This window comes from Rosa chinensis, chromosome 3, assembly GCF_002994745.2.
Source record: "Rosa chinensis cultivar Old Blush chromosome 3, RchiOBHm-V2, whole genome shotgun sequence".
NCBI classification, from domain to species: Eukaryota; Viridiplantae; Streptophyta; class Magnoliopsida; order Rosales; family Rosaceae; genus Rosa; species Rosa chinensis.
The window spans coordinates 32,434,701-32,506,789 of record NC_037090.1 but is presented as its reverse complement, the minus strand read 5'-3'; the positions used below and the strand labels follow the sequence as shown (position 1 = coordinate 32,506,789).

Sequence of the window (72,089 nt, the reverse complement as noted above, 5' to 3'; positions counted from 1 at the left end):
TCCTTCATCTCAAATTATGAAGCCAACTTCTTTTGAAGACTTCCAATTTCCACCAAATCATCTCTTGTAATCACCATATTATCCACATATTTAATAAGAATAGTTACCTTCCCCTTTTGGTGTTTTAGAATAAGGTATGATCTGAGTACCCAAAACGTGTGAGCCCCTGAAAATTTTGTTTAACTTTTAGAAGGTAATTTTTCACCAATAAGATTCTCACAAGGTGATTTAAGTGAAGAAATCGATTTCGGAGATTGTTTTGGTGTCAATACTACCTATTGGGCCTTATGATTTAATTTTGGGCCGAGACTCTTTCATTTGGGCCTAGAAGGTTATAGAAGTTTAGTGAGGCGATCGTTTGTTAAAGTTTCAAAGACGATAAATTGAGTTGTAACAAAGTTTTGGATTTTGGATTTTTACGAGATCAAGTTTTGGGCCTAGGACGAAGTCAATAATTAACTTAGGAAGTTTCCGACGAAAAAAAAATAAAAGAAAAGTTACGAGCCCAAAACCGAAAGCAATTAGCTAGAGGAGTTTTGTAATCCGTCGCAAGGGAAAAATTGGTATTTCACGGACACAAATATAAATAGAAAGTATTCTAGGAGAAAACCATAGAATCCCATTCTCTTCCTCTCTCCTCTCTCGGTCGCATCACTCATTCTCTCTCTCCCCTGACCTCTCTCTTTCTCGTCCTCCCACTGTAGCGCAGGGAAAACCACCACATCGCAAAACTGCCACCACCAATCGATCCAGCACCCAAATCCGACCCAAACTGGAGCCTCACTACCGACATGCACCGCCGGCAGCCTCCACCTCAACAACCGATGATAGTGATGCCACTATTCCTTGAGCCTCGCCGGTTTCCGGCCTTTTCCTCTGATCACCACCATCTTGGTTAGAAGTAAAAGGGCCTGGAGACCAAAACCGTGAAGTCTCAACACTGACCAGCGACAAAGGGCCGCGTACACGCCGTCGACTGAGGGCTTTGCTTCTGCAACCTTTTGATTTCTAGGCTTGTTCATACCTACACTAGCAAGCTAGTTCTCTACATCACCAAGCATAAGTAACACCCTCTTTGAGACACCCACAAGCCATGGTGAGGCCCAACCGAGACATGCATCGTGTAGCCCTATGTTCAGGCTACGCGGCGGTATCCGGAAGTCGCAAATCCGCCACCGGGAAGCCACCTTTCCGCCCTTGCCAAGATGCCCCCATAACATAGCTTTCTACATGTTAAATAGACTAGAATAGTAGCTTTGCTTGTCCCACATCGAAGAACAAGTAAATGAGAAGCATTCCTTCATCTATAAAAGGAATGCCTCCTCCCACAACTCAACACATTGATTACATCTCTTGTAATCTTGTTAGGCCGCAAGGCTCGACACACTAGTATAGCTTTCAAGTGGACGTAGTCTCCCGCTCATGCGGAGGCGAACCACTATACGCCTCGTGTCACTCTCTCTCTCTATCTCTTACTTATCGTTAATTAGATCCCCAACGGATCCAAACATTAACATTGGCGCCGTCTGTGGGAAGCCGACACACAAAGGCTTCGTCACCTACCACGAACTTTGACCCGAAAATGTCGAGTCGACTCTCATTCAACATCAAAACATGGTCGGTCAACGCCCAACATGGCTGGTCAACGCCCGGCGGAGTCAGTCAACGCCCTACTCAAAAAGTCAAAGCTAGCTCAATTGGTCTCCGCTGAACACAAAAAAAAAAAAAAAAAAAAAATTTCTGGGCGGCAAATCTTCTCTGGACACCCAGAGATCTTCTCTGGACACCCATTCTCTTCAAGGCCTCGTCTTCCTCTTTGCATCGCTCAGCGGCATGACCAGGCCAACTCGGCCGAGCACCACGTTCCGCTCCGCCGGACAACCCCTACGGCACTTGCTCGCATAGCTCTCAGCAGCAACCCAGCACATATCAGCCGGCACCGCCAGCATCAGCGGCGGCCACTGCTTTCTTTTTTTCTTTGATCGATCGCAGCAAAACACCGCCTGCATACCACTGAGCAAAAACCAACGCCGCCGCTAGGCCTGTCCTCCAGCGGTCCCGCTACTGCAAACTGCTGAGTTCCAAGTACCGCCGAACTCGGGGCCTCCGCCGAGCACCTAATCCTCCGCTCCGCTAGCCATAGATCCTCCGCCCGGTGCTCCACCGCTTCGCCCAGCGAACTGCAGCAACTCCTCTTCACGCTCTACAAGGCTTCGTTACGGCTCCGCCGGGGAAGCACCGCTGCACTGCTGCGCGCCAATCTCTGCACGCACCACTGGGCACCGCCGGCGTCTCACTCCCTTGACAGCGATCACCGCTGGGCGTCATCCTCTGCTAGGCCTGCCATCCATGTCTCCGCTGCAAGCTGCTCCGCTGCACACTCGCTGCACTGTTCCGCTGCAGCTCCCTCCACCAGCGGCCAAGCTCCGCCCAACTTCGGAGCTCCGCCCAACTTCAAAGTTCCTGCACCTCCACCGCCACAATTCTTCAGCGGCAAAAACTCCGCCAGGAACCGCCAAAACTTCACTGGCACCGCCAGATAGCTTCTCCCCCGCTGAGTTCCGGGACCGCCGCTAGCCACCTCCGCTGCGCTCCTCCTCCAACTGTAGCTCCGAGTTCCGCCGGACTTTTTTTTCCTCCGCTGGACTGTTCATCGACTGAGCTCTAGGGCTCCGCCAAACTCAAACTATCCGCTGAACGAGAGCTCCACTCCGCTCCGCTGGCCAAGCACCGCCAATCTCCTCCGACGGCCACAACTTCCTCCGCTGACCAAGAGCACCACTGACGGCCCCATGCTTTCGATTTCTTGATGCATCTCCTCACCCAGGCGTCGATCGGAGATGGAGCTCAGCACTTTCTTTCTGAAAAGCTGGAAAACAGATAAGTTGTTCTTTCGGTGCTGCAAAGCTAAATTGCGAAGGCATGTATATGTCTATTATAATCATCCAAGGCATATATGGTATAATATATTCTCATCACTTTGCTACACGTCCATGACCAAGCATATATATATTATATTCTCATTGCTGCAAAAGCATACACATGCCATGCATTTAAAAGTCGGCAGCTCATGATGGCATACATATGTCCACAACTCTACATATTATAAGCACATGCCATCTGTTAAGCATGCTAGTGCCCTGATAAGTCCATGAGACCATGACAAATGCATATCCAATTGCATTCACATTATGTAGCTATGGGTATATGCCTACATGCTTGTAATAATCAAAGCCTGCAAGATCACATGCTACGCCCAACTTTCTTGTCTCAATTATGCTTCTGTCATCCATTAATATATACTAGGCATTAGCACACTTTTTGACCAATACTTGGTCATGCGGCAGTATCGTTTCAATTCTAGCATTCTAGAGATATGGCATTAGCTCACGGCACATGTCCATGTACTAAATGCCATGCATATATGTGAAACAATAATATCACTATGATCGCCACCATGACATTCTCAAATATGTGTACGCTAATTCTGCGTTGCACATATTCAATCACATATGATCGGTTCATCATATGGACAAAAGTGCTAATCATTTACCTTATCTTAATGTTGACGAGGCACAAGCACCGTTTCAATCAACGAGATCATTAGCCTTCTACTAAGGAACTTCACCGGAGCAATGGAGCGTCATGCTTGGACAACTCCAACATGATTTGTGTACTTAGATCATTTCCAACTCCAACTCGCTTCAAATCGGCATAAGATAAGTGCCTTCCTCTTATCTTTACGCTCTTACAATTTGAGCTACCGCCGATGCCATGACTATACATGTCTCTATAACCCTTAAGCATGCCTGCAACATGTTATTAGCAACTTTCCTACAAGTACATGCTACACACATACATGCTTAAAATCACTTTCATGTGACATTCATCTAGAACCTTGTGACACTTATCGCTCAATTAAACATGCTCGGATAAATGCTTGCGAAACGGTTATGACTCGCTTGGGTATCAAAGCATGGCCGCGACTCGCTTGGGCTACGCCCCGCTCGCTCATATAGCGCCTACACCCAACTTGCTCGAACACCTAACTCGCTCCACTTATCCAACATGCTTTAGTTACGCTCTCGGTTCACAATGCTTCATACATATGGTCTAGCCTCCGGGCACCACATTTTTTCACGTTTTCTTACGTATGGTCTAGCCTCCGGGCTCCACGAGTATATGGTCTACGACCTACCGCCATGCGGCAGGGCGACGCCCCATTATCTCATGCACTTCATACATTAGTGCACCTCCGATGTAACTACATATACGAATTTTTGTCTTTTGTGATACAGGATGGCGAGTCCCTTCTTGCTTGCGGAGCTCGGGGACTTGTAGGGGCCGTGCGCCTCTCGGATATTACTTATGCTTGATGACTTCATGATTTGAACTCCCCAACCAAGAAGCTACTCTTACTCGGGGACTTCGGGGACTTGTTCATACCTACACTAGCAAGCTAGTTCTCTACATCACCAAGCATAAGTAACACCCTCTTTGAGACACCCACAAGCCATGGTGAGGCCCAACCGAGACATGCATCGTGTAGCCCTATGTTCAGGCTACGCGGCGGTATCCGGAAGTCGCAAATCCGCCACCGGGAAGCCACCTTTCCGCCCTTGCCAAGATGCCCCCATAACATAGCTTTCTACATGTTAAATAGACTAGAATAGTAGCTTTGCTTGTCCCACATCGAAGAACAAGTAAATGAGAAGCATTCCTTCATCTATAAAAGGAATGCCTCCTCCCACAACTCAACACATTGATTACATCTCTTGTAATCTTGTTAGGCCGCAAGGCTCGACACACTAGTATAGCTTTCAAGTGGACGTAGTCTCCCGCTCATGCGGAGGCGAACCACTATACGCCTCGTGTCACTCTCTCTCTCTATCTCTTACTTATCGTTAATTAGATCCCCAACGGATCCAAACATTAACAAGGCTACAATCAAAAAGGAGCTCCAAAAACTCCCTAAAATGGAGTCAGTGTCTCTCCTTCAACCAAAGCCCCCCTAGTTCTGACCCCTAATTCCGAAAAACGTTGCCACACGCGCCACCACTTGTGTGTGAGCCACCGAGAGCCGCCATGGGTGCCATCGGCTTACTCTTTTCATCTGGTAAGCTGGATTTTATCCCTTCTCCTTAGTTGAGGCTTCTGGTTTGATCTAGATTGAAAACCCTAACTCTATTCCTTAATTTGAAACCTGTGAGGATTATGGAATCTGCATTTTGGTGATTTTGGAGGAGGGAGAAACTGTTGGTTCAGCCTAACTGGTATTGGAGATTGGTAAGGATTTCCGAACTCTATTTTGGATGAAAGATTGGTTGAGGGTTGTTTATTGATGGTATTTTGTTTGCTAGGGATACAAATGGTTGATGGGTGTGGAATGCAGTCACGATGAATGAACTTCCAATCGTGAAAAAAAGAATGGTAAGTGTTGGTCCCTGCCAGACTACTGGTTTTGGTGTGGTGATTGTAAAATTCTAGTAGTTGTTATCGAATGGAATGAAAAGTTGGTATGCTGCTTGAATGGTTAATGCTCCTTTGAGTGATCGATTGTTGTGAATTTAGCTTAAATGTGGACAAGCATGAAATGGTTAAATATGTGAAGAAAAAGATTAGTGTTGTTAGTTAAAATGATGACCAAGTTTGAATTGTCATATTGTAAAGTAAATAGTTGTTGTGAAAGAAAATGAGGAGGTTGAGTAGTTATCAATGTTGAGTGGGATTCGGAAGTGAAAATGGTGGATTTTATTTGATTGAGTTAAATTAGGACATTGGATTAAAGTTCATGAAACATTTTACAAATGGAAGTACTCAAGTGGTATCATATCTCAAAATGAACATAGTAAACATAATCATTTGAGAATGGTGAATTATCCTTTGTTTTATTTTCATTTTTATTGAATGAATGCTAAACAAAGGAAAATCAATTGAAATTGAACCGAACTATATTTAAGGGACACTTGTGTTAAGTTTGATCACCATATCCCAAATGATCAAATGTTACATCATTTGGATTGTTTGGGAATGGGTAATAGACTTGATTTACTAAAACCAATTCCTACAAGTAAAAGTTTTAGATCATTGTTCGATTGAAGGATAATCTGATAGACTTCAAGGAAATTAAGTAAATGTTTTGGTTGCTAGGTTAGTTGAGTTATAATGATGTTAAGTTACTCATTGATTCGATTTTTATTATAAAGGACTCAAGCATGTGCATTTGGATTTGGACAAATGATCAAAAGTAGGGAACAAACCCGAATGTGGACGAGCACTCCATATCCAAGTAGGGTGAGTTGTCCCTTCCTTGTTAGAGGCTTTTTGATATACGTGGAATGCTATAGTAATATAGTATGTTGCCTGCAAGTACGTTTTTGGTTGTTCATTAGTCAATGACTCGTGATATCTGTGTTTTCATAACTGATAATTGTTGATTGTGAAAACAGAGGCTAGACTTGCATGTTGAGATATTGTACCCATTGTATATTTGTACTTGTGACCTGAAAGTGAATGGGACCTACATGCGTTGATTCCTAGGGATCTCACGGTATCGATAATCGTGAACCTTCGGAGGGGGCTGTGCTCCTATTTTTATCTAGGAAAAGGTAAGTACCGACGATGAACCAGTCATAAGACACTCAGGGCCAGGAAATAGATACTTTCGCTACTTGTAGTCATAAGCACTACAGAGTAGTTAGTCGGTTCTCGAAGGATGACGAACCAGACAGGTCACCCATTGTTTTAGAATAGCCGGTAGGTAAGTATCTCGGAGCTCCAAGTTGTGTGAAGCATGCTGCATATGTTTTATAAAAAAGAATAAATGTTTGTGGTTTCCTCTTTTAAAGTATTTTCGATAAATGTGCACAATATTATGTAGTAAATATTTTCAAGTATATTACTTTTCAAACCTAGCATGGTTGGGTCGGCCCTTACTGGGCATGCGAGGACAAAAGCTCACCCCTACAATAGTGTGCAGGTTTCGAGCATGTGGTCAGGGAGCGTACAGGGTAGGCACATGGCCCTGCTTGGCGTATTTCTCTTTGACTTTATTAAATTAAGATCTTCGTTCTTTACTGGGTTTTGAAGTCCCTTATTTATTTACTCTCTTACTGATTTATTTATTTATTGACTACTCGCTTATTTACAAAATTTCGGGAGACCCGTAACTCTGGGGCGCGTCTCTCATACTTGTATTTACTTAGTGATATGTTATTTTCCAAATTGGGCTCCGATTGTAAGCCCAAATCCTTTAGCCCATTTTAAATTCTGCTTTTGAAAATACGTTGTTCGGTTGCTAGAATGATTTGTCCAAGAAAATGTTTTGTAAACCAACAATCTAAATCCAAAAGGCTTTGCGATTTCGGGTTGATGAGTTATCGGGATATCATTCGTGATGTGTCAGTTTCTCATTGGCTCAGGGTCGCAGCGCTGTGGGACCCCTCTCTCAGGTCACCACAAAACATCTTATGGATTGAGTGAATTTGCCAAATCATGCACTGGGAGATTGTTTCATTCCATATAGTGACTTCTATAGTCTACATACAACATCACCAAGTCCATCAACTGTATATCCAAGAGGAAGATTCATGTATACTTCCTCAGTTAACTCTCTATAAAGAAATGCATTCTTGACATCAAATTGACAGAGTGGTCAGTTCAAATTAGTTGCTAAGGATAATAACACTCGAATAGTGTTCGTCTTGGCCATTGGAGCAAATATCTCATCGTAGTCAATCTCATACTTCTGGTGAATTCCTTACCCACCAACCTTGCCTTATATCTACTCAATGTGCCATCTATATTATGTTTCATAGTGTAAATACGTCTACATTTGTTATCTTACCACGTGGAAGTGACACAAGATCCCATTTGTGGTTCTTCTCTAATGCATCCATTCCTTCCTCCATCAACAAACATCTCTTCAAAATATTCATTCTCCACATGAAGAGAAGTGTTGGTTTGGGGAAAAATAACACATGTCATCAATGAAAGCCACATCCATGGTGACGTAGAACTTCATGTAGGTAGGTGATAGCACTTATAGCCCTCCTAATGAGAGTCATAATCCACAAAGACACACTTGAGAGCCCAGACATCCAACTTTGACCTCTAATTTTTTGGTATGTGGACAGAGGCAATAGATCCAAAGACATCGGCTGAAAGCTTATGAAATGATGGGATAGTGACATGGGTAGACATGACTTCAAATGGAATACGACCCTGAAGGACACTGGAAGGGAGACAAATAATACGATGTGAGGTGGTCTGAACTGCTTCACCTCACAGATTCGTAGGCATATGGGCATCAAACAACAATGCTCGTGTTGTCTAATAAATGATGATTCTTGCGAAGCATAGGTTTTTTTAGTACGTCATGTGTTTTTGGTAGGTCCATCTTTCTTTCCTTTTTTTTGTCATATTTACTAGATCTTTCTTTCCTTCTTTTTTTTTGAGGTAAAAGAGGTCAACCTTTATTGAGAATTTGGAAAATTACATATGATAACGTTCAGCTGCAATAGCAGCTAATAAGAAGGAAGGAGGAGAAAAATAAAAACACTCATGTACTAGAGAACTAGCATGCGCAGCCATTAGGTGTGCAACCTTGTTGGCATCCCTTCTAGTGTGAGTAATCTGCAAATTGGGATTTGAAGCCAATAGGGAGTTCATATCCTCATAGATACGGCCCAACAAGGAAGTATTAGGCCCTTCGAAGTTACATAGTTGTCATTGCACCATCTCAGAATCAGTCTCTATTACAGCAGGTAACAAATTCTGATCTAAAGCAAACTCAATTGCCATCTTACATGCCAAAACCTCTGCATGTTCTGGCGAAATTAATCCAGACAAAGGACGCCCACCACCAGCAACCATATTGCCATATTCATCACGAACCACAAACCCAGCACTTCCCATTCGTGAGACACGGTGAAAAGAACCATCCACATTTATTTTCAACAAGCCAGATGAGGGAGCTTTCCATCGAGCAATTCTAGAACGACCACTCGCTTGAGTAATTGGTCTGGTATTATGAAATTGAAACTCATGCAATCTTGCAGTAGACTTAAGAAGCACATCAATAGCATGACACCTTTTATTGTCCCAAACTCTGCTATTTCTCTCCTTCCAAATTCCCCACAATAGATAGATAAATTCCCCCAAATGCAGTAACGAAAGGTCATGGACACATAAACTTAACCAATGCAACAAATCACAATATATTGCATAAGAACTTAAACATACTTGGGCCAACACTCCTTTACTTTGGAGAGCCTGCCTTGTAAAAGAGCAACCACGAGTAATATGTAGTGTAGTCTCAACTGCACTATGACACAAAACACATACCTGTGACTCCAACACCACCCTTTTAGAAATGAGTCTTTCCATGGATGGGAGAATGTTATGGCACACTTTCCACATGTAAATCTTCGCCGAATTAGGAATCTTCACTTTCCACAATTTTTTCCAAAAATCAGTGTTATCTGATAGCTCAAAAGGTACACAAGAAGGAGAATGAGAGAAGGAGAACCTGTAAGCCGTTTTAACTGAATATTTTCCATCTCTTTCCAATTTCCAGACCAGTCTATCATCCACCCTTCTCAAACTTAGAGGCACACTTAAAATGGCCTCCACTTCTTCTGAAGAAAACAATCTAACAATCATATCATAATTCCAATCACCATTAGTAGTACGCAAATCAGAAACCTGAGACACTTCAGCAAGACCTGCTGCAGTCTCATGAGGCCTACCACTAGGCAAGCTTGGCAACCAATTATCATTCCAAATATTGACCTCTGTCCCAGAACCAATCTGCCAATATGTGCTTTGCTTCAATAGATCCCTTGTAGAGAAAATACTCCTCCAAGAATATGAAGGAAAAGAATGATTGTCTGCCAACCAAAATGAGCTTGTAGGGTAATATTTTGCCTTAAAAATTCGAGCAACTAGAGAAGTAGGGTTAGAAATTACCCTCCAAGCTTGTTTAGCAAGCATCGCCGAATTAAAGCTAGCCAAACTGCGAAACCCTAGTCCCCCTTCTTCTTTCGGATTACACAAAGCACTCCCTTTTTTCCAATGAATCTTTCTTTTATCCATTGTAGATCCCCACCAAAACTGAGCACAAAGTTGTTCCAAATCTTCACAGAAATTCTTTGTCAATTGGAAGACACTCATAGCATAGGTAGGTAATGCTTGAGCTACTACCCTGATCAAAATGTCCTTTCCTGCACCACTAAGCAGCTTCCCTTGCCAGTTAGATAGCTTCTTAGCCAAATTTTTCTTAATGTACTGAAAGGTTGCAGTTTTCATTCTCCCTACATAAGTAGGTAATCCCAAGTATTTTTCATGGGAGGCAACTACTCCTACTCCCAACAAACTGGATATTTCTTCTTGTATAGCAGAGTCCACATTTTTACTGAATACCACTAAACTTTTGTCAAAGTTAACCAATTGTCCTGAGGCTCTCCTGTAAGTTTCAAGAACTTCTTGAATCTGGTAACAATCTTCCAAGGAAGCTTGAGCATATAACATACTATCATCAGCGAATAAAAGATGATTTACAGAAGGGGCTCCATCACAAACCTTAATACCTTGGAGCAAGCCTAACTCTTGTTTCTGGCGCAATAAAGCAGAGAAACCTTCTGCTCCAATTAAGAATAAATATGGAGACAAAGGATCCCCTTGTCTCAGTCCCCTGCTAGGAATCACAAGCCCCCGAGGCTTTCCACGGACTAAGAATGAATACAGGACAATACTAATACATTGCATCACCAAATCAATCCCTGAATGAGCAAAGCCAAACCTATCTAGAACTTTTCTCAAAAAACTCCATTCCATGCGATCATAAGCCTTGCTTAGATCCAACTTCAAGGCCATAAAACTTTCATTACCCTCCCTCTTATTATGAACAAAGTGAGCAGTTTCATTAGCCACAAGGATAGTGTCAGTAATCAATCTGCCGGGAACAAAAGCACTTTGATATGGAGAAATCACCTCAGGTAAGATTAGCTTTAATCTGTTGGCTATCACCTTAGAACAAATCTTGTAAATAACATTGCATAATGCAATAGGCCTCAGATCTAACATATTTTCCAGATTATCTACTTTGGGAATTAAGCAGATATGAGTAAAATTAATTTCACGAAGAAGTTGACCTGAATGGAGAAAACTCTGAACTGCTTCAGTAATGTCTGCACCAGTAGTGTCCCAATAATGCTAAAAAAAGAGCGGAGGCATGCCATCCGGTCCTGGGGATTTGGTGGGATACATTTGAAACAAGGCAGTCCTCACCTCCTCCTGTGTATAATTAGCACACAATTGTAAATTCATTGCCTATGTTACACATGGTTGTATTGCTGCTAAAGTGTCGTTCACTGCCTCAACATCAATATTCGAAGCTGTAAACATCTTTCAAAAATAAGTAGAGATAACTCGTTCCAGACCTGCGTTGTCATCACACCAATTCCCATTCTCGTCATAGAGGCCATGAATGAAGTTTTTCCTCTTTTTATTAGCAGCCTTTCGATGAAAAAAGCTTGTGTTCCTATCCCCTTCCTTCAACCATGTCACTTTGGAACGTTGCTTCCAGAAGGATTCTTCTTGTGAAAGAAGCCTCTGCAACTTGCTCATCAGCTCTTTCTTTTCATTCTGCACCTCCACCGACACAGGAACATCTAGTAACTCCTCAAGATGAGCACGCACCCCCAACATCTGTTGTTGCCTAGTCCTAAAGGTTCTCTTCTGCCAATCATCAAGTTGTATCCTTGTGAATTCAATCTTCTTGGTTGTACAGTACATAGGACTTCCAGCCACGTCTGTCGCCCATGCTTGCTTCACAACCTCGTCACAATCATTATGCTGAAGCCAGTAAGCTTCGAATTTGAACCGGTGCACTCGTTGTCTTTTGGCCAAAGGAACAGAGCTGGCTTGTAAGAGTATCGGTACATGGTCAGAATCACTAGGCGCTAGATGACGCACTCGTGCATGCCCGTAAATATCCCACCAACAGGGTGTACAAACTGCATGATCTAACCGGAGTTGTGTGTCAGAATTCCACCATGTAGACATAGCACCCTGAAACCCTAAATCAAGAAGGTCACCATATCCAAGAGCTTCGCGAAATCCACGCATCTGTTGTTCCGATCGAAGCAGACCATCAATCTTTTCTCCATTATTCAGGATTTCATTGAAATCCCCAATAACAGCCCAAGGTAGAGAATCGAGATCACGTAAATCCCTTAGCAGTTGCCATGACCGATCCCTTTCTATCGTCCTAGCATACCCATAGAATCCCGTTAGCCTCCAACGAGGATCTCCAGGACCTCCTATGATCTCCAAATCGATGTGATGTGCAGAGAAAGTCAAAACCTTCGCTTGTACATCATCATTCCAGGACATCGCCAAATCTCCTGATAGACCATCACTCAACACCTCCTTTGAGTGTGGAAATCCAACAGCCCGGTGCAATTCACGGAAATCAGCAAGAGTGTTGATCTTCGTCTCACAAAGAAAAATAATTTGAGGATGATTATGGGAAATTAAATCCTTCAGCGCCCTCTTTGTCATGTCATTGCAGATCCCTCGGCAATTCCAACTAAGTATCTCCATATCCATGGTAGATCAGATCTTGCTTTCTAGAACCCTAGAAAGTAAACCCTAGCAGAGGAGGCTAGGTCAAAGTTTATAACTTTATTTTTAATATTATTTTTGAAAAGTCTGTTTCTTTCCTTCTTTTTTTTTGTCTTATTTAGTAGATCAATCTCCCTTTCCTTTTTTTTTTTCCGTAGGTTACAGTTTTTTTTTCATTCCTTTCTTTAGTACGTTTTTCTTTTTAGTAAGTCAGCAAAAAAATCACCTTACAAAAGAGGCACGTGCAAAGAAAAAAAATCATAAATTCTCAATTGAGGATAATTTTACATTGTTGAATGATCTTGTCATAACCATTAATTTTTTTTTTTAAGTCATTATACAATGAACATAAATCCTCAGTTAAATTATCGCACTAAGTCTTTAAATTCACAGGTCCGGCCCTACAATTTGACACACCATTTTGTTCATGTATCTGAGGACATGTGGTTTAGTGAATAATGTTAATCTCGTAACTTTATAGACTAATAGGATAATCTATTGACTATTTACTTATTTCCAAAAGAAAAAGAAAAAAAAATGGTAGCACTAATATTAAATGTATATTTTTCATAAAGATGTTTATGAACTTTGAAATATAGTGCACATTTGTATTCAACTGCTTCAAATTTACAATAATTTGATCTCATTGGGCATGTAGCTAGTAATTAAGAGCTCCATATCATTTACTAGTCCAACAAATCATTCTATCACGGTCACTGCTCACCAGCAAGATCGCGTCTTGTGATAAATACTTCACTTTACTGCATATATACCCCATGCATCATGCATGCAGGATTAGGTGGTGGAGAAAGTGGTACAGGATTGAGGAAGCTGTGGGGAGCCAGATAATGCTGCGCAACCCCATTCCCATTACTGTTAAGGGAACTAATACCATTGGTATTTCCATGTAATCCAGCATTAATATTCTCAACATTATTCATTCTACTTGAGATGGCAGCAGCTAGGGCTGTAGTGAACTTCGGGTCAGAAGTAATGGCTGCAGTTATTGTCTCAACCATCGAACCGTGGGGTTGTTCTGCTAGTTGCATTGCCGCTGGTGTTAGCGCTGCATGATTATGCTGAGGGAAATTCAAACACATGGGGTGCCCTATAAGCGGATGACTATTACCCTGCAAAGGATTAGGAAATGTGGCACTACTGTCCATGAACTGCATGGGATTAGGGTTAGGGTTAGGGGTGCGGGTCATGTCCAGTGTGATTGTGGGAAATGGTGCAGAGGTTGAAAAGGTGGCCATGGATGAACCATAGAGCGGCTGAAGAGAAGAGAACAAGCCTGTAGGGTGTGTTAGATGATGATGAGCTTCCTTGCTGGTTGTTGAACCCGATATCAACATGGCTGCTGCTGCTGATGTGGTATTAGCCATAGATATCGCAGCTGCAGGAAGAGGGTGGTTGTGATTACCTTCATACGTTGTTATCAGAATGGTCTTGTCCTCTGCCATTCTTTGCACCTATATGTTAATTAAAACAAGTGAACTTTCATAATGTATATACTTTGATGATAAACTAGTTTGAGTATTAACGAATGATCGGTCTTCCGTTAGTGTATATTATACCTGTTTCCGAACGGGGCATCCAGCGAACATAGTGCAGCGATAGTAAGCACGGGGACAAGGATTACCCTTGGCCATCTTTTGACCGTATTTCCTCCATTGACATCCATCTCTAATCTGTACGTATAAGGAAAACCATAATTTAGGTACCATACAGAATAGCTTTATCCTCAGAGAGGGAAATATATAGTTAGCTATTTGTCCTCCAAATCATAATGCATGTGTCATAATCACTCTAGTATCCACTATCCAATTTTCCTTCTGCAAATCTACAACATGAACTTCAAGCAATATATATACTGAGTCAACTCGATCAGTAACATTTTATCACTATAAAGTAACTAAATATGTATAAGTCGCCATGTATTTTTATGAAATCCATGGTCACTCCCAATATGAAATATTGGTGCCTACTGTCTTTTTATTGGTGTAATATAGAGATTCAAACTGTAGTTTATAATTGTCAATTAAAGAATAAAAGTAATTTTTTGTAACTAAATCTAAATATGGCGGAGTCATATATAGGATAGTACGTATAAAAGTCCCAGATACAGATGGGTCAGATATAGAGAGATCAGTTTCAAATTTCTCGATCTCCTTTTTGGTATGCAAGTCGATATAACCAGAACCGATCATTTCTTTTTCCTGCAAGAATTATTCCTCTGAAATCATCTTGCAGAAACAATGATGCTTTCAAAGAAAACTTAAGAATGAACGATTATGATTGTTAAATTACATACTAAAAAACAGGAAGACAGAGGGTTTACAATCTCAAATTTGAGTAAATCTTTTCAAATTTCAAATTTCTGTTTCAGTTGCATTAATTAAACTACATACCATGGGAGCTTCCGATCTTGCTCGTACGGAGACCCTAGCCCTTCTTGAAGGAACCTGATCATGATCAGTAGCAGCAAGAACTTGTTCTTGATCATGATCGTGATGAGAACTACTTTTGGGGTATTGATCATCATGTAGGAAGGATAACTTCGGATCAAGATTAATGCTGTCTTCTGCACAAATTTGCTTCACACCATAATCGTTAAGTTTGTTTTTTTTTTTGACAAAACATCCAACTCTATGAACAATACTTCCAGACCCTAATATTACTAATACGGTCTAATGCATAACAAGAGTAAAGTAATTAAAAGCCATATATAAGTATGTATATATACCAGCTGCTCTTGAAGTCTGATCATGCGCAGCTGAGCCTGCAACCCATTGTAGCTTTTGGTGATTTGGTCCAACATGGTTCTGAGCTTTTGATTCTCTTCGTATTCTCGCTGTAACTCAACTTGAAGCTGAAGAGTGGTCAGCTGATCAGGAAAGATATATAGTACAACGGAGTTTTTAAAAGTGATAATAACCAGTACAACAATGTTACAAATTAGAATCAAGCAAACAAAATTAATGCGCGCAAATGAAGAAACAAATCAATATCAAATCTGAGATACTCGTAAATAAATACCTCGGCATGACCAGGCGCCGGTTGATCGGGAAGTCTATTATTGGAAAAGAAATCAACTTCTTTGATCTCTTTGAATAATGTTTCTTCTTTTATTGGGGGTTCAACTAGACGATGATCGGAACTAGTACTGAGCCCCAGAAAGCTCTGGTCCGAGTGCAAGTATTTCAAGTCACAGCGTTGTTCATCCATGACTTGTGATTCCAATCGATTGGAGACAAGTAAGGATCGATCAGTGCGTAACTGATGAGTGGGAAGATCGAGTAGTATTTGTAAGTGGCAAGGGGCCGGGGAAAGGTTTTTTAATTCATTCAAGCTAGGAAAGCAGGAATGACTAGGAGTTAGTCTTCGTCTTCTGCCAAATTGAAGAAGAACTTGCAATGAAATGGGTACCTATCTACTACCTAACGTAATAGTATTAGACAAGAGACGCAGACTCTCGAGTATTTATTAAGTTTGAATTTTTTTATCAGAGTTGAGAGAGAGATCTGAAGTAGGATTGGGTGGTCCATAATTAGTACATTAGTCAAAGCCATACAAGAATTAATTAGTTAATAATGAAAACAAGACGTAAAGCGGTAGTCGACTGTAGAGTACATGAGCATGCCCGGTACATCTCTGGCTTTTCTCCTCCACTAGGGTTTAACTTGGTTACTTTTATGCCATGTAATTTTTCTATCTTACTTTGATATGATGAAAAGAAAACAACGATGAGCAGCACAGCCGTTTTTCTGTTTTACAGCAGGAAAAATGGCGTCATGGTTAAGGGAGACACGATGGTGGCCTTTTTTCTTGCAGATGGCTAAGGCCATATGAAGTAGGGGCGGGCTTGGTTAACTAAAAATAAAAAGAAGGGATTTTGACCATTTACCTTAATTTTAGAGACTTTTTTCCTCCTTACACCAACCACTTATTTTTGTTTTCACTTACCCATAAAGACTCTAATAAGGTCTTCATAGGAAACTTCGCCGGAGTCTAGTTACCGGTCATCTGTCGCAGGCCGCTGGATTTCTATCACCGGCCGCCACCCACTGGACTTTAATGAAAACCTAGTTGAAGGTCTACAAAGTGATGACAGGTTTATTGCGCCCCCCCCCCCCAAAAAAAAAAAAAAAATTAACCCTTATTGCCTCACAACAAACCTTTATTTAGGGGCAATAAAAGTTTATGAAACCTCGCTGAAGGTCTCCAAAGAGGTCGTCGGAGATCTCATAGGGGGGCGGAGAGGTTTATAGCCCCTGCCAATAAACCTTTATTGCCCCCCAATAGACCTTTATTGCCCCTCAATAAACATTTCGACCACCGAAATGGGAATTAATCTCCTTCAAAATTAGACAAATGAAACTTTGATTAAGAAAAAAAATGATGAGATTAATTATATCAATTCGAAATATTTATTGCCCCCCAATAAAACTTTTTTTTGACATTTTTTCATTCCTTCTAAGCCTTCTGTCCTATTTTACCAAAACATAAGGTTTAGAATATCCACTTACATATTAAACATAATGTACAGGACATACCTTAATTAGGGTTGCAACATGTATATGCTCACAATTTTGGTATATCCACACTAACAACTATCTCTGAGATAAGGAAAGTCTGAGCTAAAGCTTCAACCCCAATTAAGTGATTGTGCTGGAGCAAAAAAGCCACCAAACTAATCTCTAAACACATCATTGCAGAATCTATGAACAAAGACAACATATTCCAAATTTCTAAGCCACCGCCTTTATGCCAAAGCATTGCTAACCCTGTAATGCAAAAACGCCAATTTAATCTCAAACCCTAAAATTCATTAAAAAGTGGGAGCATCTCGGAGCTTTGGGAGATAACAAGTACGGGCCCGTAACGAAAATATTCTCTCTCCGACTGTACTTAGCCGTCTCCGGCAATCTCCGAAGATGAAGGCTCGTTAATAGAAGAGATGTGAATGGCAAGAGCTTCACGATGGAGAAGAGCTCAGCACTACTACAGCTACTAGCTCGGTTGGTGCTGGTTGAGTCCCCAAGGAGCGAGTCTAGTGGATCTGACCTTGGTGAAGAGCAAATGCAAAGAGAGCTCTGGCGTCATCCAAGAGAGACTCGGTGTTGGGAGACGAGCTCGAGGGCGGTCTTGGCGCGGACAACAACGTCGAAGGAGTCGTCGGGAAGGAGAGGTTGTTGGCTGCGAGGTTTGCGTTGTCATCAGGGTGAGGGGTGATCTCACTGATGGAAGTCGAAGTCAGCGGGGAATTAGAGAGAGAGAGAGAGAGAGAGAGAGAGAGTGTGTGTGTGTGTGTGTAACATATTGAAAGTTTTTTTCCTATCAGTTTTTAGTTTTCATCTTGCGTAACATTCAATGCATGAAAGTGTAAATTTTGCAAACTATATTGAAAGTTTAAATTTTGAAGGACATGCAAATGTTCAAAATTTTATATTTTCAAATTCCAATTGATTGATGTCGTAATGGAGTTGGGATAGGCCAAAATTTCCAGCAAAAAATAGAAGAAAATATGTAAAAGAAAATTATGAAATCTCAATATACTAATATATAATAATCATATTAAATAATAATCTTAATAAAGTTCAATAATATGATATTTCATGGTTTTAGAGATTAAGGGTATTTTAGGTCATTTGGGTGGTGTATCTAGTCTAATATTAGAATGAAAAATTAAATAGGTGGTGTATTGAGTGTGGGGTGTGTATTAAGAAAATAAGGGTGTGTATTTAAAACTTCTCTAAATTTTCTCATCAATGCACAAAGTATTTTTTTTTCTTTTTTTAATTGAGAAGGATGTTTAAACTTTGAAAAACGATGAGTGCTGTTGGACAAAAGAAATTGTCACACCTACTCTTACTATACATCGTAGAGACCATGTATATAGACACACACACACGCTACACATCGATTCAGAATGCTCGATTAGGATGTGTATTGTTTACAACTCAGCACCGAAAACTGTAAAAAGGAAAAAGACAGACTTTTCCATGTGAAGTATAGCTAGAAAGTCAATGGTTATATTCTAGGTTTTCGATCATTCCAAATTAACATCTTCCGTGATCTTAATTTTCCGTTCTTACTACTGGTCCCGTGCATATAGTATGGAAAAATACATCTGAATGTCTCTGATGATATCACGTCCTCACATTCTTAAGCGACCTCCTTTTTATCTTCTTCTTATGAAAGTCATGATCATCGATCAATGAGCCACGTCGTCCAATTAAAAGAAGGCGGCGGCGGACTGGATTTAGCTACCACGTACGTGCGTCTCATGGGTCAACAGCTAGCTAACTTCCCATCAAACCCTAGTAGCTGTTCTATCTTAGATACGTTAGGACAAATTAACAGAGAGTTGCGGGGCAGCTCATTGTTTGCGTCATCTTGATGAGATTTAGACGAAGGCACCTTCAGTGACGGACGTAGACACTTCCATATATCGGGGCCAAAAAAAATTGACAACCACAAAAAACAAATGGGTGCGGCTATTGCCACCCTATCATTTTCTTAGTTCACCCTACAAACATTTGAATTATTGAAAGGCTATATTACCCAAGTGCAAAATGACTACTAAATACACTAATTTTCTAAAATCCAAATATGTAAGAAAAATAAATATAAAAGTAATTAATTAAATACAAATACTACTTAATTTCTCATTGGATAACATTAATCTTTATCTTCTCAACCTAAATTTGAATTTATTACTATTTTTTTGTCTTTTTATTGCCTCCTCATTGTTAATTCGTTATTCAATTCACAAAACTATTACCTTTGACTTCATCAAAATCTTTGCAATATTTTTTGTTAACACCGAAAGTAAAAATTTAAAACAAGAAGAAAAAAAAAATCAATCTCTTCTTCATTGATCATAATTGTAAATTTACTAATTTTTTTATATAGATTGAAATAGAGAACATTGAAATTCCTGATCAAAAAAAAAAAAAAAACATTGAAATTGAAAGGAAAAAAATTAAAAAAATGGGAGTACATCAGATTATGATTTTATTAGGAAACTTTAATAAATTTTAATTTTTTTATGAGTATAAATTAAGTGAGAGATTTTCGTTAAAAATATTTATTTTCTAATTAGATATGTCATATAAGGATATTCTTGGAAAGAGAAATGGGTTAAATAAGTAAATTTAATAATTGAAATTAAAATGTAGGGTGTAATGAGCAAGTAAGGTGAACAAAGAAAATAGTAGGGTGGCAATAGCCACACCCAAAACAAATTTGACGAGTGAAACAAAATTTCAATCGGTACATTTTCTAGCAATTATAAAGATCAATTTTTGAGGGCAAGACTCTAATGAGGACTATTAAAATGAGAACTTTATAAGGATTTTTTATCCAATGGTTGTGAGATCTTTTTTTTTTATCATATGTCAATAAATTAATTTTTAGATGTTTATATATTTATGAGTAGATCATTTGTGCAAATTTTCAGACAAATTAAAAATCGTTGAGACATTTATAATCGTAATTTATCATTTAATTATGAACATGAAAGGTTCAGGTTTGATAGATTGGTTCATCCATTAATTTGACCTAGTTCAATATCTTCACAATTAGCAATTTAAAAGAAATTTTTTAGAAGTGATCTACTAATGCATACCTAAATATCTAACGATTGATTTGCCGAAATATAAATAAAAAATAGATCTCACAACTGTTGATTAGAAACTTCTCATTTTTCAAGTCCTCATTAGAAGCTCTCCCCGATTTTCAATAAGTACATTTCTTTAAAACACAAACCATTTGCATTCAATTCTCATGATATAAGAAAAACATTGCTAACATTTCCTTAGAAAATAAACAAGCATAAGTCTAATTTGGGTTTAGGGTCTAGGGTTTCTCTCTCTCGCTAGTCAAACTTTGCCATATTTTAGTTTTTCTTCTCGTCCTGCTACACCGCGGCGACGCAAGCCTCTAGCCTAGCCGGCATACGTTGAGTGTGGTCGGACGGAAGCTTGTCGATGAGGATATTGTCCTGGAGGTCGGAGAGTGGGGTGGAGAGGTCTCTATTTTCCTTGTGCTCGTCTAAAGGTGGTGGCTGCACAGGTTCTAAGGGAGCGGCAGATGGTGGTTTCTGGCGTGGTGGTAGCATTTCTCGCCCGATCTGGTTGTTGGGTTGGTGATTGGATCAGATCGGATCTTGTGGCGAGTCCACCGGAAGCGGGCAGTGGCGTGGAGTCGGATCTTGCAACTGTTTCGACGGCAGTATCGGCGTTGATCTTCTTTCTGGAGGGTGACAGAAGGATTGGAGAGGGAAAACAAGGGGGATCCGGTGATGGATTTCATTCTGATTATAGGCTTCCTAGTTTAGGGATTGAGGTGGTAGAGGGAGATTTATGCTAGTTTCCTGTCGAATATGGTGGCTGGGTCCTAGAGCAGGAGCGACACGTCGGTGATGGAGGTGTGTCGATCGTGGTGGTGCAGCCCGTGCGGAAGCAGTCTTGGGCTAGGAGTAAGGGTTGGACCTTCTCGACCCTTGTTCAGTGGTGGGCCTGTTGTGAGGGTACTTTTGAATTAAGCAAGTCTTGGCCAAAATTAACTCAATAACTTGATGTCAATGAGAGAATCTTGTGCGTCATTCAGATATTGAGTGAGGCTTGATAGCATGAGGACGGTGTGGGAGCTAGAAACACACTATGGTGAGAGAATATGGGGATTTTTGAATTCGGGTTTCTGGAAAATGAGTTTGAAGGAGGGTTTTTGAGAGAAAAATGGCTAAGAGCTAGGTTTTGTGCTTAGAGGCTTGGAAGCTTGAAGGGTTGGAGGCTTTTTGATGTTTCTAAGCTTTCTGGGTTGTTGCTCGATGATCATTTCATTTTCAAATCTCTCCTTTTATAGGCTCAATTGGAGGGGTGTTGTGGTGGCTCAAAGCCTTTAGTTTTTTGGGTAAAATACCTCTCCTTCAGCTCGTACAGGATTTATGCCCTAAAATCTAGGAAATGAGGGCTTACTTAAGTGATGAAGTCTTGGGAAAAGGAGAAGGTCATTGCAGCCGTGGATAGAGGTTGCAGCAGAAATAGCTGTGGTGGCACAAAACCTGGAACGAGGTTAACGGGGAAGTTTGGGAGTTGTGAGCTCATCGTTTAAGGGAGAAGGGGATATTTATCTACCAGGCGGAAAGTTTCCTCCTCGCCAAATGATAGGAGGGATCGATTTTTCTCTTTGGTCTTTGGGTTGAGTAGTGTATTTAGCAGCTGCGGGGAAAGGAAATGAAGCTAGAAGAAAGATGAGGAAGGCCTGGACTATCTTATTTCCTTTGGGTTTTGGGCTTTCTTTGGGCTTTGAGTTTTGAGGGAAAGAGGTTGGCCTAATCTCATATTCACCAATTCGCTATTGATTTGAGTTATCGGGCTTACATCGATCTTGGGCCCAAGACCGAGACCACCGACGACTCTAAATCAATAGACGAGCGTTATGTGTTTCCGTAACCTTCCACACCATACCCACTCTTACAAGCCCCAAAGATGCGTGCATGTGGCTTGGGTCCACATCTAGGGTGCGTTTGCTTGGCGGGTTAAAGTCGAGAGATGGATATAAAATTCTATAATTTTACAGAATTTTATCCAAATTGCATGTTTATGCTAGTTTATGTTGTGACGACATATTAATTCGCCGTGTGATTTTTCGAGTATCAACACCTGTTTTGTGCCTGGTGGGTCTTGGGCCTGGGGTTCCACTCTAGGTCGAAGATGGTCTGCTGTTTCTTTTACAGTTTTTAGTTATTTTCTTGTTTACTTAGTCGGGGTAATAAGTTGCTACCATTATTTAGTAGGAAGAGGGGGACTTGGTCCCGGTTTATGCACCTTGTGTATCTTGTGTGATCTAGATAGGCGGTGAGTTCCTTACTTTGGCAAATGGTCACAACCTTCTAGTATTAGTAACGTGTCTACTCTAGGTAGGCGGTGAGTTCCTTGCTTGGTCAAATGGTTACTGCCTCCTAGTGGCAGGGTGAAACTAAGTGTCATCGAATTTTTTATTCGATGGCAACATAGTGGGAAAGCTGTGCTATTTGTAATGATACTTCTTCGTTATAGAGTTATTTTTCCGGTATGTCACCATAATGTAAAGCGAATGGAGTAGCCATTAGAGCACTCTTCGCTAGTTGGTGCTTGTTAGAATACATTGTTTTAGTTGAGACTCTTGTTATTATCTCAGGAAGTTCTCTTGATGCTTATTGTAATCTAGAGATTACAAACCATGTCCCCCAATGTATTCTACAGTTTCCGTAATTAAGGCTTGAGAGCAGCTGCACCGGCCCTTTTTAAAACAAAAAACAAAAAAAACAAAAAAACCAAGCATACGTCCACCGACAATAAATCAAAACTACCATTAGTTATGTTTTAGATCCATGCAAACTAAATAGTAATTCAATCTTTCAGCACAAAAGTGAACAAAATAACACATTAAAATAACATTTGAACCTTGTTAAGATATAATTGATGCTAGTATCATCATATGTTGAACTACTGGAAAGAAAAAATCGATCATGAATCCATTTTATCCATTTTCTCTACCCAAAATGACCTTATGCGTGTATTTTCAATAACAGCAAATTACCCATAACCCTAAAAATATAGAGGATGTAGAACGGATGGCAATCAGGATCGAAGAGCAGCTTGATCGTGAAAAAGGAAAAATCAGTTTGCCGCAAATTTGACATTCGGTGTCAGCATGCTAATTGCTATACCTTTTCGAGAAGAGAAGGGCGCCAAGAACAAAACTCATCACTTTGTCATGACGTGTGCGCTTTTTGGGGCTTTCGGGATCATTTCGAGGCTCAAAACTGCAATTTACTATTTTTCCAGCATTTTAGGTTTTCTAGTTCAATTTAGAGTTGTTTTGTTTTAACCCGTTGGCTTTAGGGTTTCATCATTAGTCACCCTAGGGTTTCTTTTCTCATATATAAGTAACGTTAAACGGCTGCAGAATCTATCTTTCATATTATTATCAGTAAAATTGTGAGTTTTCTCATCTTTCTCTGATGGAATCCTGGCTTATATATTTTTTCTAGGGTTTATTGCTAGTAAACCTAGAGTTTTCTGACTACGTCAATAGATACCTCATTTGACCATTTATTTTTGTACGGGTATTTTAGTAATCAAACTAATTTTAATTCCAATTCATGAACATTAATAAATAACGTCAATTGTAATTAATAAGCTATATTCTTGACCCTTCTTATTAGGGTTTTTGTCCATTTACTCCATTTCTAGGGATTTTTTTTTTCTTACTTACCCCATTAAGTTTTTTAAATTCCTCCTTACCCAAAACACTCGAAAGAGGTCTTCCCTAATACCCCATTAAGTCTTTTTTTATTTTTTATTTTTTAGACTATTTTACCCTCACCCCTTTGTTACATAGAGAGAGAGAGAGAGAGAGAAACCATAGGAGACTTCGCCGGAGTCCGATCATCGGTCGCCTGATTCCGGCCAACATTCGCCTTATTTCTGTCACCGATGACCTGTCGCCGCCCACCGGACTTTTCTAAAAACCTCGTCAGAGGTCCCTAAAGAGGTTGTTGGAAATCTCATAGGTCGCTGGAAAGGTTTGTTGCCCGCAATAGACCTCTATTAATTGCCACCCCCCCCCCCCCCCCAATAGAACTTTTGATCACCGAAATGGGAACTAATCTTTCTTGAATTAGACAAATAAAACTTTAACTAAAGAAAAAAAATGAGGAGATTACATCAATTCAAAACGTCTATTGCCCCCAATAGAACTTTCAGTAGCCGGAATGAGAACTAATCTCCCTAAATTTAGACAAATAAAACTTTGATGAAAGAAAAAAAATGAGGAGATTACATCAATTCAAAACGTCTATTACCCCCCAATAGACATTTAACAGACCTCTATTGCCCCTAGAACCTTCTTCTTCTTTTTCATTTTTCTTTCCTTCTGGGCCTTCTACCCCCATTTTACCAAAAAAATTAATTTAATTTGGCAACCCACACATCTTTCTCGTTTCTCCACACTCCACCCCACCCCTTCACTACTTCTCTCTCTGCACATTTCCCAATGGTCGCGTCCTCCACGAAGCACTCTTCAGATTCCGGCAACTGTAGTGACGGTGTCGTTTCGCCCATGAACAAGAACCCCTTCAAGTTTCACCTCCAGAACCTCGGCCTCGAGCTCACTTGCCCTCTCTAGTTCGTATCGCCTTTCCTCTCTCTTCAATTTCTTCAGAAACCAACAGATCTTTGATTTTTGTGTCTCCAGCGATCTGAATTCGAATCTTGATATTTGATTTTGTTGTTGAATTGCAGCCTAGGGTTTTTTAATCGGTCGACATTGCTTCCATGCAATCAGAGGTATTGGGTTCAGAATTGTCAGAGAGAGAGTAGATCGTCAGAGGTCGCATCTGGAGGAAGTCGCCGGTGGCCGCCCCGACGATGATGGAGTTCCACGGGTCGCTGCTTTTTGGAAGAGAGAGAGAAGATCGCAGCTGCAGATGGAGGAGAGAGACAAAGTGGGAGTGGTGGTAATTCTTTAATTGGGTTGAGGGAAAAATAGTCATTTGTTGTTAGATTGCGTATATGGGAACAAAAATCTGTTGTTGGGGTAAGTGAAATAATTATTACTTATTTTGATGCTTTGGGTCAAGGACCCTTCTTATTATGATCCATATGATAAGTAAACAACTTAATGAAAATGAAATATTCTCATATCGATTCATTTCTTCTCTCATTCAAGTTGTCTCCGATTCATTACTTTTTTCATTCTAGATAAGTAAACGTGCCATAAATAATGTTTCATCTTTTCTTTGGGTTTCGACTAGACGATGATCGGAGCTCCTAATGAGCTACAGAATGCTCTGGTCAGAGTGTAAGAGTTTCAAGTCCCAGCGTTGTTCATCCATGACTTATGATTCCAATCGATATATGGGAGACAAGTAAGGATCGTTAATTGCGTAACTGATGAGTGGAAGATCGAGTAGTATCTGTAACTTGTAAGTTGTAAGTGGGTAGGGTCTTCAGATTCGTTCAAGCTAGGAAAGCAGGGGAATCACTAGCTAGCTAGTTTATATGAGGAGTTAGTCTTCGTCTTCTATTAAATTGAAGAAGAAGTTGCAAATAGGAATGGGTACCTATCGACTACCTACTGTAATCGTATATAAGACAAGAGACTTAGACTGTCTAGTCTTTTATCAAGTTTGAATTTGATGATCAGAGTTGAGAGAGATGATCTGATCCATCTAGGATGGAGTACTGGTCCATAATTAGTACATTAGTCAAAGCCAAACAAGAATTAAATTAGTTAATAATGAAAAGCAAGGCATAGAGCCGTCGACTGTAGACTACAAGAGCAGTACATCTCTGGCTTAATTTTCTTCCATTAGGTCTTAACCAGGTTACTTTTAATCCATGTAATTTTCTATCTTGGATGATGAAAAGGGAAAACGATGAGCAGCACAGCCGTTTTTCTGTTTCACGGCAGGAAAATGGCGTCACGTTAAGGGAAGCACGTAGGTGGCCTTTTTCCTTACAGATGGCTAAGGCCATATGAAGTAGGGGCGGGCTTACTAAACCAATAACAAAAAGAACCAAACAAGATGGGGAACAAAAATTCGAAAGATTTTGGTTTCATGCACTTTCAAAAAAAAAATATATATACTGAAGCAAAAATCACAAAATAACATCGTTTTGATAGTCTTAGCTCAAACGACGATGCCTTGTAATTTAAAAGAAAAACTTTAAATTAAATTTCTTATTGATATTCATAGTATTTTTTGGGTGGTGCTATTCACACACCCATTTTCTCTATTCACACACCCCCTCAATTTTCCTATTAATTTAATTCAATTTGTTTTTACAAATTACCCTAACTACCCTCTCTTGTAAATATGTTTCTTTTTCTTTTTTCTATTTGGCAAGTCAATCATGAATCAAATATCATTATACAATAAATCAATTTTAAGAGTTTCATACCATTGATTATGCATGTGTCTGCATTTGTCTAGCTCCTCAGGTAAGCCTTGTTCAAACAATTAATTTTGAACTATACTCCGTTTTTTTTTTTTTTGTACCTAGAAATTCCCAAATTTGCATACCGTATTTGAAAATGGCTTATTACCAATCTATAAGAGACGAGAAACTCAAATAAGCTAGGTGCAATATTGGAACCCGAGAAAACAAAGGAGTAAAACATACTTCTTATCCCTGCTACTTGTATGAGAACAAACTTTGCAATTTAGATTGATGAACGTAATTACCTAGGAAATATATTCCTTGTGTAATAATATAGTTCATTCCACTTAATGAACATAATATTTTTCCTTCATTTATATAGGTAAAACAAAATTGATTTATTGTATAATAATATTTGATTCATGATTGACTTGCCGAATAGAAAAAAGAGAAGGAAACATAATTACAAGAGAGGGTGTAAAAACAAATTGAATTAAAGTAATAGGAAAATTGAGAAGGTGTGTGAATAGAGAAAATGGGTGTGTGAATAGCACCACCCTATTTTTTTATTTCAAGAAGGATCAGACTTTTAAAAACGATTAGCACTGTTGTACGAAAGAAATTGTCATACCTACTCTAAGTGACCTTCGTCGATATGTAGAAATACTACACATTGATCCAGAATGCTCGATTAGGATGTGTATTGTTTACAATTCAGCTCCAAAAAAATTATAAAGGAAAAAAAACAGACAACAATTTTGTTTTCCATGTGAAGTATGACTACAAAGTCAATCGTTATATTCCAGGTTTTCGATCATTAGAAATTAACATCTCCTGTGCTCTTAATTTTCCCCATTCTTTCTAATTGTCCCATGCATATAATTTTGGAAAACAAATCTGAATGTCTCTGATGATATCACGTTCTCTACATTCTTAACCGACCTTCTTTTTATCTTCTTATGCAAATCATGATCATCGACCAATAATGAGCAACGTCGTCCAAGTAAAAGAAAGCGGCGGGGACTGGATTTAGCTACCACGTACGTGCGTCTCACGGTCAACAGCTATCTAACTTCCCAATTAAGAAACCCTAGCAACGTACTGTTCTAGCCTCTAGAATATTTGACAAATTAACAAACAGACGGTTTGGGGCGGTTGGATTTTTTTTTTTTGCGTCATCTTGATGAAATTTAGACGTAGGAACCTTCATGGTTGAAGCCGCCATATCAGGTAGCACAGAATTTTTCTATTGAAAATTTTATGCACATATTGTGTTTGCAATTGTTCCGTAAAATTTTGAAAATATCCCTCACGCACCGCTGCAATGATTGTCCCAGGAAATTTCGAAAATATTCCACACTCACCTTTGATTGGTCTGCCATACCACACACGGCACGGTGACCATATCGAAGACTCTACTTCTTTTTTCAAGCTTCAAGCTTTAAATCATGATCTAGTCAATTTTGAAAGCTTGGTACTAGTTTGTCTGATTGCAATTTATTCGAGTATTGCTGGTGATAGTACTAAAATATTACATGATTTGACCTAAAATTTAGGATTGTATAAAAAATCTATGACGAAACTAATAAAAAATTTCAAACCTGCGCAAGGTTATTACAAGGACATCCATTCCCTTATTTAATTTGTGTCAGTGACATTTTTTTTATAAGAAAAACTAGAAAAGAAAAAACGAAAACAATGTTAAATCTGAGTAATAAGTTCCTATGTTAGTTGTGTAGGGTTAGTCGGGCTTTGTGCCTGTGTGTGCACTCAAAGTGCCTTGTCTGCTCTGGGTAGGCTGCGAGTTCCTTGCTTTGTCAAATGGTCGCTACCTCCTAGTGGCAGGGTGAAACTTGGTGTCACTGGATGTATTTTCCAGTGGCAACATGATGGGAAAGCTATGAGAATGGATATTATGCTATGCTGTATTCGAGTTGCAGATCGAGTTATCTTTCCGTTGTGACACCGCTGGGAAGCAAATAGAACAGTCTGGAGCGCGTTCTTTGCTAATTGGTGCGTATTTGAATACAATTGTTTAATAGAGACTCATGATATTATTTCAGGATGTACTCTAGATGCCTATTGTAATAAAGGGTTTAGGCTCAATGTCCCCCTCTTGTATTCGACGGTTTCATTAATCAAGGCTTGAAGGCAGCAGCACCAGCCCTTTGTTCAAAAATAATAATAATAATAAGACAAGTACATCCATTCCCTTATTTAATTTGTGTCAGTGACATTTTTTTTATATAAGAAAAACTAGAAATGAAAAAGAAAATAATGTTAAATATAAGAGCTTCTAAGGCAATCCGACCCAAAGCGGTCGAAATTAATAACATATAGAGCACTAAAAGAAAGACTATCACAATTTTGAAATCTTGGTACTAGTTTGTCCGGTCTCAATTTATTCGAGTACTGCTAGTGATAGTACTAAAATATTACATGATTTGACCAAAAATTCAGGATTGTATAAAAAATCTATGGCGAAACTGATAAGAAATTTCAAACCTAGGCAAAGGTTATGTTAAGAACATCCATTCCCTTATTTAATTTGTGTCAAAACATTTTTTTTTATATAAGAAAAACTAGAAAAGAAAAAAGAAAACAATTTCTTTTTTCCAAGCTTCTTTACCGAGTTCTTTCTTTACTCATGTTTTTAGAGAGTCTAATTCAGTTGCGCATATGTTAGCTAAGTTGACTCTTAATTCTAGTCTAGATTTATCTTGGAGTGGTCAGATTCCCTCTAGTATCAGTAACTGTGTTGCTAACCATTGTATGATTTGATTTCATTAATAAAAGTTTGACGTCTTTCCCCTAAAAAAAAAAAAAAATTAATTAATTAATATAAGAGCCTCTAAGAAAACCGACCCAAAACAGTTGAAATTAATAACATTTAGTGCACTAAAAGAAACACTTTCGTGTTTAAGACATTTTTGCTTTGTTGAAATGAGCTAAGAATGGTGCTGCAATGGGAGTCTCCTTTTTTCTTTTTCTTTTTTTGGCGATGAGAAGATTTTTATTCAAACAAGAACTACAATATTACAATCAAAAGACCCAAAACGGGCCCAAAGAAAAAAAACCAACAACACAAAAACAAACAGCCCTACAAGCTTCAACCACAGTATAGATCTAACGAAGAGAGATGATGTAGTGACGACAACGCCGCCACCAACCAACCCCAAAGGTGACACAGAAACGTCACCAGATCGACCAGCGAAAACTTGGAGTCCAACCAAAACAATCTTGTGCAAGAACAGCAACATAGACCCCATCGAGATATCTCCATAACCCAAATCTCTAAACCATACAAAACATCCTCAGAAACAAACACAGTAACCAAAACAGAAGAAAAAAAGAAGAAAAGAAGAGGAGAAGGAGACCGATCCGCAGAGGGATCAAAGGGACAGACAGCTGAAGATCGTGCAGACCCTTGTTGCACTACCGTAATCAATGGGTTTATGCGCGGTAACAGGAAAATTCCGTTTAAACAGACAATCCAAGCGACGCCGACGACGGAGCTCCGATGGACCATGGAGCGATCGGTGAAGTGGAGTCCAGTGGGTGAGGAGGATGTGCATCTTAACCATGAAGAATCAGAGATTTGAGACAAAGAGAAGGAAAGAAAAAGTAAAGAGAGAAATGATGGGAAGGACATGAGAAGGAAGAGGGATGGTGTGGAGGGTGAAGAAGATAGAAGAACAGGGGGGATGGTAGAGATGGGTATGCTAAAAATGAAAGATTAGAAAGGGTTGGAAGAGGGGATCTGGGAAGGAAAGGAAAGAAAAAGCAAAAGGGAAATCGTACTTGTCACCGCCGGGGCAGTGGAGATCCACCACGAGAAGGGTAGGGAAAAGCCTCACAAAGAGGAAAAATATCTCCCCCTACTTTCAAGCCAAAGATCCAGATCGGAGTGATCTAGATCTAGCAAGAAAGGGGGGGAGGAAGGGGAAAGCTGGAGAGCTGAGGTTTTTAGAGAGAAGACAGAGTTTCTCTCACTAGAAAAGTAAAGTAATAATAGTATCCAATAGGAGTCTCCTTTAAATAATCGATCATTTCTTTGCTGACGATGTCTATGCGTATAGATTAGGGCTGTCACTTGATCGATTCGAATCTGTTATAGATATTACCAACTTCAAAACCAAAGCTTTCGGTTTCAAAATTGAGCTACCAATTACCAACCAAAATTTTCGGTTTTTAATCATAACTACCAAATTCGGTATTTCGGTTTTCGGTATTACCAACTTTAGAACAACTAATTCTTTGTAATTAAAATTAGAATGAACAAAACTAGGTTCTTCAATTTTATAGTCATAAACTTTGTACTCATCTTCTAATTATAGTTTTCTTTTGTATATATGACATCAAATTTGAGTCATTTTCAATAAAACTAGGTTATTTAACCATCTTTAACTAAGTTACTTAAAATACATGTACTATTAATGTAGTATATGTAGTAATGTTCATACTATTATGAAAAATTTTATGTTTATTTCTTAATATACATGTATGTGTATTGAAAACCATAGTATATAAAGCTAATATTTAGATAATCGATAGATTCGGTATTTACCAAAACCAAATCAACTTTTTCGATAATTTTCGATTTCGGTTTTATTACGATAAAAACATATTTCTTACTCTACTTCTTTTATTCCCTCATGCTGCCACTGTCCTCATCATCTTCATACTCTCTTAATTTGAGGTTATCCATGTCGGCAAGCAACTCATCAAAGGGCACAGAAGGTGCATCTTCCCCATCGGTCATAGATGCTATCTCTGATGGCTGGTATTCTTCATCACAGTACAAATCAATATTGAACCTGAAGTCAGGATTCTCTTCCAGATCTTTCAAGAACTGTTCATACTCTAAGGCCTCCTTTTCTAGCGCGCCTCTACCTTTAGCATCCACTTCCATGGCTAGGGATTTAAGCATCCATGCACAAGGCTTTGCACGCTTCTTCAGGTGCTTTTCTTCATAGCTCTTCTTTATCAAAATTACATCTGGAATGACTAGACCCTTATACTTGTCTAGTTCCTCATCATTACTGTTTGCCCCATATAAGTCATAACCAAGAGCATAATCCCCAAGGTTTAAAAGATGGCCTATATGTATTTTTATGTTGAAAATAGTGTCATTCTTCCCAAAATCAGACACACGGGCAACTTGTGCATCAGCTAAAGCATACCTTGTGCCACCAACAATAACTTCGAATGAAACCATCTCTACATCGAGCACTATATACTCCACTAACTCCCGGCTCGTTTGTAGAGACTTAAAGGTTAACCTCCAATATTGATCAGCATCCAAGAAACAATGCCTCAAGGTCAAAGGATGAAGCAAAGCAATGTTGTTTGTCACTTTAGTGCAAATCATTAGAGGACCAAGATTCCCAAAACTAGATCTAACCTTGGGTGGCAAAAAGATCAAATCCTCACGGCAAATGGGGGAGATTTCAACTGAGAATGTATACTTGTAATGATAACTTGATAAGTATTACTTTTAGAATCCTGGCAAAACAAGCTGTTTGTCATTACAACTCCTTACTGGAGCAACTTTACCCACAAATTTTACACCATGACTCCGGGTTGAGAAAAAGAAATCGATACATTGGTCCATCTGTGTAATCTTTATGGCACTGGCAACAGCACCATGCTTCAGAATCAGCTGCTCCAGATAGAAAAATGTGCGTCTGTGAGAAACATGCTAACGGAGCTGTACAGCTACAACCCACTAGTCAGGGTTGGCCTAGACTCTCGCACAAGACTCACACATATGTTCTTGCTGAACATACTCAACAGTATACGATTGCTCAAGTATTGCTCCATTAAGAACCTCCTTCTGAACAACCAACTTAACCTTGATCCTCTTGGAGTGAGGTTACTGATTCAGCATGAACCAACGTAATTTTATTCAAGTTCTTCAGTCTCTTCACACAGAAAGTTAGCAACTCTTTCGATTCTAGTTGGGCTTTAATCCAAGTTCTCAGAGGCTGAAAGTAGGTATCACATTCGGGGCAATGCACAATAGTCACATGCTCCTGCAAACCTTCAGTAATGTCAACTTCAGGAGACAAGCTAGTGTGTACTGGTGGGTATGAGATACCCTCATTTACAACTATTTGAACAAAAATTTACAAGTATTTGAACCAAAATTACAATATTGAGAACAAAAGTTAGCATATTCATTTACACTATTTACATATAGTTAAACAAAAATTACAACATTGACAACGAATTTGTTCAAAATCTTGTAAAAATGTTGTAAGTGGTGTAATTACCATTATTAGAACTAAGATTACAACGTTGACAACGAATTTGTTCAAAAACTTGTAAAATGTCGTAAGATGTGTAATTACCATTATTAAAACTAAGATTACACAAAGTATAACTCAAATTACAACTTTGACAACAACAATTTGTTCTCACTTTTGTAAATTTGGGTATGAGATACCCACCACTACACTAGAATTTCCCCAACTTTAGAGCGCAAACACTTGACGCACATATTGGCAGCATTTGGTGCCATGTGAATACCACATTTGCAACACAGTACGCTGCCAACAGTTTGAGGAACCGTAAACATACCAGTATCTATATCCATTGCTGTTGAACGAAACACACAAAAAGAACTGTTAGTGTTTATTTTAAAGTGCCTCTGCCAAGTCAGAATGCCATGAGAGGTCAAAAATGTCTGGAGCAAAAGTATGAACTAAAACACCTGCATACATTTCTCCTGTCTTGTTTTTTCTTTGCCGAAGAAATATTTGACTAAATTAACTAGAGATTCCAAACCTCGAACACTCACACAACGACGGTAAAGGCAATTCATACATCAAACTCATAACACTAGGATTTCACGGAGAAAAACGCAATTGGGTTGTAGCTACAACTACCATCAACACAAATATTTTTCAACTGAAAGTGAAAACAAATCAAAAGACTAGAACAATAGCAGCTGAAAGTTCGAAATAAACCCCAAAAAGATATAGGAGTCAAAATTAACACAAAATACAGAAACCGAAATAAACCCAACAGTGATCATATCAAAAGCAATCCCCAAGTACTGTAATATGAGATGAGAAACAGGAAAATGGAAAGTAGACATACCGAAAAGAGGCGAAGAGGTGTTGCCGGGTGCGGCTGGAGTGGACGAAGAATTGAAAGAGAACAAATAGTTTAAGTCATCGACCAGTCAACAACCGTGTTCGACTGGTCGACGTTGTTGGTTTCTAAAATCAACTGATCAAAACTAGGGACGTCAACTGATCTATGATTCTACTGGACTTTTCTGGCTCTGTCGATTCGAACACTTTGATCAATCGAATCTTGGACCTCAGTAGATTCTTTTCATTGCTCCACCAACTAGGGATGGCAATAATCCCCATCGGGTAGGGTACCCATCGGGTATTTGACCCTAATGGGAAGAAATTCGGGGGAAATCGGGCAATGGGGATGGGGATCCCCAATATTCGAATTCTGAAATCGGTACGGGGCGGGGATGGTATTTTGATCCCCATTCCCATACCCACCCAATAAGAATTATCTAAAATATATATATATATATATTATATATTTTTTTGATATTATTTATAAATAAATATCTATGTAAACTTCATCCTTTTGCCAATATTTAAATTCTGTCAATATATTTTTGATATTATTCAATTCACCTTGTTGGAGTAAATGAGTAAGTTGTTAGGTTACACTAAGTAGTTGATTGTGGAATTTTTTTGTCGAATGCAGACTTTTATTGTTCTTTTTTAAGCGAGACTTGTATTTGTTTTTGTTTAATTGAAATAAAAAAAGTTTATTTTATGTTGATATTTGATTTTAACTTCATATTTTACGATCAATAATTATTTGTATGAATTTTTATATAATAAATTAATAATATTGTTAACGGGGATTGGGGCGGGTACGGGAACCTAATCCCCAATAGGGACGGGGACGGGGAATCCCTAGTTTCTTATTATGAGGATTGGGGCGGATAAGGGGATGGGGAATAAAGTTGGGTATGGGGATGGTAATTTAATCCCCTTACCCTACCCTCCCCATTGCCATCCCTACCACCAACAAACATCTCTTCAAAATATTCATTCTCCCCATGAAGATAAGTGTTGGTGAGGCAAAAAATAACACATGTCTTCATTGAAAGTCACATCCATAGTGACATAGAAATTCATGTGGGTGGGTGATAGCAATTATAGCCCTCCTAATGAGAGCCATAACCCACAAACAGACACTTCAAGGCCTGGACATCCAACTTTGACATCTAATTTTTAGGTATGTGGACAAATGCAATAGATCCAAAGACACCGGTTGAAAGCTTATGGAATGATGAGATAGTGACGTGGATAGACATGACTTCAAATGGAATATGACCCTGAAGGACACTAATATCATGTGAGGCAATTTGAACTGCTTCAACCCACAAATACTTAGGCATATTGGCACCAAAAAATAATGATCATGCTATGTCTAATAAATGACGATTCTTGTGTTCTAACATGGGTAGCTCTGAGGATGTGCAGCTGGTGCGGTTGCACATGGCCTCTGGTTTCAAAGGCCCCCCAATTTCGAATACATAACAATGAGAACATATATTTATTTTAAAAAAACATATACTAACATATGTATATGCGCCTCTGTGGTACAATTGGTAAGGTGCGGAGCATAGATCTTCCTTGCCCTAGGTTTGTTTCTCTCCATCTTCATTTAAAATTTCATTTTACCTCCCTGATCTTTAGACCCTAAATCATTTGTGTCCCTGCACTTTTAATTTCATCACGAGTGCCCTTGTACTTACCCATTTCAATCAATGTTGTCTAATCCTTGACTTTTTTGTCAACTATTGTGTGATGTATTTTGAAATTGTAGTTACGTACGATATAATTTTGCATGCCACATTAGTGAATCGTCATCTTCCAATGAAGCCCATTAGAGCCACATTTTCAATTTACAAAATACCTAACAAAAAAATGAATTATTGGACATGATTGATCAAATTGGAGAGCATACGGTACATGTGGTGAAATTAAAAGTGTAGGGCTACAACTGATTTAAATGTAAATGTTACGGAGGTAAAATAAAATTACCTTAAGTCTGTTACATATCCATAACCATCTCCCTTTCTTTTTCTCTTTTTTTTTCTTTTCTATCTTTTTTTTTTTAAGGAAAATTTTTAAGAATATATAGTACATGAACTTAAGGTTACTCCGAATTAAAGTGGCCAACGTTTATACAACCCAACATAAATACATGGACTTTTAAACCCGACCTACTTCATATACACGCCGTCACTAACGCCGTTATTGGGCATGCCACTTGGCATATTTTGAAGGGTAAATCTGTTTCTTCAAGTATGATGAAGGGAAAAGAAAAGAAAAAACACACATGTGAATGCAACACCACCAATTACTGTGGACACCCAAAATTTTTCTCTACACCCCTCTTCCACCATTGCCACCAGTATCGTAGTACCCAGTTGAAAACTTGAATGCCTTCAGCCTCTCCTCTGACTTGAAACCAAACCCAGAAGAGCAAAAAAGAAAATAAAGCAGAGTCTTTGATTTCATTGATTCTTGATAAACAATCAATTCTAACCAAAACGTATATGGGTAGCTTTGCTTTAACTTCACCAACCTCAAATATGAACATGAATGTATGCTAAAGATGGCAGATTAGATCAGATTGGTATCAATCGAATGGGTTCAACTGCTGATGCCATGTCCTCCATTATATAATTTTGGATCAGTTTGAAAGTCTACCTCTTCACCCAATTTAGCCCACTTTCTAAAATTAGGGATTGGCTCTTCTCAGGTGGCTTCCATGGCCTCCTCCTACTGCTGCTACATGCAGCAGCATGATTCGAGTCCAGGTCCCAGGCCAAGACTCAATTTTTTCCCCTACTGCGGCTCCAGATTCATTAAGGATATCTAGACCCCGACCCAATCTCCTCATAGCCATACATTTTCTGGCCAACGCGATGTTCCTCGACAATTCACTGATATCACAGAGCCCAAGGCTGTGGTGGAGCAAGAGGAGCACGCTAATATCCATACCCGAGCCCAAGGTTGCGGCAGAGACGCAGAGTGAGAGTTTTGCTCTCTCTGATTCAACGAAGGAATGAGAGAGAGAGAGATAAAAATACTATATTACCCCTTGAAAAATAAATAATGGCATAAGTGTTAACGGAGAAGATAACTGCATGCACAGAAGGTAGGTTGAATTTCAAAGCCCATGTACTTATGTTGGGTTATATAAATGTTGGCCACCTTAATTCGGAGTGATCTTAAGTTCATATACTGTTCTTAAAAATTTCCCTTTTTTTTTTAGAAGGTTGTGTGTTTTTGGTAAGTCCATCTTCCTTTCCATTTTTTTTTTTGTCTTATTTAGTAGATCAATCTCACTTTCCTTTTTTTTAGGTAGGTTATAGTTTTTTTTTTCAATTCCTTTCTTTAGTACATTTTTCTTTTTAGCAAGTCAGCAAAAAATTCCCGAGCCATGTGCAAAGAAAAAAAAATTTCATGAATTCTAAATTGAGGATAATTTTACATTGTTGAATGATCTTGTCATAACATTTGTTTTATCACTGATTACACGCATTTTTATGCAAGTAATTACATTCTAAATACTAGAATTAAGCTAATCTCCAAAGTAATTATTATGTAATTAATCTATTTTTATTTATATTGTAGTAAATAAGCGGAGTTGTGGATTTCGGAAGAAGTTTGTGCGAAATTGGAGCAAAATGGGGTTTCCGACAAAAGGATGAAAAGTCAACTGATTGACCATTGGGTCAGCAAATTCAACTTGACTCAATAGCAAGAAGTCCGAGACCCAAGAACAAAGAAGCATACAAGTGAAGACTCAAATCCATTTGTATTACATCTTTGTATTCAAATTTCAAATTCAAAATTGATGTAATGACAATAATAATTAGTGGACCACACAAATCACACATGTGGATGGAGATATTTATTTTTGTTCACACTAGGCACACACTCACTTACACTTGTGCCCTCCTATTTTCTTTATATTTTCCAAAATGTTTTCTACATTTCTAATTCTCTGCATTTTTATTAGGTTGTTTTAGTCTTTTCATTTCACTCATTTTCTACTTGTTTTTTAGCCATTGGATCTTGGGTACAAGTCCAATCTTGACCCTAGAACCCAATGGGGTATTTAAGCACCTTTGTACACACATTTCATAAGCTTAAGACCCATTTTTCTACACCCTAGGCCTCTTGGCCGAATTTGGGGAGATCTCTCCCTTCTCACCTCTTCTTGTCTTCTCCCTCCTCCATTTCTTTTCTTCTTTTCATCTTTGCCTTAATTTTATATTGGGATTTCAAGGAGATCTCACCCAAAGCATCAAGGATTCATCAAGGACTTCAATCTTTACAAGATTCAAGACTTGGGTAATTGTGAGAGTTGTAAATCAAGACTAGTCATGCTAGCTTTTTAGCTATTTGTGACTATTCTTGTTTTCTCCTATACTTATCTACTCTTTTCTATTTGAATTTTGTAATTTTGTTGTCTATGATTATGGGTAGTGAGTAATTTTCTTGTTGGGGGTTAGGGTTATGTGCCCTAACCCAAATTTTGTGTAAAAGATGTTTAATTTAATGTAATGATGCAATTTTCATATGATTGATGCTTATTTCAATTATTGTTAGGTTAAAATGCATGTCTAGGAGCCTAGTCAACTCTAGGGTGTGTATTTTGAGCATGTCTAGGACGGAGCTAGAGGCTTGACCCCTCTCTAATTCCTAAGCTATAAGCCTTCAATTTCGTATTCGAGGGGTTATAAGCATGGTGATTTACACCCGTTGAGTGATTAAGCGGGCGGGTCGCTTAGTAGTCTAATTCCTCGATCTCTAGACCTCTTGATGTGAATTAGGGACCCCTGAACTGGCTCTAATTTATGTCAAGTGAGTTCCTACGACCCTTGAACTAGAGTAGGAATACCATGAAAGGGAATTTCGGTCTTTGAGCCTTGAACAGCCTTGGATACGACTACCGCCAAAGTAGGAGATTTGCATCTACATTATATTAGCTTCTGACACATAGAATTTGGGTGAAGGAACCTACCTAACACCCGGCATTCCCATTTATTTGGTTATACTTTTATTAATTTTTTTGCATTTTTATTAATTGCTTTACATTTCATCACTTTTTGTTAATCTAAAATTCTTCCTCAAAATATTGAACTCCGACCTCATTGTAAATAGCCATCACTAGACTCTTAGTTTTGATTAGGCTTTGGTGAAAATCAAAGCCGAGCATTGCTAAGGTTTGGTCCCTTAGATTAGTATTTTTATTCACTCTATTTTCCTTTATTTGCTTAGTGACTTTAGTTCCGACTACCCAAGGATTGTGGGTTAGCCACTAATCCCCGTTGTACAATAATTTTGGGCTTAATACTTCCCTATCTTGACACAATTCGTACGCTTGCGAGAGTTTATGCATCAAGTCAATGAAATGCTCAGCTTTGGTTCTCGCCAAAGCCTAATCAAGACTTAGAGTGTAGTGGTCGTTATTTACAATGAGTCGGAGTTTCAATATTTTTAGGAAAAATTTTAGATTAACAAAAGGATTAAATACTGTTTACTCCCTATACTTATAGGGTTTCGTCGTTTCAGTCCCTAACCTTCGAATTTCACCTAAAAAGTCCCTAAACTCTCAATTTCCTCACAATCGGTCCTTGCCGTCAAACCTCTGTCTAAATTGTCTGTGAAGTTGTTGACGTGGCATTCCTTACACACCGAAATGCCTATTATACCCGCAGTAACTCTTTGTTTTTATTCTCTCAGTCTCTCTCTCTCTCTTTTCTTTTTACCTTTTCTTCTTCCATCTCTCTCCTCCTCTGTTTATCTTCATCTTCTTCTTCCAATAATGAACCCAGCTCTCTCTCCATCTCCAAACCATCGACGACACCAACACCTGCCAGAAAGGCAACGTTTCCAAACAATTCCTCAAAGAATTTGACACCTCCAAACCTCTCAGCGGCGACCTCAGAGCCCCTGTCATGATTGGTAACCCAACTAGTTCCTATAGCACCCAATGGGGAGAAGGCAGTCACAACTATACCATTGGCTTTGCAAAAGTCCTCCTTTCAATTTTTGTTTCCAACAAACTATTAGCACATTTGAATTCAATGTGAGGTTAAAGATTTTATTCACTCCAAACAAGCAACAAACAAACTAAAACTCAAAATTGACAAAACAAACAAGCAATTAGTCAACAAACTCCAAACCTGGCCTTTCTCACAACAACAGAAACTAGATACAGAGTAATTGCAAGAGGCTACCATTTAAACACAAATTAAAAATCCTAAATCAATCACAAATTTGAACAACACTACCAGTTACCATCATAAAACTCAGATCAGCCACAATGTTAGATTATCATAAAACCCATATTGGACTTTTGTTGGTATTTTTGCAGAAGCACTCGAAGATCGAGAATCCATGAGTTAGATTCCGACAACCACGGTCGAACAAAACAATATGTTCGACAATAGATCATCGGTGAAAGATAATTCGGGACGGTTTCCTGACCAACTTGGCGTTCTCGAGTTGAGGCTTTAGCGGGTCAGATTTCAGAGCCAGCATCGACCTTCTTGTGGATCCCAATCCAAAAGAACCCGAATTGAAACCCTAAATCCCCAAATCAACCACAAAAGAATCAAACTTTGGGATCAGCAACGATTTAGATCAAGTAATGCAACTCGAAAAAGAAGAAGAAAGACTTAACAAGCTGCTGAGATCAGAGGAGTATCCGATTGGGGAAGTGAAGATGAAAGTGATGGAGAAGAAGATGACAGCTGAGGAGGTAATGGTGAGGGCCAGTAATCTGAAAGACAAGCTTCGCTAGAAGTCATCAACTCATGGCTAGTCTGGAAGGGAGAAAGGCAAAGAAGCGGCGGCGCCCAGACTTACAGTGCCAAGACTTTGTTTAATACCTGACCTTGCCTCACCTAAGGAAGATGCGAAGGTCTGGAGACACAAAGAAAGAGAGAGACAGCAAGAAGACATAAAAAGAAAAAGGAGAATAAATATATTTAAAAATAGTAGGTGAGGGTATAATAGACATTTTTGCGTGAAAAGAATGCCACGTCAGCAATTTAAAGGACAATTTGGACGGAAGTTGATTGCAGGGACCGATGGGGAGGAAATTGAGAGTTTAAGGACTTTTTAAGTGAAATTTGAAGGTCAGGGATTGAAATGACGAAACTCTATAAGTATATAAAGTAAACAGTAATTAACTCTTAACAAAATGTGATGAAATGTAAAACAATTAATAAAAATTCAAAGAAATTAATAAAAGTATAACCAAATAAATGGGAATGCCGGGTGTTAGGGAGGTTCCTTCACCCAAATTCTATGTGTCGGAAGCTAATATAATGTAGATGCAAATCTCCTACTTTGGCGGTAGTAATATCCAAGGCGGTTCAAGGTTCAAGGACCAAAATTCCCTTTTATGGTATTCCTACTCCGGTTCAAGGGTCGTAGGAACTCACTTGACATAAATTAGAGCCGGTTCAAGGGTCCCTAATTCACATAAAGAGACCTTGCGATCGAGGAATTAGACTACTAAGCGACCCGCCCGCGCAATCACACAACGATTGTAAATCACCATGCTTATAACCCCTCGAATACGAAATTGAAGGTTTCTAGCTTAGGAATTAGAGGGAGTCAAGCCTCTAACTCCGTCCTAGACATGGTCAAAATATATACCCTAGAGTTGACTAGGCTTCTAGACATGCATTTTAACCCAACAAAAATATATATAAGCATCCATCAAATGAAAATTGCATCATTACATTAAATTAAACATCTTTTACACAAAATTTGGGCTAGGGCACACAACCCTAACCCCCAACAAAGAAATTACTTACAACCCATAATCATAGACATCAAGATTACCAAGTTCAAAGAGAAAAGAGTATAGAAGTGTAGGAGAAAACAAGGGTAGCCACAAATAGCTAGAAAGCTAGCATGACTATCCTTGAATTACAACTCCCACAATTACCCAAGTCTTGAATCTGATAGAGGTAGAAGCCTTTGATGAATCCTTGAAACTTTGGGTGAGTAATGCTTCAAATTCCTAAATAAAACTAAAGAAAGTATGGAAAATGGAGGAAGATGAGAGGAGATAAGTCCCAAATTCGGCCAAAAGGCCTAGGTGTAGAAAAATGGGTCTTAAGCTTATGAAATGTGTGTGCAAAAGTGCTTAAATACCCCCTTGGGTTCTAGGGTCAAGATTGGACTTGTACCCTAGATCCAATGGCTCAAAAACAAGTAGAAAATGGGTAAAATGAAAAGACTAAAACAACCTAATAAAAATGTAGAGAATTAGAAGTGTAGAAAACATTTTGGAAAATATAAAGAAAATAGGAGGGCAAAAGTGTAAGTGAGTGTGTGTCTAGTGTGAACAAAAATAAATATCTCCATCCACATGTATGATGTGTGTGGTCCACTAATTATTATTGTCATTACATCAATTTTGAATTTGAAATTTGAATACAAAGATGTAATACAAATGAGTTTGGGTCTTCACTTGTGTGCTTCTTTGGTCTTGGGTCTCGGACTTCTTGCTATTGGGTCAAGTTGACTTGGTTGACCCGATGGTCAATCAGTTGACTTTTTGTCCTTTTGTCGGAAATCCCATTTTGCTCCAATTTCGCACAACTTCTTCTGAAATCTACAACTCCGCTTATTTACTACAATATAAATAAAAATAGATTAATTACATAATAATTACTTTGGAGATTAGCTTAATTCTAGTGTTTAGAATGTAATTACTCGCATAAAAATGTGTGTAATCACACCCTCACACTTGAACTTTGTTTGTCCCCAAGCAAACTAAATGTAAACATAATCCGAAAATCTACTAACTCACAAACATAAAGGAAGTGTAGTATTAGCTTTTCCAACCATAACCCTCGGAGAACTAATTATGTCGATGACCATGAAGAAGATGTAAGCACAACATAAGATTTTTGAATTTGTAAGGTAATTAAGATGCACATGTAATAGATGCTCAAGTATATGCATGTGTTGACCATGTGTCAAATTAATCCACCATAATCAAATAGGCATATAGAAGACCCGACATAACCCACTAAACTCACATAGGTTCACTAAATATTACCGCTCAAGTGTTTAGGGGTTATATGTGTTTCACTCAAAAGCAATTTTACAACATGCGCTGCCATATGCTTGCTCCTCGATCTCATCTCCACTAGGTAGCTAACAACATTCAAGATCAAGAGGTCTTTTATTTGGTTGTAATGGGGCTAAGGGCGAGTGGCTAATACAAATGAAGGATAAGGAAAAACAAAGTCCAAGAAAATCGGTGAAGCAACTCTCTCTTGTGAAGATATATGACTTTTGCTTTCGAATGATAACTCACTCACTCTATACTATGTACAATACTTTACCTTCTTTCTATTTTTGGATTTTCTTCTATTTGACTTTCTGTTTCTTTTTTTTTTCACCCTTTTTTCTTTTTTTCTTTTTCTTTTCAAACTTTTTTTTTTTCCGAAACTTTCCTTTATAAACAAAATCGCTCACCCCACACTTATTCTTTTGTAACCTCGCACTTTTGACTTTTTCTTTCTTTTGAATCACTCAAATATAAAGTCATTCTCTCGAATCGCTTCACCAACTACCAAGGAAGGGTAAGATAAAAGTGTATAGGCTAGGTAGGGATTTGTGGTGCAAATGAATAAATGGCTAAATATATAAATAGGCTCAAAGTGGCAATCTAGTGGTAAATATTTTTGGCCACATGCTTCTTTGGCCATGGTGGTATGAAGCCTAATTGCCTCAATCCTTTCTATCCCGTAGGAAGCTAAAAGTAGCTTCGAGAGGTCTCAAGCAAGTTCTAGATACACAATGTCATGAAATTGTACACACATGAAAGAATAAGTGAATGAACGATGCATACGCTATAGATAGAGGCACAAAAGCTCATAAAGGCATGCAAGTTAATCGAATAATCTATATGCTTCTCTAACTATGATGAACGAACCTAACATAGGCTATGTGCACACATATAATCAAGCATAGATCACATATACACTCAATCACAAAACAAACTCAAAGTCCTAGATCATGCTTAATTCTATCCACAATCATAACAAGTTAAGTCCATGTCTCGTCATTGGGGTTGGAAAAAGGCATTAACCACTAAAATATAATTACAAAAAGCTAAACTACAAAAATAAATTTTTTTTTTCATAGGCACCCGAGCCCTCACCCCCACACATAAAACCAATATTGTCCTCAATGTTATAAAGTGAGCTTGAAGGCTAAAATCTGTGTAGGATTTAGGCATGAGAGTGAAGTTCGGGTGAAGGCACAAAAATTAACTATGAAAATGAAAATCTAAATGCGGAGAAAAGATACGGAAAACTCCCTTTGTAGACCTCCATTGCTCACGACCTTCGGAGAAGACAAATATGAGACACCAACCTCAAGGTATAAGGCCTTGACTTCCTTAACGTATGCTCCATAATAGCTCAAGGTGCTCATAAAAAGATCAACTCCATTTAGAACATAAATATCCTTGAGCAATGCATCACACAACAACCACTTCAAAGGATAAGGGAAAAAGTCCTCCATTAAGCACATGGCCTTGACCACATCCAACACACCTCACGACTACCCATATATTACTCTCCATTGAAGAATTGAAGTGCAAGAAGTTCAACCAACCCGAGTGAACAAAAACTAGTGAGTGCAGAAAACTTCCAGCAATGACCTTTCTATCTTCAAATACCCATATCTCAAATTCAGAAATACATAAGTAAGTGAGACTTCATGGAATAGAAAGTAGACTCAGAGAGCTTTCTATCCATACAAAGGAAGCCACCTATCTCCAATTGAGATGAAAACTATAGTTGGTCAAAGTTGTCTGCTTGTAATGAAGTCTGCTGCTGACCAGTCACCAATATTGTAATTTCTAAAGCTCCAGAGGCGCAAAGAGGGTGAGACTAACTGGAAATGAAAGTAGACTCAACAAGATACTCTCTGTTAAAATGTCACTAGAAAATAAATTATGAGTCAAAAATCGTTGGCCTCCAAACTCACTGTTGTGTCATGCAGTTTCTGCTGTGCCCTGTTTCTGACCTCTGTTTCTTGGAACACTATATCTGAAGCTAGGAAGGTTCAAATTAAAAACTGTTTTTCCAACATATAGAAGACATGTGAAGATAAATCTTCAAGAAAATTTAGCTCCAAATTGCTTGATATATAGAAGATGTAGCTTCTCAAAGTCACTCTACAGTAGTTGTCTCTGTTTTGACCTCCATGCATGGACCACTAAATAACTGAAGTTCCAGAGATTCAACAAGGCTGAAATTTGGGTAGTACATAGAAGACACACAGAAGAATTTCTCTAGAAAAATTCAGCTCAAAATAGCATGTATATTTGAAACTTTGATCACCCAAAATGAACTTAAATTTCTGGACAGAAACTGCTCACTACCACATTCTTTCTTCTTCCCATTTTCAACTTCGGACACATCCCAACTTCCCAAAAATGACTCAAAAGCTTTATTCACAACAAAAATAAACTAATAAAGAAATAAATACTACCGATGATGTGCTAGGGTTGCCTCCCTAACGAGCGCTTTGTTTAAGGACTTCATTACCGGTCCATAGATTTTAATTTTTGTCAAGGTGGATACTTCTCAAGTGCGACCACCCTATTGTTTGAGGCTAAGGGACTCCTTGACGTATCATAGAGGCAAGTCCAAGAGTTAACCATGAATATTGCAATTGGTGACCAAAAGTGGAGCTTCTTAATCTTCCTCTTCTTCTCAATTTTACTTCTAGGAATCAATATCCTTGCCTTCTCCTTCTCAAGTGGTGTAGAAATGATGTTCATAGAAACAATAGGTGGTCGAAGCTCTTGAGAGTGATGGGAAAGAGTGAGTGCAAGTGCTCCATTTTCTTTCCAATCCATTACCTCATTGTAGAAACATTGACTACTTAATGGTGGATTGAGAGGTAACAGTACCTTGATCCCAATCCTCTCATTAAGAACATAAGTACTCAATTTTCTACTCTCCACCTTGGGAAACTCATGATGGATCTCCTTGGATGTAGGAGGAGAGAAAGTCTTTGGCTCCTCAACTTCTTCATCATCACAAGCTATTGAATGACTATCTTCCTCCATGGGAATATCGGCCTTAATGAATAAAGGATTATGGTATATGACTTGAAGCTCCACATCCTCATCAATGAACAAGGGATTATGGTGTATGACTTCAAACTCCGCATCCTCCTCATTAGACAAGTCATCTTTCTCTTCGGAATCATCTTCAAGCATCTCCCCTCCATTTGGAAGCTTAGATTTGCAATATTTGACCCATTCTTCCGAATTGTAGTCACTCACCCCACGTGCCTTGAAACTTTCATAACCAAGCTCACTATGTTGTACATCAACATCACTAACATTATTTTCAACTTGCATAAAGGACTCTTGCTCAAGATGCTCAATATACACATTTTCTCTTGAAATAGGCTCCACTTGGTCAAAGAAAGACTCATACTCATAAATGGTGAAGGGTGGCTCTTGTGCAAGACTAGCCTCAAGTTGCTTATTGGAATGTATAAGCATTTCTTGATAAGCTTGCAATCGAGCTTGGGACTCTTGCAATTGAGCTAGCAATTCGTCAAGAGAAGGCTTCCTAGACTCATATGCTTGCTCATGAGGATATGCTTCGGGCACTATGGTCTCTTGTGAAATCCTAACTTGAGAGGCTTGTAAAAGATCTCGGGAGCCTTGCAATTGAGCTAGTAGTCCTTCAACGAATTCCTTCCTAGGCTCATAAGCTTCATCTTGTGGATATGCATCAGGTACAAATGTCTCTTGATACATGTACTCACACTCTTGCATAAAATTTGGGCATTCAAATCTCAAAGAGCACTCAAAACATGAATTCCACGGAGAATTACACAAAGGACAAGTTTCATTGCAAGAGGACATAGAACCCACCGAATGAGAATTCCACTCTTCATGACCTCCACCATAGAAACTTTCTTGCTCATATCCCCTCGGATCTTCCCATCCATAGCTCCATTAATCCATATCTCAATGTGATAAGAAATAAGCACCTATGAGTTCCCAAAAGTAAGATTAGTAACCAAAAAATTAGAAAATATAAAATTAGAAGTAAGCAAATAAAATAAACAACTTTTTTTTTTTTTGGGAAAATTTCGCAAACAGTACACCAAGTAAAGACCACTAATAATTCTTATACATAAAGTTTCAAACCAAACATTTCGGTACACGAAATCTGAAACTCGACCCACTATCAGTACACGACGTCAATTTTTGACACCAAAATGTCCATTATGCCCTCAATTCTTTCTTTTTTTAATAATTTTTTTCTGTTATTTTTTTTTTCCTTCGTTTTTATTTCTTTCTTCTTCCTTCTTCCGGGCTCACTCCCTCGCTTCCAACGCCGCCTTCTCACCTCCACGCTCACTCCCTCGCTTCCAACGCCGCCCTTGCGAGGTGAGCTTCTCCCACCGCTGTCACTCCGCCTCCACATGGTTGAGCGGCGTGTCTCGGCCCAGCCTGGGTTTCCGGCCCCGTTTCTTCGGCGCTCTTTTCATCTGGCAGTCGGAATCTACGAAGTCCGGGTTTGGGTTCGGAGCTCCGTTCTTCTTCTTGCTAGAACCAAAAACATGTTTCTTGTCATCATTGTACGAGCTGTGATCCTCTTCCTGCACGCCGGCAATGATGCCGATGTCAAAAATGGAGAAGTTTCGGTTGATGAACTCGAGCGGTCTTGTTTCCGGGTCGGGCTTATCCGACCCGAACAACGACTTGGCTTGCTGGATCAACCCCCAGTTCTCTCTTATCAAACCGGAGGAATCCATTTCAAGAACACCGTCGGAAGTTGGGATGCAGATCAAGGTCTCGATCCCGTGGATTTGGGCCTCTTTGGCTCTCTCGCTGTTGTTGAACTGAAGCTCGTGGGCCCTGCTCAGCTAGATTGAGGTCCCGGAGCCGAAGGCCTTGCCGGGAATAGAGCTGTCCCCGACGGCGAAAGATTGAGTGAGGGAGTGAGCCCAGAAGAAGGAAGAAGAAAGAGATAAAAAACGAAGGAAAAAAAATAACAGAAAAAAAAATTATTAAAAAAAAAAAAGAACTGAGGGCATAATGGACATTTTGGTGTCAAAAATTGACGTCGTGTACTGATAGTGGGTCGAGTTTCAGATTTCGTGTACCGAAATGTTTGGTTTGAAACTTTGTGTATAAGAATTATTAGTGGCCTTTACTTGGTGTACTGTTTGCGAAATTTTCCCCTTTTTTTTCAAATAAAGAAACAAAAAATGCTAATGTGACCTGAAGAATCGATTCACCAAGGGATTAAGGCTATTAAACCCTAATCCCCGGCAACGGCGTCATTGACTTGATGCATAAACTCTCGCAAGCGTACGAATCGTGTCAAGATAGGGGAGCACTAAGCCCAAAATTATCATACCACGGGGATTAGTAGTTAACCCACAATTCTTGGGTAGTCGGAACTAAAGTCACTAAGCAAATAAAGGAAAATAGAGTGAATAAAAATACTAATTTAAGGCACCAAACCTTAGCAATGCTCGGCTTTGATTTTCACCAAAGCCTAATCAAAACTAAGAGCCTAGTGATGGCTATTTACAATGAGGTTGGAGTTCAATATTTTGAGAGATGATTTTAGATTAACAAAAAGTGATGAAATGTAAAGCAATTAATAAAATGCAAAAAAATTAATAAAAGTATAACCAAATAAATGGAAATGCCGGGTGTTAGGGAGGTTCCTTCACCAAAATTCCATATGTCAGAAGCTAATATAATGTAGATGCAAATCTCCTACTTTGGCGATAGTCGTATCCAAGGCAGTTCAAGACTCAAGGACCAAAATTCCCTTTTATGGTATTCCTACTCCAGTTCAAGGGTCGTAGGAACTCACTTGACATAAATTAGAGCCGGTTCAAGGGTCCCTAATTCACATCAAGAGGCCTAGAGATCGAGGAATTAGACTACTAAGCGACCCGCCAGTGCAATCACTCAATGGATGTAAATTACCATGCTTATAACCCCTCGAATACGAAATTGAAGGTTTCTAGCTTAGGAATTATAGGGGGTCAAGACTCTAACTCTGTCCTAGACATACTCAAAATACACACCCTAGAGTTGACTAGGCTCCTGGACATGCATTTTAACCTAACAATAATTGAAATAAGCATCCATCATATGAAAATTGCATCATTACATTAAATTAAACATCTTTTACAAAAATTTGGGTTAGGGCACACAACCCTAACCCCCGATAAGAAAATTACTCATTACCCATAATCTTAGACATCAAAATTACAAAATTCAAATCGAAAAGAGTAGAGAAGTATAGGAGAAAACAAGAATAGTCACAAAGAGCTAAAAAGCTAGCATGACTAGTCTTGATTTACAACTCCCACAATTACCCAAGTTTTGAATCTAAAGATTCAAGTCCTTGATGAATCCTTGAAGCTTTGGGTGAGATCTCCTTGAAATCTCAATATAAAATTAAGGCAAAGATGAAAAGAAGAAAAAGAAATGGAGGAGAGAGAAGAGAAGAAGAGGTGAGAAGGGAGAGATCTCCCCAAATTCGGCCAAAAGGCCTAGGGCGTAGAAAAATGGGTCTTAAGCTTATGAAATGTTTGTGCAAAGGTGCTTAAATAACCCATTGGGTTCTAGGGTCATGATTGGACTTGTACCCTAGATCCAATGGCTAAAAAATAAGTAGAAAATGGGTAAAATGAAAAGACTAAAACAACCTAATAAAAAGGGTTAAATACTGCTTACTCCCTATACTTATAGGGTTTCATCGTTTCAGTCCCGGACCTTCAAATTTCACCTAAAAAGTCCTTGAACTCTCAATTTCCTCTCAATTGGTCCCTGCCGTCAAGCATCCATCAAAAACTCCATTATCTTTCCATAAAAAGTCTATTATACTCTCAATTACTTTAAAAAAATATGTATTTCTCTTCCTCTCTCTTTTTATTTATTTTTTTTTTTCTTTTTACCTCTTCTTCTTCCGGCTCTCTCGCCCCCTTTTCATCTCCTCATCAAGATGGTTCCAACCCACATACCTTCAAGAGCTTAAATGAAAAAAAAGAAATAAAAGCGAGAGAAAAAAAAATTCTTTTTTTAAAAAAAAAAAAAAAAGTAAGTGAGGGCATTATAGACATTTTCAGCAACTTTAACAGAAAATTTTGATGATAGGGACCAATTGGGAGGAAATTGAGAGTTCAGTGACTTTTTAGGTGAAATTCGAAGGTCATGGACTGAAACAATGAAATTCTATAAGTATAGGAAGTAAACAGTATTTAATCCTAATAAAAATGTAGAGAATTAGAAGTGTAGAAAACATTTTGGAAAATATAAAAGAAAATAGGAGGGCAAAAGTGTAAGTGAGTGTGTGCCTAGTGTGAACAAAAATAAATATCTTCATCCACATATGTAATGTGTGTGAGGTGTGTGGTCCACTAATTATTATTATCATTACATCAATTTTGAATTTAAAATTTGAATACAAAGATATAATACAAATGGGCTTGGGTCTTCACTTGTGTGCTTCTTTGATCTTGGGTCTCGGACTTCTTACTATTGGGTCAAGTTGACTTGGTTGACCCGATGGTCAATCAGTTGACTTTTTGTCCTTTTTTCGGAAGAGTTTTTCTATTGGAACCTCCAAATTTACTCACTTGACCTATATGTTTTTTACACCTCTTATCAAATTTTCAAATACTAAATTTACTCACTAAATCTCACTAAAGTTTCTCAAATAACCTCACTCATGTAATTTGCAAACAAATTATTATCTTGAAAATAAAAAATTTAGTCATTTCAATGATTTAATCACTTTATAAATCTTAACTAAATATACATTTCTTAATCAAACTTGAGTTTCAAAAATTAATGTCTAATCAATAAGAAAATGCCATGAACTATTATGTTTTTTTTAATAATTTTTTTCTCTATTTTAGCTGTGCAGAAAAAAAAAATGAAGAAATCATTTGTTTTTATTCTCAAAAAAAAAAATCATTCGTTTTTTAACGTTTTTTTTCCTGTATTTTTTGTACCACATGATTAATTATTTAAATATTTTTAGTTTTTTTTTTTTTTTGCAAATATAATGGATTGACTTAGATTTAGGTCATAAATCATAAGAGGGTTTATTTTGTTTTCCCTCATCAATATGCGTTCAACATATATATCATATATTTTTATGTCACATGATCTTAATTATATTTTTAATTCTTATTCAATATATATGAATGTTTTAATGAGTATGTAGTGAAATTGGAAAATAAAAATAAATAAGGAAAATAATAAGGAATACAATCTAATATTATTGAATTGGAAAGTCTACATAAAATAAATATAATATTTTTTTGGTATAATTATTGTCCTTAATAGTCATTTTATAGTAGGTTATATATGTCATTTAATAATTCATAATAGAGTGAGGTCAAGTAAGCAAATTTGGAAGTCCCAATCGAAACTCTCTTGTCGGAAACCCCATTTTGCTCCAATTTAGCACAATTTCTTCCAAAATCCACAACTTTGCTTATTTACTACAATATAAATAAAAATAGATTAATTAAGTAATAATTACTTTGGAGATTAGCGTAATTCTAGTGTTTAGAACGTAATTACGCGCATAAAAATGCGTATAATCAATCACAACCATTCTTTTTCTTTTTCTTTTAAGTCATTATGCAATGAACATAAGTCATCGGTCAAATTATCTTTGTTTGAGCCCAAAAGTATTTGTGGCAATATCACTACTACAAAAAGGTCATCAGACGACGGTGATTTTCTGTTGTGTGATGACCAAACTAACCGTGGTCTAAACGAGTGTTGTGTGATTGAAAAATCAGACAACGGTGATTTCACCGTTGTGTGACAATACTTTGCTCAACAGAATATCTGTTTCCATTGTATGAATTCTGCGCAAGCATGTGCCTGGCATGGCATGAGCGCGGATGTGTCGGTACATTCAAACAACAGAAGAAAGAATTCACTGTTGTGTGAGATTCATAACACACAACAGATATAACTCATTCTTTGTTGTCGAAGATTCATAACACACAACATATATTACTCATTCTTTGTTGTCTGAGATATATAACACACAACATATATTACTCATTCTTTGTTGTCTGAGATTAATAACACACAACTGAAGTGAAATTATATCCCTTGTCTGTTGATTACTCAGACAACGGAGATGATTTCATTTCTGTTGTGTGTTATGAATCTCACACAACAGAACTTTGTTTTCTTTTGTTGTTGGTTGTTAGTTCACACAACTACTCTATTTGGTTTCTGTTGTGTGTTATGAATCTCACACAACAGAACTTTGTTTTCTTTTGTTGTTGGTTGTTAGTTCACACAACTACTCTATTTGGTTAGCTATGGTGTGGATATTGTAATCAAATTGGGTAACAAACCAGTGACTGTTGTAGGAAAAGCCTCAATTTTGAACTCTTTTACAGTCAGACAACACATTGATTTGCATTGTGTTGTAAGACTAAATATTGGACAGTAATTACCACATAAAAAGTACTCAAATCCATATCATTCCATTACCATTTTTCAAACATCCATACATTCAAGTGACTAGGTAATGTACCAAACAAGAAAGCATTCATAGCTAGCAACACATGAATCAAAAGCTGATATAATATCTTTTCGCTTCAACAAAACCTTCTTGTGCCATTTTATCAAGCATCCTGTGCACTATATATACTCTCATTTGCATCACCTCTAAGCTTATTGTGAAGCTTCACGAGTTAGCACATATTGCAGCAGAAGAGCATGATGGTTTTCAAGAGGAATGAAGAACAAGAGCATGTAACCCAAGTTCAAGTGCCTTTTCCCCACTCACTAGCACCAATGAAGCTGCACCATCACTGCTCAAGAGAAAAGCACAACCCATTGCACTGTTAAAAATGAGAGACCATTATGATTTATGAGAAGTACCTAAACACAGACACATATATAGATAATCTTATGACAAAAGCATTGCCAGCAATAACTGTACCCCCATAATATAAAGTTTTGGATAGATGTAGATGGGGTGTGGGTAATTATTTTCTCTATAAAAAAGGTAATGTACTTCATACTCAATGAACTTGACAAGCACAACCAAAATTTTCAGGTTCGACAGTTTTATGTAGAGAAGTCATGATTTAGAGATTCTTTTCCTAATGGACATATTGTTATCAGCCTAAGCTATTACCACTTTCAAATTGTGCATCTCATTACTGCAATGCTACCTATCAATAGATTAAAACATCAGTCACCAATATCAACAAATAGCCATGGTTAATCAACATGGATGAAGTAGATGAGGCATGTACATTAGTCTAAGTAATAACATTTTAAGAAGAGTTGCAATCCTAGTGTCTAACTTAGCAGATAAGGGATTAAAACAAGACTGACATGTGATTATGCACCCCCCTGATATTAACTTTAAGAAAAAGCATACCACTTTAATCCTTGAGCTACCGGTTCAAACTTATTTAAGATCCAAATAAGCTTATAGAAGTCTATATAAGTTTTAAATTGCAGCACAAGGCCTTGAGACTTATTTCAGATTCAAAGAAACTCAGACCGAGCAAAAAAAGAAACTAAGGAGCTGCTTCTTCAGTCCAGACCATATTCGAGAGACAAGAACAAATAAAAGTACTCGAAATTTAAAAAGCATGTTAGAAGTTTATTACTGGGTTGTCTAGACTCACTTTCTTTATCCCATATCTGCAAAGGTTTGCTCCTAATTATCCAGAAAAATGCACAAGTTAAGTATCAAAATTACAACAAGTATAATAAACGAAAACTGAAAACACAAGAGCAAAAGACGACGAGGTATACACAAGGCTGCATGGAATGGAGAGAAACCCAGATTGGAATGTGTTCTTGAACATATTTCACTTGCTTCTAAGTCAAGCTGCAATCAAAGCCATTTACACAATGAACCAATTGAATGATAGAAAAAGGTAAAGAAAACTACAGTAACAAGGTAATAGTTGGATCCAATAGAAATCAAAAAAAAAAAAGTAAGAAAGAATGCCACAAAAGGTGTTAAGATAACTATTAGATACTCTGTCAAAGTACGTACAGCATATCTTAACATATTACATTGAGCTTCTAACAATTTATAAACACACACTTATAGATTACACTATCAAAATTTCCTTAATCCTTGCAATACTATCTGCATGATGAGGCAAAGAAAATCAAAATTGGATGTAGTACAGTTAACCATGATTTTAATATTCAAAAAAGGTCTCTTTACCATGCATGGATATCATGCCAAATGGTGTTCTCTGAGTTTTTGTCCTCCGAATATGGATTCTTTAAACCTCAGTTGCAGTTCATACCTGAAATATAAAAGAATGATGACATCATTTGAAGGTTATAGTAATACCATACTTTTGTAAACATGAAAACTAATATCGAATTCTACTTTGTTAAGGCAAAAAATTACATGTATTGACAGGTACAGAACCATTAATTAATAGTAACATCACACCTAGACAATTACCGAATGTCAAGGCCCTCATTTCCTGAGTTAACGAATTGAAGCTCATGCCTCCTGATTCACCCATTCCCCAAAGTACGCATCAAAAACGTCAAAAGGATCCACCTAAATAAAGTGATCATTCATCAGAATGCGGTTAACACGAGAAGTGCCTTCAGTGAAAATAAATAAATAAATAACTAAAAAGAACTATTACTGTGTATACATGTTTGTGCATATATGGAAACAAATAAGGAAGCATTGATGGATCATGCAATATACTTGTTGTTCTCAAAATTTTAACATAAATAGTTTTCACACTTTAACTCATCAAGATAGTACTCAATCTTTGTTTATAATCAATTTCTTCACAAACTTTCAATCAGAAAGTAGTCCCAAGTCTTTCCAAATATTTTCCTTTAGCAAAAACAATATTAGTGTGTGTCGAGAAAGAGAGTAGAGATGGAGATGAGAGACTTACCAAGGTCCACAGCCCTACCCATTTCCAGCAAAGTCAAAAAGGAAGGAACTAATTCTTTCATTTTCCGATGCAACAGCAATATGTGCAGTTGTTTCCTGGAAATCAAAAGAGAGGCTATAAATCTGATTATGAAGCCTACCCGGTAGAGGTGGCAAACGGGCCGGCCCGGCCCATTTTAAGCGGGCCTAGTCGTGCTTCGTGCCGTGATTGGGCCGGCCCATTTATTATCGTGCCGGGCTCGTGCCGGCCCATTTACTTAAACATTAAGCCCGGCCCATGGCCCGAGCCCATCTCATGCCGGGCCGTGCTCGTGCCAGGTCAATAACGGGCCGTGCTCGTGCCTACCCACTATAAAGCACGATTTTAAAATATTAATTTGAACAAATAAAAATTAATTTTATTTAACTATTTAACAAATTAAAATAAATTAAGTTCTACAACGTTTTTCTTAATCTTAGCTTTTTAAGATTAGATTTCTAATAATTTTTTATATTCCACTGTAAGAAAGAAAGAAGAAAAAAAAAACTCAAAATATATTGTTTTTAGTATATTATTGTGAGATTAATCTTTATTAATATAATGAAGATTTAGTATCTATTATTCTTTCCTTCATTTTATAGTTGTATTATTATGAGATTAGTCTTTATTAATAAACATATATTTAATATTTAGAAAAAATACTTATGTCAAAACAAGGATATAATGTTTTGTTTCATTATTTTGACAATATAAAATAATACATTGGTGGAATTGCCATGAGATTTTAAATAAAAAGGTCTCATATTCAAATCTCATCATTGTATTTTTTTAATATTAAAAAAAAAAATGAAATTTTGTGTTTGTAACGGGCCGGCCCACAATATGTCATGCTCGGGCCGGGCCGGGTCAATGGGCCAATATTCTTAAGCCCAGCCCGACCCGTTATTCTAACGTGCTCGGGTCGTGCCGGGCCACTAACAGGCTTGGGCCGTGCCGGACCGCTTTTAAGCGTGCCGGGCCCGTGCTGTGCTCGTGCTTAGTGGCCCGTTTGCCACCTCTACTACCCGGCATTATAGTTTTCATATGAATTAGGTACTCAACTACGAATTAGATAATATATCTAACCAATCAAAATTTCAAAGCTATTTTGTAAATCTATGAAGCCCCCCAATAGTTTGCACTCAAATCTGCATATTACATGAAGCATTACAAAGTCAAAACACAGAACTGAATTGCACAATCTATATGACCCAAATCAAGATACCTTGATATATGGTTATGAACAAAACAACTACATCTTTTCCTGATTTCAACAATGAAATGATTGAACTGCTAATAAGATCAATGTTTTTTTTTTTTTAAAGGAAGATCAATGCTTTTAATTATACCTTTTTGTACAAATTCATCGGGGCTAGAGTCATCAAATGGCAGATGACCAGCAAGTAATTAGAAAAGAATCACTCCACAAGACGAAACATCTGCAGCTGCTCCATCATAGCCCTTGTTTACAAGTAGCTGTTGATGAATACATGAAAGCATCAATAGTGTGATCGAAAGAAATTTAGGTATGATGTTTGTACAAAAATATATGCTCAATCATTTTAAGCTGACAATTTTTCTTTCTCTGTACACAATTAAACTCAACAAAATATAATTGAGCAGCAACATACTTCAGGAGCTACATAGCTTGGAGAACCACATTTAGTTGACAACAAGTCACCAGGCTGTTGATATCATAATTTCAACCAAGCAGCCACTTAAATTGTCAGTTTTTTTTTTTTTTTGAACCAGTCGTAATATATAATAATGGCTCAAGAACATAAAATTTTTATGGAAAGTACTCCTACCTTACTCAATGCACTAAGTCCAAAATCAGATATTTTGAGATCTCCATTACTGGTCAAAAGCAAGTTTTCTGGCTGCAAAAGATTGAATATCTTTTCAGTAAGAGAATGAACTCATGAAAGATTCATGTCATCGTGCTCTAGATAATTTGATTACTGACCTTTAGTTCTCTATGATATACACCTTTATTGTGACAGTAGTCCACTGCATCTATCAATTGCTGAAAAAGCTTTCTTGCCTCCCCCTCACTTAATGTTTTGGAATACAACTAATCAAAATTTTAAACACAATTAGAAAATTTTACTACATATGTTAGCTACAAACCAAACATGAAGAAGAAAAAAAATACAAAAATTGGTAATGAAGAAGAAGAAGAAGACCTTGGTTTTGGTCTCTATTTTGACTTCGAGGGATTGGATTCTAGTGAAGTCGTGGAGAGGATTCCGGCGACCAATTGACCAGTGCAGGGGTTGAGGAGGTGGAAGCCGGGCTCGACCCATTGACCCTTCACAGATTTTTGCTTCACTGTTCGTCCTGCTCCTTGCAACAATCACAATTCAAAGCATCGATATGAGTTCCATTGCAGCTGAAAAATAAAAACACTTGCATCCAATTTTCTCCAAATTCAACAACTTTTACACAATCCAAACAAACAAGAGAGGAGAAAATAATTGACTGACCCCCATTGGACGGTGAGGGCCTCATAATCCCAATGCTGGTTGGGGCGGATGACGTTGACATCGGAGTATATCTGGGCCTTGAAAGCGGTGCCGGGGCTGCGAATAGATTTACAGATCTTCTGCGGAGTAGCGGGAATAGCGGCTTGGAGTGAGAAGCCGGACGGGAAAGGGAGAAAGGAGGAGGAAGAAGGGCGGTTGAGGAATTGGGAGAGGAGCTTGCGGTGGTTGGAGATCTTCAATCAGGTCTCCCATGATTCAATCGAGAGAGAGAGACTGTCGAGAGGTCGAGAGGCTAGGTTTAATCTGAGAGTGTCAAGAGAGGGTCGAAGGCTAGCTAGGTTTAATTTGTTCTCTCTTTTTGTTTGCCTTTTTGGACACAATGCGGCAATTAAACTTAGCAAAAAAATTCTCAGAAGTTACTCACACAACATAAACCTCACCAACTGTCGTCTGAGTGCACTACATAAAATCAAAATGTGAAAACATGGAGGGAAACATACCGCCTACAGCATTTTGGCTCAAGATGTTGCCGCCTGTTTTATTACTTCACACAACAGAAAAGTATAACTTCTATTGTCCAATTGCTATAGCTTGCACTAGCTTTACCCACCGGGAGACATTCAAGCAAGCTTCCTCAAATTTTGATGATTATTTTTTCAATCACACAACGGAAATAGTAAAACCCGTTGTCCTAGTAGCCCAAATTTCAGTGTTTCAAGAGCCAACCAAGACTCCAAAGTGGAGGGAAATGTGCCGCTAAATTTTTTGAGACTCAGACGACAGACATTACTTCATTTCCGTTGTGCAATGTAGTTCTGATAAAAAAGTTTTCACTTTGTTGGCATTCACACAACAGAATATAACAAGCACCGTTGTGCAATAAAGCTTACTTAAACACACAACAGATGATTTCTTTTCCATTGTGTGATTAGTGTTGTGTGATTAACTTTTTGTAGTAGTGTATCCTTTAGAGGATTGAGTGTAGCGAGCTGATACCTGCGGCCTAAAAATAAGTCTACTCGGTTTTGGATTACAACTTCGCCCATTCCAAAGTCCATAAGAAAAACGAGCCCTTATAGGATTCGAGTAGCAGAGACCAATTAGAAATTTTCAATCAATAATCCTTCTATGGCAAGGAACTACCGAAACCCTAGGTATAAATACTAGGTTTCAAGGGTAGACAAGACACAATCTCTCAATCAACTAATCTCTTAGATTACCCAAAGTCTCTTCGAAGTAACCTACCCTCAACGTCAGTTGAACCAGCGAAGCCAGGGTCACGCCCTAGCAACCCAACGAAGCTAAAGTCACGCTTTAGCAAACCTCGTGTTTTCTCCTATTTTCCAGTGATTGCTCTGCTTTGTCTACAAAACTAAGTACCGACTCGGTGACGCAAGAGATCACACCCCAAGTCTTTATCCGTAAGGCAGAGAAAAGAATCTTGTGATGAGGTTGGTGCTCTCCTCGTCCACATCGTTTGATAAGAAGTCAGGTCAAAGGATGCCCCGACAACTACACCGCACGGTGTTGGCACGCTCGCGCATAAAAAGAGACTGTTTGCTAGCCAAACAATCGCACTAAGTCTCTAAATTCACAGGTCCGGCTCTACAATTTGACACACCATTTTGTTCATGTATCTGAGGACACGTGGTTTAGTAAATAATGTTAATCTCGTAACTTTATAGACTGAATTGATAATCTATTGACTATTTACTTATTTCCAAAAGAAAAAGAAAAAAAAATGGTAGCACTAATATTAAATGTATATTTTTCATAAAGATGTTTATGAACTTTGAAATATAGTACACATTTGTATTCAACTGCTTCAAATTTACAATAATTTGATCTCATTGGGCATGTAGCTATTAATTAAGATCTCCATATCATTTACTAGTCCAACAAATCATTCTATCACGGTCACTGCTCACCAGCAAGATCGCGTCTTGTGATAAATACTTCACTTTACTACATATATACCCCATGCATCATGCATGCAGGATTAGGTGGTGGAGAAAGTGGTACAGGATTGAGGAAGCTGTGGGGAGCCAGATAATGCTGCGCAAACCTCATTCCCATTACTGTTAAGGGAACTAATACCATTGGTATTTCCTTGTAATCCAGCATTAATATTCTCAACATTATTCATTCTACTTGATATGGCAGCAGCTAGGGCTGTAGTGAACTTCGGGTCAGAAGTAATGGCTGCAGTTATTGTCTCAACCATCGAACCGTGGGGTTGTTCTGCTAGTTGCATTGCCGCTGGTGTTAGCGCTGCATGATTATGCTGAGGGAAATTCAAACACATGGGGTGCCCTATAAGCGGATGACTATTACCCTGCAAAGGATTAGGAAATGTGGCACTACTGTCCATGAACTGCATGGGATTAGGGTTAGGGTTAGGGGTGCGGGTCATGTCCAGTGTGATTGTGGGAAATGGTGCAGAGGTTGAAAAGGTGGCCATGGATGAACCATAGAGCGGCTGAAGAGAAGAGAACAAGCCTGTAGGGTGTGTTAGATGATGATGAGCTTCCTTGCTGGTTGTTGAACCCGATATCAACATGGCTGCTGCTGCTGATGTGGTATTAGCCATAGATAGCGCAGCTGGAGGAAGAGGGTGGTTGTGATTACCTTCATATGTTGTTATCAGAATGGTCTTGTCCTCTGCCAATCTTTGCACCTATATGTTAAAACAAGTGAACTTTCATAATTTATATACTTTGATGATAAACTAATTTGAGTATTACCGAATGATCGATCTTCCGTATGTATATATCATACCTGTTTCCGAACGGGGCATCCAGCGACCATAGTGCAGCGATAGTAAGCACGGGGACAAGGATTACCCTTGGCCATCTTTTGACCGTATTTCCTCCATTGACATCCATCGCTAATCTGAACGTATAAGGAAAACCATAATTTAGGTACCATACAGAATAGCTTTATCTTCAGAGAGGGAAATATATAGTTAGCTATTTGTCCCCCAAATCATAATGCATGTGTCATAATCACTCTAGTATCCACTATCCAATTTTGCTTCTCCAAATCTACAACATGAACTTCAAGCAATATATATACTGAGTCAACTCGATCAGTAACATTTTGTCGCAATAAAGTAACTAAATATGCATAAGTCGCCATGTTATTATGAAATCCATGGTCACTCCCATTATGAAATATTGGTGCCTACTTTCTTTTTATTGGTGTAATATAGAGATTCAAACTGCAGTTTATAATTGTCAATTAAAGAATAAAAGTAATTTTTTGTAACTAAATCTACAAATGGCGGAGTCATATATAGGATAGTACGTATAAAAGTCCCAGATATAGATGGGTCAAATTTCTCGATCTCCTTTCTGGTATGCAAGTCAACATAACCAGAACTGATCATTTCTTTTTCCTACAAGAAACTTAAGAATGAACGATTCTGATTATTAAATTACATATTAAAAAAACAGGAAGATATAGGGTTTACAAATCTCAAAGTTGAGTAAATCTTTTCAAATTTCAAATTTCTGTTTTAGTTGCATTAATTAAACTACATACCATGGGAGCTTCCGATCTTGCTCGTACGGAGACCCTAGCCCTTCTTAAAGGAACCTGATCATGATCAGTAACAGCTAGAACTTGTTCTTGATCGTGATCGTGATGAGAACTACTTTTGGGGGATTGGTCATCATGTAGGAAGGATAACTTCGGATCAAGATTGCTGTCTTCTGCACAAGTTTGCTTCACACCATAATCGTTAAGTTTTTTTGACAAAACATCCAACTCTATTAACAATACTTCCAAGCCCTAATATTACTAGTACGGTCTGATGCATAACAAGAGTAAAGTAATTAAAGGCCATATATATATGTATACCAGCTGGTCTTGTAGTCTGATCATGCGCAGCTGAGCCTGCAACCCATTGTAGCTTTTGGTGATTTGGTCCAACATGGTTCTGAGCTTTTGATTCTCTTCGTGTTCTCGCTGTAACTCAACTTGAAGCTGAAGAGTGGTCAGCTGACCATGAAAGATAGTACAACCAAGTTTCAAAAAATGATAAAACCAGTACAACAATATTACAAATTAGAATCGAGCAAACAAAATTAATGCGCGCAAATGAAGAGACAAATTAATATCAAATCTGAGATACTTGGAAATACGTACCTCTGCATGACCAGGTGCCGGTTGATTGGGAAGTCTATTATTGGAAAGGAAATCAACTTCTTTGATCTCTTTGAATAATGTTTCTTCTTTTATTGGGGATTCAACTAGGCGATGATCGGAACTACTACCGAGCCCCAGAAAGCTCTGGTCCGAGTGCAAGTGTTTCAAGTCACAGCGTTGTTCATCCATATGACTTTTGATTCCAATCGATAGGAGACGAGGATCGATCAGTGCGTAACTGATGAGTGGAAGATCGATAGTGTTTGTAAATTGTAAGTGGGGAAGGTTTTTTAATTCATTCAAGCTAGGAAAGCAGGAATGACTAGCTAGCTAGCTAGTTTATACGAGGAGTTAGTCTTCGTCTTCTGCCAAATTGAAGAACTTGCAAATAAGAATGGATACCTATCTACCACCTACCGTAATCGTATAAGACAAGAGACTCAGACTCTCGAGTCTTTGTTAAGTTTGAATTTTTCGACCAGAGTTGAGAGAGAGCTCTGATGCAGGGGTGGGGTGGTCTGGTCCGTAATTAGTACATTAGTCAAAGCCAAACAAGAATTAAATTAGTTAATAATGAAAGCAAGATGTAGAGCGGTAGACTGTAGACTACATGAGCATGCGCGGTACATTTCTGGCTTTTCTCCCACTAGGTTTTAACCTAGTTATTTTTATACTATGTAATTTTTCTATCGTACTTGGATATGATGAAAAGGAAAAACGATAAGCAGCACACAGATTGAGGGCAGGAAAAACGGCGTCACGGTTAAGGGAAGCACATAGGTGGCCTTCTACCTTTCAGATGGCTAAGGCCATACGAAGGAGGGGGCGGGGGATTGCTAAACCAAAAATAAAAAGAATCAAACATGAAAGGGGAACCAAAAGTCAAATGATTTTGGTTTCGGTTTCATCCATCAAAAACTGAAACAAAAATTGAACTTTCTATAAAATAATATCGTTTTGATATTCTTAGCTCAAACGACAATGCCTTGTCCTTTAAAAGAAAAACTCTTACTTAATTTTCTCATCGTTTTACATAGTTTTTTATTTTTATTTTAAGAAAGATGTTCGAACTTTGAAAAACAATGAGTGCTGTTATACGGAGAAATTGTCACACCACCTACGTACTAAGTGACCTTCATCTATATACAACATGTAGACCATGTGCATATATAAATAAATAAATATACTACACATCGATCCAGAATGCTCGAATAGGAAGTGTATTATTTACAACTGAGCTCCAAAAAATTTAAAAAGGAAAAGGACAGACAACAATTTTGTTCACTATGTGAAGTATAACTAGAAAGTCAATGGTTATATTCTAGGTTTTCGATCATTACAAATTAACATCTTCTGTGATCTTAATTTTGCGTACTTACTACTTGTCCCATGCAAATAGTTATGGAAAATACATCTGAATGTCTCCGATGGTATCACATCCTCACATTCTTAACCGACCTTCCATTTATCTTCTTATGAAAGTCATGATAATCGACCATTAATGAGCAACGTCGTCCAAGTAAAAGAAAGCGGCGAGCACTGGATATGCCTAATTAGCTACCATGTACGTGCGTCTCATGGGTCAATAGCTAGCTAACTTCCCAAGAAACCCTAGTAACTGTTCTAGCCTAGATATTTTATGACAAATTAACACAGAATTTTGGGAAGCTGGCCGGTCATTGTTTGCGGCATCTTGATGTGATTTAGACGTAGGCACTTTCAGTGGGACGCAGAAACTTCTAGATCGATCCCGGGCAAAAAAAAATTGAACAAGCACAAAATAAAACTGATGAATAATAATTTGTTATAAAATAAAATAAATTGGTGCATTTTCTAGCAAATATAAGGATCGATTTTCAAGGGTGGGACTCTTATGAGGACCATTAAAATAAGAACTTTATGAGGATTTTATATCCAATAGTTGTGAGATCATTTTTTTATCACATGTCGATCAGCAAATCAATCTTTTAGAGTTTTAGATTTTTTTTTTTTTTTTTTTAAAGAAGGGCTAGTGCAGCTGCCCTCAAGTCAAAATTAATGAAACTGTTGAATACAAGGGTGACATTGAGCTTAAACCCCTTATTACAATAAGTATTTAGAGACCGTTCTGAAATGATAACAGAAGACTCTACCAAATAACTATATTCAACCAGACACCAACTAGCAAAAACTGCTCTACTAGCTACGTACTCTATTTGCATTGACATAGCGGTGACATAGCAAAGAATTTTAGATATTTATATGTAAACCATTTGTGCAAATTTTCAAACAAATTGAAAATAGTTGAGGCATTTATAATCGTGATTTATCATTTATGAACACAAAAGGTTCAGGTTTGATAGATTTGGTTAATTCATTAATTTGATCTAATTCAGTATCTTCACGATTAGCAATTTGAAAGAAAATTTTTAGAATTGATTTACTCATGCATACCTAAATATCTAACTGTTGATTTGCTGAAATTTAACAAAAAGTGGATTTCACAACCGTTGATTAGAAAGTATTATGAAGTCCTCATTTTTAAAGTCGATCATCATTAGAAGCTCTCCCCAATTTTCAATCAATATATACATTTCTTTAAAACACAAACCATTTGTATTCAATTCTCCCGATATAAGAAAAACATTGCTAACATTTTCCTAGCAAATAAACAAGCACACATCAAGCAACAATAAATCAAAACTACCATTAGTTATCTTTTAATTCCATGCAAACTCAATAGTAATTCAAACTTCACTATCAGAAAACTTGTCTTTTAGCACAAAAGTGAACAAAATAACATATTAAAAGAACATTTGAACCTTGTTAATTAGGATATAATTGATGCTATTATCATCATGTGTTGAACTACTGAAAAGAAAAAATCGATTATGAGTCCATTTTATAGAATCCTCTAAATTTGAAAGGCAATTAACTTGTAGAAGCAATAGATCAACAATTATAAAAGAACTTGCGGAAGCAAGAAGCCCAATTAACAAATTCATATATGCATATTGATTGTCCACTAATATAAATTTACAGTCTTAGAAAGTAAAGACTAAATTTACAGTCTTAGATGTGGCCGTGTAGTAACTCTGCATTAATTCAATGTACATAAACAACATAGCATAAGTTTTTTGTTTATTTGGATAATGATTGTGAGGCAGTAGATTTTTCACTTCTATCAAGACTAATCAAAACAAGTGTTATATAGGATACGACTCTAGGGCAAGACAACGAAATAATATCAAAATCTAGTTCAACAAAAATAAAAAGCCAGTACTGGCACATAGACTCGCCCACCTTGCTAGTACATCCATGTTGGATGAGTTTTGGGTGGAGGACACGCCTGATATTATACAGGATGTTCTTATTGAAGATGGTTGTTCTTTATAAAGAGGTTTAGGCTCTATGTCCCCCTCATTGTATTATCCAATTATAAATAATGAAAATATAGGAAGGAGCACCACCACTCCAACCTAACGTGGCTGTTGCCTACTACTGCTAGCCAAAAAAAAAACCGTGACTGTTGCCAGCCTTCAAAAAATAAAAAGCCAATACCCGGCCCCCCGCTCACCTCTATGTGCATACGTCATTAGGTGCTTCATGGGTGTGGCAACCGTGGAATGTGCCACGGTAGGTCCACCAATCAAAATTCTCTATTGAATATTATATGCATATACTGCTCTTGCAATTGTCATGTGAAATTTTGAAAAATAAATGATCAAATTACATATTGAAAAACAGAGGGTTTACAACCAAATTGAAAAACAAGTTATCAAATTACAAATTGGAAAACATTGTGTTTTGAGCTTTTGATTCTCTTCGTGTTCTCACTGAAACTCAACTTGCAGCTGAAGAGTAGTCAGCTGATCAGGAAAGATAGTAAAACTAAGTTTCAGACTTTCAGATAATATTAATAACAAGATTAACAACAGAACAAATTAGAATCAAGCAAACAAAATTAATGGAAAATATCAAGTCTGAGACACATTATTTGAAAAGAAATCAACTTCTTTGATCACTTTAATGACAAGAATGAGGATGAAAATGGAGGGAGTGATTCTGGTGTATGAGTTTTTCTGCATTTACTACCATATATAGGTATTAGAATGGGTGTGAGTCTCACCTCATTATCAAAAATCAATTCCTGAATAACCCGGAGTTTGATAACCAAGAGAGGTATGGGTTTAGGAATCAAAGCCTCAGGAATGCATTTTCTCTACCCAAATGACACTTATGTATTTTCAATAACCCCAAATTACCCATAATCCTAGAAATATGGATACATGTGACCGTTTATTTTTGTATGGGTATTTTGGTAATCTAACTATTTAATTCCAATTCATAAACATTAATAAACAACATCGACTGTAGTAAGCTATATTCCTATTATGATTACATATGGTGAGTGAATAGCTTAATGGAAATGAAATATTCTCAATGTCTTTCTTCTCTCATTCCAATCGTCTTCGATTGATTATTTTTTCCATTCCAAGTAAATAAACGTGTCATAAATAATGTTTCATTTTTGATTGGGCTTCACCTAGACGATGATTAGTTCCGCCTCAGAAAGCTCTAGTCCGAGTGTAAGAATTTCAACTTTCAAGTCACGGCTTTGTTCATCAATGACTTATAATTCGAACAATTGGAGACGAGTGATGATCAGATCAGTTCGTAACTGATGAGTAGAGGATCGAGTAGTATTTGTAAGTTGTAAGTGGGAAGGTTTCCCAAATTCATTCAAGCTAGGAAAGCATGAATGACTAGCTAGCTAGCTAGCTAGTTTATATGAGGAGTTAGTCCTCGTCTTCTGTTAAATTGAAGAAGTTCTGAATAGGAATGGGTACCTATCTACATGCAACTTACCGTAATCGTATTAGACAAGAGACTTAGCCTCTCAAGTCTTTTATCAAGTTTGAATTTGATGATCAGAGTTGAGAGAGATGATCTAATCCATCTGGTCCATAATTAGTACATTAGTCAAAGCCAAACAAGAATTAAATTAGTTAATAATGAAAGCAAGGCGTGTAGATCCGTAGACTGTAGACTACAAGAGCAGTACATCTCGGGCTTTTATAGCTCCCACGTATAGAGGTGGTAAATGGGCCTAGTCGTACTTCGTGCCGTACTTGGGCCGGCCCATTTATTATCGTGCCGGCCCATTTACTTAAACATTAAGCCCGGTCCGGCCCTTGGCCTGAGCCCATATTGTGATGCGGGAAGCGTGAACACGATAGTAAGAGGCTCCATCAAGCGTCGAAACCAAATGAGATAAGCTAGAATCCACTAGCAATTACGGACATAGCCGTAAGAAACATAGAGAAACTTCTCTAATATTTGGTTTTTTATTGATAACTTGAATGAAAATTACAATCTAAGAGGTGCCTTATATATGGCACATAGCATAAACCTAATACAACTAGAAAATATAAAGAACAATTTATTGTAAACTAAAACTAGGAAACCTAATTAAACCTGATTAAATAAAAATCGGAAATAAAATCCTAGATACTAAAGAATATTACGTTTGGAATCTCAGTCAAGATTTTGCTCGAGAATTCTGATATATCCAAAAGAATAATTTATGATTAATTTCATCATTAAGAAGCCTATTTGAATACCAATTTCCAATATTCAAATTATTCTTCTTAATGTGAAGACGCTTCTTTCTTTTCGAGATTTTTGGTTGAAATTGGCTAAAATCTCATCCTACCTCAGTCTCCTCCACTTGAAAAGAACTTGACCTCGAGTTTCTCTTGTATGCAGCTCGATCATTAGTAGGAATAAAACATGATAAACCATCAACTTCAATATTCTTGAAATTAAAAGGTATCACCATGAATCCAATAATGTAAACAAGTTTAGAATAAGCATCTTGAAACTTGAACTCCTCCACTTGAAGGAATGGGCAATGACTTCTCATTGGGTTGATCTTGAACACAATTAAGCATGCATAACATGGATATCGATGTGATGAATGAATCAGCTTCCTTATCCTTAATGAGTTTTTCTTCAATCTTCAAAGTTGCTTTTTCATGTTCCTTTTCACACACCTCAGGATGGTCATTCTTGATGTTCTTCCTTCTAGGCTTGATTTTAATTTTGTGCGACTTCCACCTAAATAAATATGTGTTATCTTTGCAATAACCACCTTTGACGCTTTTATGCCATGGTCTTCCAAAAGGCACATTAGTGTCATCCATGTCAATCACATGATAAGTAATAATCTCTTCTTTATAAAATTGTTCCATAGAGACAGGAACTTTACAAACCTCTGTTACTTGTGCATATTCATCCTCTCCAAATGGAATCCAATATGGATCACTCAGCTTCACTGTCGGTAATTGAAAATAATCCACAACTTTATTTGCTACAAAATTCTCTCGTAGACCATTGTCAAGTATTACCTAGCATACCTTGTCATTGATGATACATGTTATTCGGAAGTCGTCATAATCCAGCGTTGTGAATATCCAACGTTCCATGTTTTTTCTTCTTTCTTTTTTTTTTTTGGATCGATGAGGTTGTCCTAGGGCGAATTCCTCAGCATGTCCCTCTTCAATGAAACTTTCTTTGATAGATACTCTACGACCAGCGTCGTTGAGGTTGGTGGTAGTGAACTTCTCCCTTGGATCGTCATCTGCTAAGAAGCGGGCGAAACCCGCTCTGATACCAAATGATGTGGGAAGCGTGAACACGATAGTAAGAGGCTCCGTCAAGCGTCGAAAGCCATATGAGATAAGCTAGAATCCACTAGCAATTACGGGCACAGCCGTAAGAAACATAGAGAAACTTCTCTAATATTTAGTTTTTTATTGATAACTTGAATGAAAATTACAATCTAAGAGGTGCCTTATATATGGCACATAGCATAAACCTAATACAACTAGAAAATATAAAGAACAATTTATTGTAGACTAAAACTAGGAAACCTAATTAAACCTGATTAAATAAAAATCAGAAATAAAATCCTAGATACTAAAGAATATTACGTTTGGAATCTCAGTCAAGATTTTGCTCAAGAATTCTGATATATCCAAAAAAGTAATTTATGATTAATTCCATCATTAAGAAGCCTATTTGAATACCAATTTCCAATATTCAAATTATTCTTCTTAATGTGAAGACGCTTCTTTCTTTTCGAGATTTTTGGTTGAAATTGGCTAAAATCTCGTCCTACATCATATCGTGCCGGGCCGTGCTCGTGCCGGGCCAATAAACGGGTCATGCTCGTGCCTACCCACTATAAAGCACGATTTTAAAATCTTAATTTGAATAAATAAAAAATAATTTTATTTAACTATTTAGAAAATTCAAATAAATTAAGTTCTACAATGTTTTTCTCAATCTTAGCTTTTTAAGATTAGTTTTCTAATAATTTTTTATATTCCACTACAAGAAAGAAAGAAAGAAAAAAAATAATAACTCAAAATATATTGCTTTTAGTATATTATTGTGACATTAATCTTTATTAATATATTGAAGATTTATATAATGAAGATTTAGTATCATATTATTCTTTCCTTCATTCTATAGTTGTATTTATTATGAGATTAGTCTTTATTCATAAACATATATTTAATATTTAGAAAAAATACTTTATGTCAAAACAAGGATATAATGTTTTTTTTCACTATTTTGACAACATAAAAGAATAGCATTGGTGGAGGTCTAATATTCAAATCTCATGAGATTTTAAATAAGGAGGTCTAATATTCAAATCTCATCATTGTGATTTTTTTAATATTTTTAAAAACAAAATAAAATTTTGTGTTTGAAACGGGCCGGCCCAAATATGTCGTGTTCGGGCCGTGCTGGGCCAATGGGCTAATACTCCTAGGCCCAACCCGGCCCATTATTCTAACGTGCTCAGGTCGTGTCGGGCCACTAACGGGTTTGGACAGTGCCGGGCCGCTTTTAAGCTTGCCGGGCTCGTGCCGTGCTCGGACTTAGCGGCCCGTTTGCCACCTCTACCCACGTACTAGGCCTTAACTTTGTTAGTTTTTTTTTTTTTTTGAAAGGAACTTTGTTACTTTTATGCTATATAATTTTTCTATCTTACCTGGATATGATGAAAAGGAAAAACGATGAGCAGCACAGCCGTTTTTTCTGTTTCACGGCGGGAAAAATGGCGTCATGGTTAAGGGAAGCACATAGGTGGCCTTTTTCCTTACAGATGGCTAAGGCCATATGAAGTAGGGGTGGGATTGCTGAACCAATAACAAAAATAACCGAACAAGAAAGGGAACAAAAAGTTGAATGATTTTGGTTTCGTTTTCATCCGTAATAAATTGAAACAAAAATCCAACTTTTTTTTTAAAATAACATCATTTTGATAGTCTTACCTCAAATGACAATGCTTAAGCCTTGTAACTTAAAAAAAAAATTAATTAATTAATTATCTTATCAATATTCATAATTTTTTTTAAAAAATTTCAAAAAGGATGTTCAAACTTTGAAAAACGATCAGTATTGTTGAACGAAAGAAATTTTCATACCTACCCTAAGGGCTAGTTTGGGATTGCTGTAACTTTTAAAAAAAATTGATGCTGCTGTGTTGTGAGAATAATCAGTTATGAATTAAAAGAGGTTCGTGTTTGGTAAATAATACTTTTTAAAAGTATTGTCAGTACATAAAACAACTTCAGAGCGTGTTTTAATCCACAACAGCTTCTAAAAGCAATCTTTGGGTTGCTTCTAAAATCTGCTGCCGGTGAGTCAGTGACCTATAATTTTCAATTAAAGCTGCTTTTTAATTATCTACCAAACACAATAAAATCTAAAATTTTGGACAAAAGCTGATTTTTTTTAAAGCGAAGCAATCCCAAACGGAGTCTAAGTGACCTTCATCTATATATAGAAATACTACACGTTGATCCAGAATGCTCGATTAAGATTTGAAATCAGCACCAATAAATTTTAAAAAGAAAAAAAACACACAACAATTTTGTTTTCCATGTGAAGTATATCTTCAAAGTCAATGGTTATATTCTGGGTTTTTGATCATTAGCAATTAACAGACAACAATTTTGTTTTCCCATGCATATATATAATTTTGAAAAACACATCTGAATGTCTCTGATCATATCACGTTCCCTACATTCTTAATCGACCTTCTTTTTATCTTCTTATGCAAGTCATGATCATCGACCAATAATGAGCAACGTCGTCCAAGTAAAAGAAAGCGGCGGGGACTGGACTTAGCTACCACGTCCGCACGTCTCACGGTCAACAGCTATCTAACTTCCCCAAGAAACCCTAGCAACGTACTGTTCTAGCCTCTAGAATATTTGACAAATTAACAAACAGACGGTTTGGGGCAGTTGGATTTTTTTTTTGCGTCATCTTGATGGAATTTAGACGTAGGAACCTTCATGGTTGAAGCCGCCATATCAGGTAGCACCGAATTTTTCTATTGAAAATTTTATGCACATATTGTGTTTGCAATTGTTCCGTAAAATTTTGAAAATATCCCTCACGCACCGCTGCATTGATTGTCCCAGGAAATTTCGAAAATATTCCACACTCACCCTTTGATTGGTCTGCCATACCACACACGGCACGGTGACCATACCGAAGACTCTACTTCTTTTTTTCAAGCTTCAAGCTTTAAATCATGATCTAGTCAATTTTGAAAGCTTGGTACTAGTTTGTCCGATTGCAATTTATTCGAGTACTGCTGGTGATAGTACTAAAATATTACATGATTTGACCCAAAATTTAGGATTGTATAAAAAATCTATGGTGAAACTCATAAAAAATTTCAAACCTGCGCAAGGTTATTACAAGGACATCCATTCCCTTATTTAATTTGTGTCGGTGACATTTTTTTTTTATAAGAAAAAAGAAAACAATGTTAAATATAAGAGCTTCTAAGGCAATCCAACCCAAAGCAGTCGAAATTAATAACATATAGAGCACTAAAAGAAAGACTATCGCAATTTTGAAATCTTGGTACTAGTTTGTTCGGTCGCAATTTATTCAAGTACTACTGGCGATAGTACTAAATATTACATGATTTGACCAAAAATTCAGGATTGTATAAAAAATCTATGGCGAAACTAATAAGAAATTTCAAATTTGGGCAAGGTTATGACAAGGACATCCATTCCCTTATTTAATTTGTGTCGGTGACATTTTTTTTTATAAGAAAAACTAGAAAAGAAAAAAGAAAACAATGTTAAATATAAGAGCTTCTAAGGCAATCTGACCCAAAGCGGTCGAAATTAATAACATATAGAGCACTAAAAGAAAGACTATCGCAATTTTGAAATCTTGGTACTAGTTTGTCCGGTCGCAATTTATTCGAGTACTGCTTGTGATAGTACTAAAATATTACATGATTTGACCAAAAATTCAGGATTGTATAAAAAATCTATGGCGAAACTAATAAGAAATTTCAAACCTAGGCAAAGGTTATGTCAAGGACATCCATTCCCTTATTTAATTTGTGTCAAAACATTTTTTTTATATAAGAAAAACTAGAAAAGAAAAAAGAAAACAATTTCTTTTTTCCAAGCTTCGTTACTGAGTTCTTTCTTTACTCATGTTTTTAGAGAGTCTAATTCAGTTGCGCATATGTTAGCTAAGTTGGCTCTTAATTCTAGTTTAGATTTATCTTGGAGTGGTCAGATTCCCTCTAGTGTTAGCAACTGTGTTGCTAACCATTGTATGACTTGATTTCATTAATAAAAGCTTGAAAAATAAAAATAAAAAATAAAAAATAAAAAAATTAATTAATATAAGAGCCTCTAGGGCAACCCGATCCAAAACAGTCGAAATTAATAACATTTAGTGCACTAAAAGAAACACTTTCGTGTTCAAGACATTTTTGC

General features: G+C 37.7%; 3 protein-coding genes and 1 pseudogene across 5 annotated transcripts; all 4 read right to left on the bottom strand.

Annotated features, from left to right (window-relative positions):
- Positions 1-13,211: 13,211 nt before the first annotated feature.
- LOC112195204 (probable WRKY transcription factor 47) lies at positions 13,212-16,087 on the bottom strand. Of its 2 annotated transcripts, none has more exons than XM_024335571.2 (5): positions 15,667-16,087; positions 15,374-15,514; positions 15,039-15,224; positions 14,205-14,318; positions 13,212-14,099 (listed from the first exon to the last, which is right to left on the bottom strand). In XM_024335571.2, exons 1-5 carry the CDS (start codon positions 15,853-15,855, stop codon positions 13,386-13,388), a joined length of 1,344 nt encoding a protein of 447 aa, XP_024191339.1. In that variant the 5' UTR covers positions 15,856-16,087; the 3' UTR covers positions 13,212-13,385. The 2 variants fall into 2 exon arrangements, with proteins under 2 accessions (XP_024191339.1, XP_024191340.1); XM_024335572.2 differs by having other exon boundaries at positions 15,374-15,499; positions 15,667-16,086.
- A 15,093-nt stretch (positions 16,088-31,180) lies between these two features.
- On the bottom strand, positions 31,181-33,162 carry LOC112195443 (annotated as a pseudogene).
- Positions 33,163-56,016: 22,854 nt separating this feature from the next.
- Positions 56,017-56,943, bottom strand: LOC112194454 (CBL-interacting serine/threonine-protein kinase 21-like). Its single transcript, XM_040517038.1, has 4 exons — positions 56,824-56,943; positions 56,604-56,711; positions 56,446-56,517; positions 56,017-56,322 (listed from the first exon to the last, which is right to left on the bottom strand). Exons 1-4 carry the CDS (start codon positions 56,941-56,943, stop codon positions 56,239-56,241), a joined length of 384 nt encoding a protein of 127 aa, XP_040372972.1. The 3' UTR covers positions 56,017-56,238.
- A 1,961-nt stretch (positions 56,944-58,904) lies between these two features.
- On the bottom strand, positions 58,905-61,668 carry LOC112193281 (probable WRKY transcription factor 47). 2 transcript variants are annotated; one of them, XM_024333357.2, is made up of 5 exons: positions 61,273-61,668; positions 60,985-61,110; positions 60,667-60,849; positions 59,902-60,015; positions 58,905-59,800 (listed from the first exon to the last, which is right to left on the bottom strand). In XM_024333357.2, the coding sequence occupies exons 1-5, from the start codon at positions 61,459-61,461 to the stop codon at positions 59,123-59,125; spliced, it is 1,290 nt and encodes a 429-aa protein (XP_024189125.1). In that variant the 5' UTR covers positions 61,462-61,668; the 3' UTR covers positions 58,905-59,122. The 2 variants fall into 2 exon arrangements, with proteins under 2 accessions (XP_024189125.1, XP_024189124.1); XM_024333356.2 differs by having other exon boundaries at positions 58,907-59,800; positions 60,985-61,125; positions 61,273-61,667.
- Positions 61,669-72,089: the final 10,421 nt, after the last annotated feature.

Bases quoted from the DNA above. Each gene is read 5' to 3' on its own strand.
- LOC112194454 (XM_040517038.1), bottom strand. From the start codon at position 56,943: ATGGGTCGAGCCCGGCTTCCACCTCCTCAACCCCTGCACTGGTCAATT. The intron at 56,712-56,823 runs GTCTTCTTCTTC...AATTTTGATTAG, and splicing joins AAATAGAGACCAAAACCAAG to TTGTATTCCAAAACATTAAG. The intron at 56,518-56,603 runs GTCAGTAATCAA...AATCTTTTGCAG, and splicing joins TATATCATAGAGAACTAAAG to CCAGAAAACTTGCTTTTGAC.
- LOC112195204 (XM_024335571.2), bottom strand. From the start codon at position 15,855: ATGGATGAACAACGCTGTGACTTGAAATACTTGCACTCGGACCAGAGC. The intron at 15,515-15,666 runs GTATTTATTTAC...TTTCCTGATCAG, and splicing joins CGGCGCCTGGTCATGCCGAG to CTGACCACTCTTCAGCTTCA. The intron at 14,319-15,038 runs GTATGTAGTTTA...TTATACGTACAG, and splicing joins CAAGATCGGAAGCTCCCATG to ATTAGAGATGGATGTCAATG.
- LOC112193281 (XM_024333356.2), bottom strand. From the start codon at position 61,461: ATGGATGAACAACGCTGTGACTTGAAACACTTGCACTCGGACCAGAGC. The intron at 60,016-60,666 runs GTATGTAGTTTA...TTATACGTTCAG, and splicing joins CAAGATCGGAAGCTCCCATG to ATTAGCGATGGATGTCAATG. The intron at 59,801-59,901 runs GTATGATATATA...TTTAACATATAG, and splicing joins GATGCCCCGTTCGGAAACAG to GTGCAAAGATTGGCAGAGGA.